Source organism: Nuphar pumila, chromosome 5, assembly GCF_984573655.1.
Source record: "Nuphar pumila chromosome 5, dmNupPumi1.hap1.1, whole genome shotgun sequence".
NCBI classification, from domain to species: Eukaryota; Viridiplantae; Streptophyta; class Magnoliopsida; order Nymphaeales; family Nymphaeaceae; genus Nuphar; species Nuphar pumila.
The window spans coordinates 34278188-34339135 of NC_143253.1; the positions used below are offsets into that span (position 1 = coordinate 34278188).

General features: G+C 37.3%; 2 protein-coding genes and 1 long non-coding RNA gene across 3 annotated transcripts in view; 2 read left to right on the top strand and 1 right to left on the bottom strand.

Annotated features, from left to right (window-relative positions):
• LOC149837340 (formin-like protein 6) overlaps positions 1-13603 on the top strand; it is an 18868-nt gene extending 5265 nt beyond the window's left edge. The window contains exons 3-4 of the mRNA XM_090008019.1: positions 11649-11890; positions 12286-13603. Coding sequence (XP_089864145.1) covers positions 11649-11890; positions 12286-13119 — 1076 coding nt within the window. The 3' untranslated portion in view covers positions 13120-13603. The remainder of the gene's footprint in view (positions 1-11648; positions 11891-12285) is intronic.
• Positions 13604-46666: 33063 nt separating this feature from the next.
• LOC149837341 (uncharacterized) lies at positions 46667-53667 on the top strand. The gene is made up of 2 exons (XR_016432102.1): positions 46667-46767; positions 53016-53667. It is a non-coding gene; the product is annotated as an uncharacterized LOC149837341 (long non-coding RNA).
• Positions 53668-58517: 4850 nt separating this feature from the next.
• On the bottom strand, positions 58518-60506 carry LOC149837342 (protein CORTICAL MICROTUBULE DISORDERING 2-like). The gene is made up of 3 exons (XM_090008020.1): positions 59577-60506; positions 58688-58936; positions 58518-58613 (listed from the first exon to the last, which is right to left on the bottom strand). The coding sequence occupies exons 1-3, from the start codon at positions 60504-60506 to the stop codon at positions 58518-58520; spliced, it is 1275 nt and encodes a 424-aa protein (XP_089864146.1).
• Between the last annotated feature and the right edge of the window lie 442 nt (positions 60507-60948).

The following is a 60948-nucleotide window of genomic DNA, read 5'->3' on the forward strand; positions in this document are numbered from 1 at the left end:
TGTCTTCCTAGGCCTACCCCGACCTCTTTTAACTAATATATTTTCCCATTTCTCCATCCTTCTAACTGGAGCATCATTAGGCCTTCGCCGAATATGTCCAAACCACCGTAAACGATTCTCTCTCATCTTATTTTCAATGGGTGCAACGCCTACCTTCTTACGTATCTCCTCGTTCCGAATCTTATCTTTTATTGTATTTTCACACATCCATCTCAGCATACGCATCTCAGCTACACTCATTTTTTGAATATGATGTCTCTTGGCAGCCCAACATTCCGTACCATATAGTAGAGCGGGCCTAATAGTCGTCCTATAAAACTTTCCCTTCAACCGCAATGGCATTCTACGATCGCACAACACTCCAGTTGCACTTTTCCATTTCATCCACCCAACCTTTATCCTATGATTTACATCTCCATCAATTTCTCCATACTTTTGAATGATAGATCCCAAATATTTGAAACAATCATCCACCGGTATTTTTTGCTCACCAAGCTTCACTACACTCCCATCACTACTTCGTTGCTTACTAAACCGACATTCCATGTATTCTGTCTTACTCTTACTCAACTTAAAACCTCTTGCTTCCAAAGTCTGTCTCCATAATTCTAACTTAGCATTAACCCCAGCTCTAGACTCATCAATCAAAACAATATCATCAGCAAACAACATACACCACGACACATTTTCTTGAATTGATCTCGTAAGCTCATCCATCACTATAGCAAATAGGAAAGGGCTTAAAGCAGATCCTTGATGTAACCCAACCGTTATAGGAAAATTGGTTGTTACCCCTCCACAAGTGCGGACATTGGTTACTACTCCTTCATACATATCTTTAATTATACTAATGTACTTAAGAGAAACACCTTTCTTCATCATTGTCCACCAGAGAACGTCCCTAGGTACTCTATCGCTTGTGAAGAAATAAATATTTATTATTTTTAGTGTGTTCTTCCATTTTTACCCTTTTATGGGTTGTGCTTGAGGTGTCTCCAATAGAGACTCTTTTGAAGGTTTCTCGTGCTTTTGTGGAAGACTACCATTTCATTACATGGTATCAAAACCTTGAGGAACTTTTGATCTTGAAGATTCCCACCTCTTTTTTCATGCTACCTTTGCAAAGAGTGTTTTATCCTCTTGTCCGTGACTCAAATGATCGTTTTAGAAAGGAAAGGACTTTGAAAGAAGCTTGGCTACGAAATTTTGTGATTGTGCTCATTCTTCTCCTCTCTTATCTTTCTCTTTCTCTTCTTTTTTTTCTCTCATCTATTCTTTTTTTTTCACACTCTTGAAAAGATGAATGACAATGATAAGATCACCATCATACCCATGAAATTAAATGACACCAACTATGTAATGTGGGCTTCAATCATGAAGCACCACATTTGGGGAAAAGGGTTGTGGGGTGTAATTGATGGTTCCGATTCAGAACCAAAACTAATTCTCACAAAAGTTGATAATGACAAAGAAGTACCTCTCACGAAAGGAGAGAAGAACAAGGTGTTGGCAACCTATGAAAAGAATGGAGAATAGGGCACGTCAAAATTATGTTATGGCTAATTAATAGCATTAACATCAAAAAATGCTCTAGCCTTGCTAAATTTAAGCATGCTGATAAAGTTTTGATAGTATCTTAAAAATATGTATTCTCTTAAAGATATTGCACATGTGTACAATTTACAAGACAAAGTCTGGACGATGACTCAAAAGGACAAAACTACTAGAGAATATTACAGTGAATTATCCAAACTTTGAGAGGAATTGGCTCTTCTTGAGCCAAAATGTCATTGTTCTGAAGATATCGAGCTTCGCCAAAAGCAACTCGATATGGAATATTTTTATCAATTTATAAACGGTTTAAGACCGGAATTTGAGTCGACCAAATCGGCTTTTCTACATCGTGGAAAAGTTTCCTCTATCGTTGAAACTATAGAGGAACTAACTATGGAGGAAAACAAACTTAGGAAGAATACTCCAAAAACTGAAGATGACTCCGTTCTAGCTGTGTCTAGACGGGGTAACTATGTGCGCACTTATAGGCCTCCTCACTTTGGTAGAAAAGGTGGTGATTTTGACAAAAGAAAAGTCATTTGTCATCATTGTCATGAACTAGGGCACTATAGGCCTCAATGTCCTAAGCTAAAGAGAAGAGATGAAAATAAGGTTGCATTGGTCGGATCAGAATCAAAAGATCAAGATGCACCAGTTTCTATGGCTCAATTGATGGAAATTCTTCAACCTCTTCTCAAGAGAGCATCCTCCTCAACTGAAGCCTCAAGTGGAGCAGTTGTTTCATCATTCTTCGATCCCGATAACTTTCCTTGGCTTTTTTATTCTGGTGCTTCTTTTCATATGACTCCAAATGTCGATAGCTTATCCAAATGTCTTAAAAGTAATTCAAGTGTGTCAAAAGTTTTCACAGTTGATGGGACCTTTCTTGAAATAGAAAGAATAGAAAATTTTGAAAAACTTCTTAAAACAAAGAAATTTTTATCTTAGAAGTTAGATATATTACTAAATTGAATTTAAACATCTTATCTGTTTCTCAAATATCTGATTATGGGTGTAATATCTCCTTCTCTTCTCATGGTTATTCGATACAGGATCGCTAATCAAGGAAGCTGATTGGGGAATACCATAAAAAATGGACTCTATTACATGGATTTTTTGGAATTGCCTAAGAATGCTTTCTGTTATAATGTTCAGAAACTTGAGTTGGACTTATAGCACAAAAGACTTAGTCATCCTCATATGTCTAAAATCCAACAATTTCTAAGTTTAGTAAAATTTTGTAATTACGAAAGTTTTATTTGTAAAGACTATATCCTTGGCAAAATGAAAAGATTACCATTTCATGATAAAACTTTTGTTTCCTCTAAACCACTTGAATTAATACATTCGGATGTTTGGGGTCTTGCATCAGTTATTTCAAAAGATGGATGTGCATATTTTGTTATTTTTGTCGATGACTATTATAGGCATACTTGGATTTGCTGAAGTACAAATTTGAGGCTTTTTAACATTTTAAAACATCTTATAAAATGGTTAAAATAAATTTCAAAATGATATTTTCATATTTCGCATTGATTCAGAGGGAGAATTTATATCCAAAGAATTCAAAGACTATCTCAACTTACATGGCATTACACACCAAAGATCTTATCCACACACACCATAACAAAATGGCCTGGCCGAACGTAAATAGCGACACATCATGTAAACTACTAGGACCTTACTAATAGCAAATCAAGTTTCAAAAGATTTTTGGGCAGAAGTTGCCCTAACTGCTACCTATTTTATTAATCGAATGTTATCTTCTTCTTTAAAAACATAACTCCAATTGAAAAACTTGTCAACTTATCTCCTGATTGTAAAACTTCGTGAGGGATATGTTCAGCCTGCACAGGAAACAGAAAGCAGAGAAAAGGGAGAGAGAGGGAGATACACAATGGCTGAATATTTTTCACACCACCGAGCCCTAATCTCTTGTCATTAAATAGCCTTTACAAAGATGGAGACTAAAATATTACACCATAACACTTATATTACATAAGTGCCATTAATGAGAAAAACGTCAACTGCATAATTAAAGGAATAGACATATGTATGGATCTGGATCCAGATCCATGTGCATGCTCTATTTTAACACCCTCCCTCAAGTTGTACATGATTTTGGAGCATGTACAACTTGCTCTTCAATAGCTACATGATTTTGGAGCATATACAACTTGCTCTTCAATAGCCAAAATTGGCATGCTATTAACTCTTTGGTAAACAAGTCTGCCACTTGATCTTCTGTTCGAACATGATGTAGTTCTATCTCTTTCATCTCGACTTTCTGCCGTATAAAATGTTGATCAATCTCAATGTGCTTCGTTCTGCTATGTTGAATAGGATTACACGCAATGTTTATTGCGCTTTGATTGTCGCATAGAAGAGATGATCGAATAATTGTCTCCCCAAGATCACTCAATAAATGTCTAATCCATGTAACTTCTACCATGCCTGCAGCCATCGACCTGTATTCAGCCTTTGTACTTGATCGTGCCACTGCCTTTTGTTTTCTACTGCTCCAAGACACTAAGTTGTGTCTAATATATACACAATATCCAAAGACAGATCGTCTCTCATCTGGATCCCCTGCCCAATTTGCGTCTGTACAAGTGATGAGTTCATGTCCTTTATGTAGGTTATCGTTCTTGCGGTAAATAAATATGTCTCCTATAGTTCCTTTTAAATAGCGTAGAATGCGCTTCACAGCTTCCATATGACCTTCCGTTGGAGCATGCATAAATTGGGATACCTGATTGACAGCATAAACGATATCAGGTCTGGTAAAGGTCAAATACTGCAGCATCCCTACAAGGCTTCTATACGTTGTAGGGTTGACACAAAGATGACCATCTTTAGAACTCAACCTTTGATGTAATACACTCAGAGTGTTGACTGGTTTGCTATTCGTCATCCCGACTCTTTCCAAGAGATCAAGAGTGTATTTCTGTTGCATGAGTGTCAATGTGTCCTTTTGCCTGTCAACCTCCACACCAAGAAAGTACCTCAACTCTCCTAAATCTTTCATCTTGAAAGTTTTCATCAAAAAACGCTTCACATCTTGCACATGATTATCTGAACTCCCAGTGATTACAATGTCATCAACATATATAAGAAGTGTAACGATGTCCGTCTTCTGGTAAATAAAGAGTGAGTGGTCCAGAGAGCATCTTCTAAAACCATATCCTTGAATTTGCATGGAGAAACTTTTAAACCAAGAACGAGACACATGTTTCAACCCATATAGAGATTTCCTTAGCTTGCACACCCAGGCAGTAGGATCCTTCTCAGCATACCCAGGAGGTTGCTCCATATATACTTCCTCCTTTAAATTTCCATGCAAGAATGCATTTTTAACATTCATCTGGCTAAGCTTCCATCCTCGATCGACTGCTAGGGATATGATGATACGAATTGTGCCCATTTTGACTACAGGACTAAATGTTTCATCATAATCTTCACCATATTGTTGTGTAAATCCCCGAGCAACAAGCCGCACTTTATATCTGTCAATACTTCCTTCGGGCTTATATTTTGTTTTATAAACCCATTTTGAGCCAACTACATCCTTTCTTTCCGGTCGAGGCACTATTTCCCAAGTTTGACATTCATGAACAGCTTCAATTTCTTTATTCATAGCCTCAATCCAATGACGAGATTGAAGAGCTTGACTAAGACAAGTGGGTTCATTTTGCTTTGTGAGCTGAGATAGAAATAGCTTAAAATCAGAAAAGGTCTCATAACTCACCCATCGCTGAATAGGATGCCTGATGCGTGAAGGCCTTTGAGTCGGAGCATTAGGGATGATTTCCACATCCTTCAGTCATGTATTCCTGTTCCTTCTAGTGTATATCTGTCCAGAGAAGTGTGCAACTGGAAGTGGTTCAACTGGTGGTCGTTCAACTGAAGATGGCTCAACATACATCTGCGAGTCATCCAACTCCCTACTCAAGTCGAAGGAAGGACAAGTTGCTTGACATGTCTCTTTTGTATTAGCAAAAAGATCTGCACTCATCGATGGATCATATACCTCTACTTCTCGAGATATCAACGCTTCAGAGTCATTAATCTGAAAATGTTGCTCATCGAAAACAACATTCCTAGAAGTCCTAATACGTTTTGTAATAGGGTCATAGCATCGATAGCCTTTGTATTCATCCGCGTACCCAACAAATTTACACTTAGCGGCATTGTCCTGAAACTTATTTCGCAGAGATGAAACAATATGCACATAACATGTACAACCAAAAACACGCAGCTCATCATAAGAGGGATGTTGCCCAAATAAAACGTAATAAGGAGATTTCCGATCCAGAAGAACCATAGGAAGACGATTTATGACATGAATAGATGTGTGAAAAACTTTTGTCCAAAGACTAATGGGCACATTGCTGCCATGTAACATACTCATCGCACTCTCGACAATATGCCTGTGTTTCCTCTCCGCAACCCCATTTTGTTGAGGGCTATGGGGGCAAGAAACTTGTCGACTTATTCCCTTATCCCGAAGAAAGGCAATAAACTCGTTCGATGAATACTCACCTCCACTATCACATTGTAAGTGCACAATATCACAAGAAAAATTTGTTTTGACCATCGAATGAAATTCCCGAAATATTTGGAAAACTTCATGCTTGTGTTTCAAGAAATATATCCAAGTATAGCGGGAATAAGAATCAATAAAAATAACATAATAACGATTTCCAGAGAGAGAAGGAATAAGTGCGGGTCCCCAAACATCGGAACAAACAATTTCAAATGGCTTTGAAGCTCTTTTATTAATAATATGAAAAGGGAGAACATGACTTTTGTAGAGTTCACAAGATGAACATTTTTTATTCTCTAAAAAGGAACATAAACTAGACTCTGGAAGAAGACCATCAGAGACAAGACTTTCAACGAAACCCCGACTACAATGTCCCAAGCGACTGTGCCAGATTCCCTGCATTAAAAACACCTGAAAAATTAGGTGTAGGTAAGATACCACGTCCTCCCTGCCCAAAACGTCTGCGGCCTCGACCTCCTTGATGCCCTCCATTTCCTCGTCCAAAACCTACAAAAGTGTCCATGGCCAAGACTGAATGAGAACGAGCTGATTCATTTCCTTCTGCCCTTTGTTTCATAACCATCTCATGCTGGAGAAGTTTCGCTTGAAGGTTGTCAAAGGTGGGCAAGTGGGGAAGGCAGGACAAAGTTGTGGTAAACATGTCAATATCAGGGCCCAATCCATTGAGAAGTTGAACTTTATCTTTATCTGAAATAGCACTTCCAATAACCGCCAATTGGTCAGTAATACTCTTCAAGCGGCCTATGTATTTCATAACTGTCATGGAGCCTTTCTTCAAACTTTGAAACTCATTTCTTAAGTACATAACTCAGGCTTCTGATATTTGAGAGTATGTCTGAGACAACTTACTCCATAGATCTGCCGCAGTGCAATCATCTGAAATAGTAGTCAACACTTCTTAGGAGAGTGTTGACGTAATATAAGCAATCAAAGACTGATCCCGTTTCCTCCAAACTGTATACTCTGGATTTTTAACAGATTTAGTAATTGTGTCACCCTGCTCATCCTTGGTTTCCTGTAAAATAAGACGTGGTGGTATAGGAACAAAACCATCCAGATGTTCATCGAGATCTTGACTCCGTATAAACGGAAGTATTTGTCTCTTCCAGGTCAAGAAATTAGAATGAGTAAGATTTTCTGTAACGAGTTAATTCAAGAAATTTGCAGAGGGACCGGATGACGAGGATGACAAGGAGTAATCCATATCAATGGGACAACGAGTAAGCAAACAAGATGAATGAAGAGAAACAAACTGATTTAAGATCACTTAATCAATCAGCAGAGCTTCAATAAAACATGTACATGTGCTATCAATACCTTAAAAGGATTTTTTTTTTGAATTAACATGCAGATTGTAAACTATTATAATTTGCCTATAGACGTTGCACATAAAGCACTAATTTGAAAGAATTGAGATTGACATGCAGATTGTAAACCCCCTTTTAAATTGAGATTGACGTGCAGAAGGAAAGAAAAAGAAAAACTGATATGCACGTCCAGTAATATGGAAACAAAAGTTTCATAATCACAGAAAGAAACTGATATGCACGTCCAGTAATATGGAAACAAAAGTTTCATAATCACACAAAGAAACTAATATGCACGTCTGACAGCAATAAGAAAGAATGAAAATAGAAACTGATATGCTTGTCCAGCAATATGGAAAAAAAATAATTTTCACAACCACAGAAAGAAAAGGAATCAGAGAGGAGGAGGTTGCAGTCGTTGATGTTAAGGAAAGCTGCAGATGGTGAAGAGTACTATGAAGAAGGAGATGCAGACGTTAATGTTGCAGTCGTTAATGATGAGGAGTACTATGAAGAAGAAGAGTGAACAAACACTAGAGTTAGAAGGAAAGAGGAAGAGATAGAACGACTGGAAAGAGAAAGAGTAAAAACCTGTTTCTTCAGATCTCGCTGGAGTCAAAAACTCCTTTTTCAGATCTCGCTAAACACGCTTCTGGTAGGGTTCCGCAACCTGGCTCTGGCTCTGATACCATGTAAAACTTCGTGAGGGATTTGTTCAGCCTGCACAGGAAACAGAAAGCAGAGAAAAGGGAGAGGGAGATACACAATGGCTGGGGCGGCTAATATTTTTCACACCACCGAGCCCTAATCTCTTATCATTAAATAGCCTTTACAAAGATGGAGACTAAAATATTACACCATAACACTTATATTACATAAGTGACATTAATGAGAAAAATGTCAGTTGCATAATTAAAGGAATAGACATATATATGGATCTGGATCCATGTGCATGCTCTATTTTAACACTGATTATTCTAGATTAAGAGTCTTTGGATGCAAGTGTTTGGTTTTCATCAACAAGAATGACAAACTCTCTTCCCGTGTGATTCTTTGTGCCTTCTTAGGATATGCCGATAATAAAAAAGGCACTAGGTGTTTTGATTTTCAAAATGGAAAATTATATATATCAAGAAATGTATCTTTCCTAGAGAAAGAAAGTTTTTTTGAATTCGAAAAACCCAAGGAATTCACTGAATATTCCTTTTTAATAGATTTGACTTCAAAATCCAATGAATGGGATCTTGAATGTGACTTTGACAATGATCAAAGTCTTGTTGTTGTTGAACATAATGATGATACTGAAAAGCAAACACATAGGGACGTTAGTCTAGAATATTCAAGACACAGAGGGTCAAATCTTCCATGTGCATTAGAAAAATATTTCGAAGTACCAACCAGAAGGTCATCCAGAATTTTTAGACCTTCTGAAAAATTTGTGTCATACGAATCTTTTTCACCCACATACAAGGTCGCTATGTCACAGGGACTCTTCAACTAGGTGCCGCACCCGCGTCGCACCCGCACCTGCACCCGATGTGGTCAACCTGACCCTGGGTGTAGTCAATGCACCTAGGGTCATTTATGTCCAACTTTTGGACTTTATATATATATATATATAATTTTTTATAGTTTTGCAGCACCCCCGCACCCAAGTTTTTTGAAAGTGCCGCACCCCCGCACCCGCACCCATGTAACATAGCAAGGTTGTTATTGCATTAATACAATCATATATAGAATTGTCATCCTATTCTCAAGCCAAAAAACATATAGAATGGGTAGAATCCATAAAAACAAAATTAGACGCATTGGAAAAGGCGAACACTTGGACCATTCAAGATATTCCTCTAGCTAAGAAACCTATAGGTTGTTGATGGCTCTACAAAGGCAAAACCAAGAGTGATGGAACTCTTGAAAGGTATAAAGCCCGCTTAGTAGTCAAAGGGTATGCCCAAGAATACGACATCGATTATGAAAAAACTTTTGTCCCTTTTGCTTGTATGACCAGTGTCAGAACTTTAATAGCTTTGGCCTCCATTAGAAAATGATTCATATTTCATATGGATGTCAAAAATGCTTTTCTCAATGAAAATTTAATTGAAAAAGTATAAATGGATACTCCACCAGGTATTAGTATCTCTAAGGGTAAAGCTCTTCATTTAGAAAAAGAACTTTATGGTCTTAAACGGGCACCAAAAGCTTGGCATGACAGATTTAGTCGTGTTGTGACTGATATTGGTTTTCAAATGTTGTTTGACTGACACTGCTTTGTTTATTAAGAATTCTGATGCAGGCATTATTGTTTTCCTTCTCTACGTGGACGAAAACGACAAACAGGGAGTTGCAAACATCAAAACTCTTCTTAAAACTCATTTTGAAATGACTGACTTAGGTTTATTAAGATATTTTTTAGGAATTGAAGTTGCTTATTCTCCTCACTGAGTATTTAATAGCTCAATCTAAATTTGCCTTTGATATTGTTTTCAGGTCTGGAATTACAGATAACAAGAAAGTAGACACTCCATCCAAAAATTGTCAACATCAAAATGAGGATTGATGATGGAGAAGCTTTTGATGATCCCATTCCTTACAGACAACTTATCGAAGCACTTTCCTATCTCTCCATTATTAGGCCAAATATTGCACATGTTGTACACACAGCTAGTCAATTTCAACGTGCTCCCACCTTTGTTCACATGGGAGCAGTCTTATATATTATTAGATATATAAAGTTCTTCCTTTCACGAAGACTCTTCTTATCTGCTTCATCATCTTTAGATTTAATTGCCTATACTGATGCAGACTAGGGAGGTGATCCCAATAATAGACACTCAACCACTTGTTTTTGTGTTTTCTTAGGTGAATCGTTAATTTCGTGAAGATGCAAAAAGCAATAGGTCTCTCTCTCCTCCACCGAAGCTGAATATAGAGTCACGGCCACCACGACAATGGAAGTAGTTTGGCTTAGATGTCTGCTAGCTGACATGAGAGCTTAAGCAATACAAGTTTCAAGAATGTGTTGCGATAACAAGAGTGCAATCTATATTGTCAGCAATAAGGCATTTCATGAACGCACCAAACATATTGAGATAGATTGTCATTACGTCAGAGAGGAATATCTACATGGAACCATTGATCTACCTTACGTTATTTCAGAATACCAATTAGCAAACTTCTTCACCAAACCTCTTGTTGCTCCCAGATTTCACTTTCTCTTAAACAAACTTTCGCTCATTATACCGTAAGTTTGAGGAAGAGTGTTAAAATGTAACATATATAATATATATAATAATAATATTATATTATATTATATTATTATATATACTTTTCTTTTCTTTTCTTTTCCCTTTTTGTATTTTTATTTTTATCTAGTTCATTTAGAACTAGATATCATATCCTAGTCAAGTCCCAACTAGGACTTGACTAAGGATATAGTCGTTGGACCTAGTCCAACCATTATATTTAGAGCCGTTGGATTAGGTCCAACGACTCTTAAGGAGAGCTCCAAAAGAGCTCTCCTTCACTACTCTCCCACTTGTATAAATAGGGGTGTTCCCCCTCCATTGTAATCAATGATTTTTAAGCATATCTTGTGAAAAAATAAATATTTATTATTTTTAGTGTGTTCTTCCATTTTTACCCTTTTATGGGTTGTGCTTGAGGTGCCTCCAATAGGCATTCTTTTGAAGGTTTCTCGTGCTTTTGTGGAAGACCACCATTTCATTACATGGGCAACCAGGATTTAATAGCAAAAACAGGCACTATCCTTGTACATCTATAACATTACCAAATAATTCAGAGCTAATATTAGATATGTTTAAGAAAACCAATTACCCTAAAATTTGAGAGCTTCATACATGTGGCCAATATATTCTTCCATAGGACAGTGTACTGCCCACTTTGATCTCTTTATGAAGTTCCAACTTTTCTTTCCACACAGAAAGAGAAAGAGTGAGAAACATTTCAGGTGCGATGTAAAAAAAATTCAATTAACAGCATTAAACTTCAAGTCTTTATCTTCTTTTCTGTTAAATAAATAGGTTTTCATTATACAATGAGAGAAGTTTCAAGTGGGATGCAAACAAGGATTACTAATGGTTTCCAACGTCAAACTTTTTCTTTGTCAATAATCAATCAAATGTGGGTGGCCATTATGCAATAATTCTGTGATGGCTACCACAGGTTCTATTTGTATGAGAAATTTCTCCTGATTGCAACAGGTAATCCTGAAGGTTTAGGTTCAGAACTTCTAGAAACTATAGTGAAAATGGCTCCAACCAAGGAGGAAGAACTTAAACTCAAGGAATACGATGGAGACATATCCAAACTTGGCTCTGCGGAGCGCTTTCTCAAGGCCATCTTAGGTATTCCATTTGCCTTCAAAAGGATCGACGCATTACTATACAGAGTCAATTTTGAAGCAGAAGTAAAGTACCTCAGGAAGTCCTTTGAAACCTTGGAGGTAATTTGCATGGATCATGCTAAGTATTTCCTATTTTCACTTTCACATACATCAACAGTTTAAAATGTTTAGTAGCTAATAATTATAGTTTATTAAATCTTGATCGAGAACACAAGAACAGTGAAAATTTTCAAAATGCTTTAGCTTATGGTTAGTCCCAAACAAAGGAAAGGCAATGACAAAAGAAGATAAAGAAGATTGGACCCACTAACATATTGGCTTTAATTCCATTTGAACATCAAAAACCAGATAGCTGCTTAGCATGCATACACCAAAAGGCTAGAGTTTCTGAAAACTGAAGAAAAATTAAACCTATTATAAACAGTAAATTTAACCATAACGTCTTAATCTTTTCAGTCAGCATTCTTAGTTATATTATCTGTATACCTGTACAGGCAGCATGTGAAGAATTGAGAAGCAGCCGGCTATTCCTCAGATTGCTTGAAGCTGTTCTTAAGACAGGAAATAGAATGAATGTTGGGACCAACCGAGGTGATGCAGAAGCTTTTAAGCTTGATACACTTCTGAAATTAGTAGATATCAAAGGAACAGATGGGAAAACAACATTGCTTCACTTTGTTGTTCAAGAGATCATCAGATCTGAAGGTCAAGGAATTTGCAGTAACAAGGAAGACCAGCATCCTGAACTTAAATGTGGAAATGCAATAAATAAAATACATGCAAATGTTGTTGAGGATAATTTCCGGAGGCAAGGTTTGCAGGTTCTTTCTGGACTAAGCAATGAACTTAGCAATGTGAAGAAGGCAGCTGGGATGGATTCGGATGTTTTAAGCAGCTATCTCTCCAAGCTTGCACTGGGAATGGAAAAAATAAACTTGGTCTTGCAATTGGATGGTGCACAAAGAAGCAAAGAAAGTGACAACAGGAAATTCTCCGAGTCAATGAAGCAATTCCTTGACAAAGCTGAAGCAGAAATCCTTCGACTGAAGGCTGAGGAAAGTGTCGCACTGTCATTGGTCAAAGAGATCACAGAGTACTTTCATGGAAATACAGCAAAGGAGGAAGCTCATCCTTTCAGAATATTTATGATTGTAAGAGATTTCGTCTCAGTTTTGGATCAAGTTTGTAAAGAAGTAGGGAGAATCCAGGAGAGAACAATAATGAGCTCAGCTCGATCCTTTCGAATTTCTGTGAGTGCTTCCTTGCCAGCTTTCCCAAGATTTGAAAGAAGGCAGGGAAGTTCCGATGATGAAAGTTTATCACCATAGTGACTAAATAGCATAGTTTCTGCTAACTTAAGTCAGATGGATCAAATTTGAAGAGATTGATTGTTAAAGATAGCATGATCATTTTGAGGGAATTTCCACCCTATACAAATTTAAAGGAAACAAGACACTGATTCAATGGCCCCTCAACTCCCTTGGTGTCACAGAAGCTTTGATGTTTTTGGTACAATTCTCTATGGAAAAATCAGAAGACACAACAGAGAACAGGTCAGAAAAATGAAAGATCTTGTTGTCAATAACCTATACATGATACCTTGAAATGTAAGGTTTTGAAGATAGATTTCTTGCTAGAACAAACACTTTCCCGTGCACAGATCTGTTGAGATGCACATGACATGAGCATTGCACCCTAGCAGATGCTGCACTCGTCTACAGGAAATTCTTGATGAATAAAAACTTCTGTAAACAGTCCTTTGGTCCTACATAAATAATACTTGTTTTTCTCCCCTGAGAAAAGAATTGCATTTTACTCAATTGGTTATGTTGGTGGTGTTTGGAATACATAAGCTTGCAATTTTAGCGTGTCTCGTTACTCTAACAACCATTGTTTGCTGTTTGGAATACATAAGCTTGTAATTTTAGCTTGTTTTATTACTCTAACAAACATTATATTACTTCTTATAGAACTATTGGGCTTGAAGCTGCCACAAGAACCAGAAACTGAATTACAAGCATCAAAAGTATTTAGATCCAACTTCAAATGAAAAGATTCATCTTTACCAGTTCCAAAAAAAAAAGTGATGTGATGCATCACATGTTCATGGTTGTACATATAGGCAGTTCGTAAAATTGCCAGAGAAAATCCTTTTTTGCTTCCATAATTTCTAAATCATCTATTTGCACAGGCAGCAGCAGTGTGAAAATAAAAACATAAAATGAGAGCATTCATATTCAGGGAATGAAAACAATAGCAAATGAAAGAACTGAAGAATATAACATGATCATGGAGAAGGAGAATATATATATATATTATTTTTTGAAAGGCAAGACCCCCACCAGTTTTCATTAATCTTTAAATCAATACAGTATGCTATATTTCATCCTGCGAAGGGAACCAGTCTGGGGGGATGATCTTTCCATGACTTATGCATCCCCCTTTAGCCAACTTGGCAAGGTACCTAGCTAGAGAATTTGAGTTACACTTTGGTTTTTGAACAAAAACTCTGTCAACTGTACAAAACTGACCTCAATTCATGAGGAATGGTCTGAGCCTGGTGCTTACCTTCTAGGAATTGAGTGAATCTATATGTTTTCACAATATATGGTATATTTTGCTACCATCAGTGTACACTATCTTCATATTTTGGAAGGAGTAAATTTTTAAGGAGGATGCTGTTGATAAATTTGTTCACAGATTAATGTCTCACGGAGCATAGATCTCAAACAGGACTATTAAGAATTGAAATGATTAAAATTAAGAAAATACACCCCTATAACAAAGAATTTTGAACAATTCACACACAGACTTCATCTCTTCTCCTATATTAAAAATTTGTTTCTTGGGATGAAACAAGTTAAGAGGAGCCATTTGGATTTTAGATCTTATGTATATCCATTAATACAAGAAAAAAAACTGCATGTCAAGAGCTCCTTATAGGAATTGAAATGGCTAAAACAAAGAAATTCAACCATACAAGGAAAAAATCCATTGAGCAATTGAGCAAATTGGTTTGATTTATTCTCCTATACTAAAAATTATTTTAGGTACTAAATGTATGATATGGGAATAGAACAAAATTCAAGTTGTAGAGTAACCGATTGACTTTTATAATACATAAATATATTTGTAAATCATGCAAGGGGGTCTTACCAACCAGGGGGCTGCCAATCTATGGTTACTAGAAGCTTTTACTTATCTTGGAAAACTCGCTTGAAAAATATTAAAAACATAAAAAAGGTGAAAAATGGCAGTTTCTATTGCATACCATTACGACCTGTCCAAATACCATGTGTATGTGTGAGCGCATGCATGTAATAATTGTGAGATCGACCAAGAAATTTAAAAAGTTTGGTTTCTTGAAAAATCCCAAGAAAATCTAGCTTTTCAATTAGTAGAAAAAATATAATTAAAATTAAAAAGCCCACGAGGGCTTTGCTCATCTGTCTAAGGGGCAGCTTTTGATGTCCCAAGTTGTAAGTGTTAGGTGTAAGAAAGAAGGGAGAGAAATTCAAAGAAGAAATGAGTTGTTTAGAGATAGAGGTCTTGATGAGGTGGAATAGTCCCATATTGCTTTTGCTTGAGTTTTCTGAGGGCTTTATAAGCAACTAGGGAACTCATACACTTGTTCCTGAGAACAAGGGAGTGGGATGACCACCACACACACGCGCGCGCGCGCCCGCCCGTCGTGTCGTGTCGTGCCGTGCCGTGCCGTGCCGGGCCATATCCAATCAAGACAAGTATCTTTTTACCCAAAGTTTCTTTGGCTTCGGTAATGGGTTATGGGAATGGATAACGCGTCATGACTCCTCGGATTCCGTGCCCATTATGGAACTTCGGATTCTGTAACGGATCTCGATCTTTCGAAGTCCGTTAACGGATCACGTCCCCTCGGATTCCGTAACGGGCTCCTTCCACGTTTCATAACCGTTCGTGGGTTATAAAAGCGTGGTCAGGAGTGGGGTTACGGATATGCTGAGACAGGCGAATTTCTGAAGGAGAGTTCTGCGATTTCCCATCTCCCCTGTTACTCTCTCTCTCTCTTTCCTGTGAGTTTTTTCGAAAGGGTGGTTCTGCAACTTTGGTTCGAAGAGGCTGTTTTCGAAGGACGATCCGCCGGAGTGCACCGTTCGGTTTGTCGTGGCTATTGTATCATGGGGGAAGGACGCCAGACCCTGATTTGCACAGTATGTGGGGGCGAATCTTCTCTAAGGGGAGTACTTTCGTACGCCTTAGCCTATTACATAAACTAAACATGTTCATGTTGTTTTCTTTATGTTCTATGCATCTGTTTAATCTTATGCTGTCGTCTGGATTTTGGTCTGATGCGGAAAATGTCATGCTTGCTCCCTGTGACTGTTTCGGTCGTCTGTTAATCATGTTATTTACACTGTTGTATTTCTTGATTTATTTCGTGTTTTATATCATGATGACGATTGTGAAACTGTGTGATCTGAAAGATGATCCAACAGTCTTAGAGAAGATTCTAAGCATGTCGTCTTCTTCTGCGTTTGTACCAAAAGTGGACATGTCCGGTATGCCAGAAAAGTTTGCCGGACAGAACTTCAAGCGTTGGCAGCAACGCATGAAGATCTGGTTCACTACGATAGGGCTGTTGAATGTTCTGGAAGTCGACTGCCCTTCGATGTCTGATACTAACCCTGACCCTACTGCAGTTACTGCGGCTGTAGAGTGGAAAGAAAAGGACAGTATATGTCGTGGTTGCATACTGTTGGCTCTGTCCAACACATTGTTCGATGTGTACTGTTCTTCGTCTATCACTGCTAAGGGTTTATGGGACCAACTTGACAAGAAGTACAATACAGAAGACCAAGGTCTTGAAAAGTACTCTGTTGCCAAGTTTCTGAAATATCAGATGGTAAAAGGCAAGTCGGTCACTGAGCAGGCACACGAGTTTCTGCTACTGCTCCATAGTTTGGCTGAGGCTGAAATGAAACTTCCTGAGAAGTTTCAGGTTATGACCATCGTAGAGAAATTTCCTAAGTCTTGGGTAGACTTCGGTATGTCTCTCAAGTACCGTAGAGGAAAATTTTCTCTAGATGATCTTATGGTAGCCATTGCCATTGAAGAAGAGCATAGGAGCCAGAAACAGATCATAATGCCAACTGAACCGCCTAAGGTGAACATGATGACCGGAGCTTTTAAGGGCAAAGGATAAAAATCGAAATCTGCAATGAAAAACCAGTTTAAACCTAAGGCCAAAATCCAGAAAAAGGCAAAGAACAAACTGTGGGCAGGTTGGGCACTGGGCTAAGGAATGTCCTTCCAAGAAAGCCAAAGCTCATGGGACCACAGAAGGAACGCCTCAAGTCAACATGGTGACTGAGGTCGTTGGGACCAGTACTGGGTATGTTTCTGTTAACCCACAAATTTATCACGTTTATGAACCAACTGAGTGGTTGGTTGACAATGGGGCTAATGTGCACGTCTGTGCTGATAAGTCTGTCTTTGTCTCATACCAGGCTGCTGCAGGCAGATCCGTGACTATGGGCAATTCAACGGCTGCAAAGGTGTTAGGAATTGGACGCGTGGATCTGAAGTTTCCTTCAGGACGAGTTCTATCTTTACACAGAGTGCACCATGTGCCTGTAGTTAGAAGGAACATTCTAAGTGGTTCATGTCTTGTTATAGAGGGTTATGAATTTAACTTTAAATGTAATAAAGTTGTTATTTTACATTCTGGAAACTTTATTGGCAAGGGGTATTTAGATGATGGTTTATTTAAAATTCGTGTTGAACATGTTTGCAGTGATAAATTAGAAAATGATGTTTCTTTTGACTCATTGTCTAATGTTGCTTATAACATAGAATCATCTGACTTATGGCATAATAGATTAGGTCATGTGAATTTCAACTCTGTGAAACACATGATGAACTTGAAAATGATTCCTGAACATTCCATTGATAAAACTAAAAAATGTGAAATTTGTGTGCAAGCAAAACAATGTAGGAAACCATTCCATACGATTGTTAGAGATTCTGAAATATTAGATCTGGTGCATACAGATATCTGTGAGTTTAATGGAGTGTTAACTAGAAATCATAAAAAGTATTTTATCACTTTTATAGATGATGGCACTAAATACTGTTATGTGTATCTGCTAAAATCAAAAGATGAAGCTTTTGATAAGTTTCTTAATTTTAAGAATGAAGCAGAAACACAAACTGGTAGAAAACTTAAGAGATTGAGGTCTGATAGAGGAGGAGAATATACCTCTAATAAACTCGATGAATATTGCAAATCTGTTGGAATAGTTCATGAGTTTACTGTTCCATATTCTCCTCAATCCAATGGGATTGCAGAAAGAAAGAATAGAACCCTAACTGACATGATAAATACTCTACTTGGGAGTTCTGGATTACCTACCTATATGTGGGGGGATGCTCTGAATACGGCTTGCCATATTCTGAATAGAGTACCTCAGAAGCATAAGGATAGTAGCCCTTTCTAACTCTGGAGAAATAGGAAAGCTAGCTTAAAATACCTTAAAGTGTGGGGGTGCCTTGCTAAGGTACTTGTCCCAGAGCACAATAGGAAGAAGCTGGGTCCTAAAACAGTAGATGCTGTCTTTTTGGGTTATGTAGAGAACAATTATGCCTACAAGTTCTTAGTAATTAAGTCTGAGATATCTGGCATAGATGTTAACTCTATTGTAGAGCTTCGAGAAGCTACATTCTTTGGGGATATATTTCCCATGAAAGTTGGTGTACCTCAGAATCTTTCTTCTTTAGATATACCTTCAACTTCTGGTTCCATTCTCGAACATGTGGAAAGGATGACAGATGGGGGGGTAGAACCATCTTGTTCCCATCCTAGACCCGATGAGTCTGAGGAAGTGGTTGAACCTAGAAGGAGTAAGAGACCAAGGATTACCAAGGATTTGGGAAGTGACTTTATCACTTACCTTATCGAAGATGATCCTCCCACTTTCCGAGATGCAATGGCTTCACCTGAAGCAAAGCATTGGAAAGATGCCATCAAGAGTGAAATGGACTCCATTATCTCTAATGGTACTTGGGAACTGGTTGACCTCCCTCGTGGTAGTTCCACAATTGGGTGCAAGTGGATCTTTAAGAAGAAGTTGAAACCAGATGGATCCATTGACAAGTACAAGGCGAGACTGGTTGCCAAGGGGTTCAAACAAAAGGAGAGAATAGATTACTTTGATACCTATTCTCCGGTTACCCGGATGACCACTATTAGGGTGCTTATTGCACTGACTTCCATTTATGATCTCTCGGTCCATCAAATGGACGTGAAGACCGCTTTCTTGCATGATGATCTTGAAGAAGAGATCTATATGGATCAACCTGAGGGTTATGTGGCTCCTGGTAATGAAGATAAAGTTTGTAGACTTGTTAAGTCATTATATGGACTGAAACAAGCCCCTAAATAATGGCATGAGAAGTTTGATAATATTATATTATCATTTGGCTTTGTTGTCAATGAATCTGATAAGTGTGTTTATTGTAAAGTTAAAAGTGATGGTTGTATTATTTTATGCCTGTATGTTGATGACATTCTATTATTTGGTTCCAATATGGGAATTGTAAATGCGACAAAGTCGTTTCTTAGTAGTAAGTTTGATATGAAGGATATGGGTGTTGCAAATGTGATCTTAGGCTTAAAGCTGACTCGTTCAGCTGAAGGGTTAACCATTTCACAATCTCACTTTATTGAGAAAGTACTTGTGAAATTTGGCTATAAACAAGGGAGATCTGTAGCAACTCCATATGACCCTTCTATCCCTCTTCATAAGAATACGACTGGTGTTCCTGTGTCTCAATTGAGGTATTCCCAGAGTATTGGAAGTTTGATGTATCTTGCAAATTGCACGAGACTAGATATTTCGTTCTCCGTGACAAAATTAAGTAGATACACAAGTTGTCCAAATCACACTCATTGGAAGGCATTGGACAGGGTACTTAGATACCTGAAAGGAACCATTTCCTTGAGTTTGCATTACAAGAGATTCCCTGCGGTTCTTGAGGGATATAGTGATGCAAGCTGGATAGCCATGAACTCTGGCAGTTATGGCGTGACAGGGTATGTATTTACCTTGGGTGGCGGCGCAGTCGCCTGGAGATCAGTAAAGCAGACCATCTTGTCTCGGTCTACTTTTGAGGCTGAACTCTGTGCTTTAGATGTTACAGGATTGGAAGCTGAATGGTTAAAGGGACTTCTTGAGGAACTTCCTTTAATGTGCAAGCCAATTCCTGCGATATCTGTGCATTGTGACAATATGGCCACAATTGCAAAGATTAAAAGCACAAAATATAACCAAAAGCAGAGGAGACACATCCAAGTCAGAATAAAATCTGTAAGGGAACTGGTGTCTCAGTTAGTGGTTGTTGTGGACTATGTTGGATCCAAAGAGAACACAGCTGATCCATTAACGAAAGGACTAGGTAAGTCTTTAGTCCTAAAATCCAGAAAGGGGATGGACTGAAACCCATCAGTAGTTCATCTACAGTAGCAACCCAACCTATCTGAGTGGAGATCCCACAAAGTAGGTTCAATGTGGTAATAACAAGCTGTAGGGTGAACTGGATAACACCTTATTAAAAAGATGATACTTTGTATCTGTGTCTGTTCCCCTGTTTACTCTAGAAAGGTGCTGTAGCTGCAAGTTAAGGAAGAGTTAAAACTCTGAATGGGTTCAAAGCCTTCTAGGCGAGATGTTAGCAGTGCATCTTTGGAGAAGCCCACCTATGTGAGTGTGACTGTATGGCCGCAGTTCAAGGAATTGGGTTATTCCTGAAGTCACTCATGAAACAGGATTCGGGCGCATGGCCTTTAATGCGCCGCCCCTAAAGATTACAACCAGAACCTTTATCGTGTTGTTGCTAATGGACACTCCTACACCAAAGGTTCAAGTTCAAGACTTCAGTTCACTTCGTTCCTGTGGGGGTAAAGTTAGTCAACTAAGGTAGTGGTTCAAACCGGAAGGTACCACTGCTGAAAGCATGATATGTCTTGTTGCAGACTGTCTCTTTTTGCACCTTGGTTTCCTCCCGTTTCATTCTTTGAATTTGTGGGGGAATGTTAGGTGTAAGAAAGAAGGGAGAGAAATTCAAAGAAGAAATGGGTTGTTTAGAGATAGAGGTCTTGATGAGGTGGAATAGTCCCATATTGCTTTTGCTTGAGTTTTCTGAGGGCTTTATAAGCAACTAGGGAACTCATACACTTGTTCTTGAGAAAAAGGGAGTGGGATGACCACCACACACACACGCGCGCGTGCGCCCGCCGTGCCGTGTCGTGTCGAGCCGAGCCGGGTCGGGTCGGGTTCGGGTTCGGGTAATTGGCCCTTTAAGGCCATATCCAATCAAGACAAGTATCTTTTTACCCAAAGTTTCTTTGGCTTCGGTAATGGGTTATGGGAATGGATAACGCGTCACGACTCCTCGGATTTCGTGCCCGTTATGGAACTTCGGATTCCGTGATGGATCTCGATCTTTCGAAGTCCGTTAACGGATCACGTCCCCTCGGATTCCGTAACGGGCTCCTTCCACGTTTCATAACCGTTCGTGGGTTATAAAAGCGTGGTCAGGGGTGGGGTTACGGATATGCTGAGACAGGCGAATTTCTGAAGGAGAGTTCTGCGATTTTCCATCTCCCCTGTTACTCTCTCTCTCTCTTTCCTGTGAGTTTTTCCGAAAGGGTGGTTCTGCAACTTTGGTTCGAAGAGGCTGTTTTCGAAGGACGATCCGCCGGAGTGCACCGTTCGGTTTGTCGTGGCTATTGTATCCTGGGGGAAGGACGCCGGACCCTGATTTGCACAGTATGTGGGGGCGAATCTTTTCTAAGGGAAGTACTTTCGTACGCCTTAGCCTATTACATAAACTAAACATGTTCTTGTTGTTTTCTTTATGTTCTATGCATTTGTTTAATCTTATGCTGTCGTCTGGATTTTGGTCTGATGCGGAAAATGCCATGCTTGCTCCCTGTTACTGTTTCGGTCGTCTGTTAATCATGTTATTTACACTGTTGTATTTCTTGATTTATTTCGTGTTTTATATCATGATGACGATTGTGAAACTGTGTGATCTGAAAGATGATCCAACAGTAAGGGCATCAAAAGTACGGAAGTGGTGTGCACCCCTTGCCCCAACACCAAAGCTGGGTGTACTCCCTGGTGGACAAGGAGGACGTGGGGTTTTACACCAACAGATGCTGCGAACAGGGCAGGGGTCAACTGATTGTATCTTTCGATGACCAGAAAATCAGCGGTTTCTCCATGGGCTATCCAAGAACAAAAAAAATTAAAAAGGTGCAAAAACTAATTTTGTATTTGAGATGGTTATGAAATAACGTTTTTTTTTAATGTGATATTCTTGTACTAAGCTGAGGAAGGAATATTAGATACATAGGGGAATATCATCTGATCAAGCGTGAAAATAACTGAGGAAGGAATATTAGATACATAGTTGTCCAACACAGCCATCTTCAGTCTCTATTTCTTCAAAGCATTAGATTTTAAATCGTGATAATTATCGAAGAAATGAACGCCACAACTAATCAGTAAATGTCATTCATGTTCATCAAACAATTAGGAAAATGCGTTCTCCAAGCATCGATTTACTACAGTGGAAGAAATCATGGAAAAGAATAGACGAAGGTTTGCCAAATAATTCGAGAACTGTACCAAAAGAAAAAGCTCAATTCCGCGAATTGACGATCTCTAGCGTCTGTCTCCGCTGTGAGCCCTGATTTCTCCAACAGAACCAAACATCCTCCACATACCTTAGGAAATACAAATAAATTCCATCAATTCCGATGAAAAAGGGATAGTCTCAACAGGAAAAACTCACCGTCTTGTACAAAATCGAGACAAACAGGGGTTCGTCGCTATTTTTGTGTCGATCCGGGGGGGCTAATTTCCGCAATACTCCTATTTTCAAAACCAAGATATTCCAAGAAAAAGCAAGAAATTCATCGATCTACGTTTCAGAATAACGTGGGAAAGATGGAGAAAAGAAAATCCAATAATTCCGGAATTAGGGCAACGGTACCTCTCTCTATTTCATCCCAAAGAGGGTGGGGGCGGGAAAGGGTCCCGCCAGGAAATGTTTAAATCTAAACGGATCCGGATCGAGTTCGGGTCTACAAAATAATTGGATCCTGCCTTTTGGAGACAGCCTGGCTTGTAGCATTTTAGGTGTCTCAAAAGCGTCTGGCCTTCACCGAACTCAAGTGGCTTCTTGACCCGGATCCGACTCTGAGGTGCTGGTACCAGGTCTGACTGGACCTACCATAGGAAAAACCCAACCCGGGTTCTATAAAGACAACGAGACCCAGTCATGCTTGGTATTAACATAATATTGTTTCATGTTTTTGCCATCAGAAAACTGTGAATCGTAATCTGGCCTTAGGTTCGATTTGGGTCCAAAATGAAGTACTGCAACATATATCTCAATCTCGATTCAGCCTTACCTTGTCGGATCTGTTTTGGACAAGGATTTTAATTTTGGTCTATCGTTTTCATTTCAGGTTCTTGGATCTTGTATAATCTGGCCCGTATCCAATCCGTCTGCACCCAACTGAGTAAGGCTGTAAAACCTTTTGGGTGTCCAAACCATTAGGTTGTACCAAAACATACCCAAATAACAAGATGGATAGGTTTTGGGTTTAGAAAATGGGAACCCAATTGGACAGTATAATTTAAACCATTGTCACAAATCTAATTTTTGGAAAAATGACGGTGAGAGAAAATCTCATGATATTTTGGCAAAATGTGTTTTTTCTCTGATAAATCTTGGGAAGTATCTCTCTCTCTCTCTCTCTCTCTCTCTCTCTATATATATATATATATATATATATATATATATATATATATATATATAGAGAGAGAGAGAGAGAGAGAGAGAGAGAGAGTACAGCGTAGCTGCTTGAGCACCTACTTAATCAAGCTGACCATCCATCCCACACTTGATTGTCGGTCAGCGGAAAAAAAACGCTAAAACAATACTTTTGGCACAAAAACGAGTGAAAAAGACTCTTTAGCACTTTTTGAATGTCACTAAAGGTAAAAGGATGTGTGTCATTACAATTTTGTAATGATGCACGCATCCCTATGGCCTTTAGCGGCGCTTTTTGTGAACCACTAAAGGTAGTTTTTGTGAAAAACTCGTTTCTGACAAATTTTGTTTTGTGCATCAAGCACAAGTAGGTGCTCAAGCACCTACCCTCTACTCCGTGTGTGTGTGTGTGTGTGTATATATATATATACTAGGTAAAAGTGCTTTGTCATGTTAATATTGGTCTAAACACGATGCTTCCAAAACATGTGATTAATAAAAATTTTGCTTTCTCTTCGTATAATATTGCCCATAAAAAAATTTCTGATTTTTTCACATAGTTGGCAATAAGTGTGACCGTAGTTTGAACTGCATTTAAATTATATATACTTAAAACCCATTCCATCAACATGCATGGCCGAAAATATTTTGAAAATTAAGGCTTGAGGACAGAGATTTCTTAGTTCTTTAATAAATAAAATATTTTAAAATATAAGCAAATTTTCAAAAAAATGCACCTAAAGTTTGGGCATTAATAAAAAAGCACCTAAGTTTTGAAATTTTTTAAAAAGGCACATAAAGTTTTGTACTGTTAATAAAAAACAAACTTCTATCGATTTAACCTAAGTTATTACTAACTCAAGATGAGTTAAGAGAGTTAATTTACTAGTTAACCCTTCAAAGACTCTTTCCCTCATTTTTAGGTGCATTTTTTAAAATATGATGTTGATGGCAAAATGATAATTCTACATCACATTTAACAGCAAACTTGATAGTGGTAAACTCTTGGGCATTTTTAATTAGCCGTGATATCTTTTAGGTGCATTATTAAAAAAATTCAAAACATATTTTTATTAATGCCCAAACTTTAGGTGGCTTTTTGAAAATAAAATTATTAAATAAGGGATCCTCTCAATATATCTTTGCCACTACCTTCTTTGTTCATCAAGGAAGAGGTTGTGGTCAAAGGTTTTCTGGGTAGTTCAAAGGAGAAAGAAGTGGTAGTAGAGGTCTGGGCAGGAACTAACTTTGAAAATTTTAGCGATCGTGGTCATGTATTCCCTACAAAAAAATAACCAAGGCAGAGGTAGTGGTGGGCAGGATAAGGGAACTCCCAATCAACAAGGAGTCATTTGTCAGTTCTATGATCGAAGAAATCATTCTCTTAGGAACTGCTGGGATATTTTCAAGGTTTTTGTTGCAGTTTTGAACATGTCAACAATTAGAAATTCCAACTAGTACCATATATAGGAGCAACTCATCATATGACCACAGAATAATGAGATATTATAGAAAAAGAAGAATACCAAGGTCAAGAAATGGTTATGGTAGGTAATAGTGCTAACTTTTCCATGACCACTTCAGGTAAAATTAATCTATCTTCTAACAATAAATAATTTTGTTTTAAAGAATATTTTTGTATATGTAGAATCTTTCTTCTAACGATATATTTTGGTAGGTATATTTTAATCAAAAATCTCCTGGCAGTAGTTTGTTTCACTCATGATACTAATTGCATATTTGAGTTTTTCCATGCATGTTTTTATGTTAAGGATATGTAGAACAGGTCTACCCTCCTAAAGGATTGAAGTGAGGGAGGTATGTATATTTAGAGCAAAGGGAATGAGGAGTCAAGAAGAGGAGTTGAGGCTCTCTTTGCTAAGGAGTCGTGGATATTTCTGCACTAGATAGTTTTTATCTTCTAATAATAATTTGCATTTATCTGACTTATGTTTTAGCTACGTGATTGGAAAGAGGCATAAATTACCATTTGGATTAGCTAAGACTATTGCTTCTTATCCTCTTGAGATTTTACATGTTGATTTGTGTGGCCTTACACCTGCGGTCTCTAGAGAAGGACATAGATTTTATTTATTATTTGTGGATGATTATTCATGTTTTTTTTTTGTTATTTCCACTAGTGAGAAAATCAGATACTTTGAATTGCTTTAAAATCTTTAAAAATATTATGGAAAAACAATTTGGTTTCTCAATCAAATTTTTTCATAGTGATGGTGGGGACGAGTGCATGAGTCATGCTTTTCAATTTTTTTAAATCGTCGTGGCGTTAAGCATTGGGTGTCATGCCCTGACACTCCCCAACAAAATGGGGTTATTGAGAGAAAGCATATGCATGTTGTGGAAATAGGGTTGAGCATGTTGTCATATGCCTATATGAATACGAGGTTGTAGGTAGATGTAATGGCCCAAAATTTCTAACTTAGAAAATTAAGAAAAAAAATAAAATTTTTTGTCACTCTAAAATAAGGTCTAGAGCATAGTGGAAATTGTTTGATTGGTCTATGTTAGCAAACCTCAAGCAGGTCATAGGTGTGGTGTGAACCACGTAGGTTTGGATCCAACTTCCCTCATAGGGCTTGGATCCAAGTCTAACAATGAGGATTCTATTTTGAATCCAAACCCCTTTCATTTTTCAAACAAATCATAGTACTTTAAATGCTCGTAAATAAAACAAGACAAATTTGAGCAAAAATAGATATCATTTCAAAATAAATGTGATGTGAGGTTTAGACAATCCAGAGCTTAGAAATTTTAACAAGGTTATCAAAACATCAAAAATAAATCCAAGAAGCCCTAGTCCATCATCCCCACCTCACATCCTGACTCGCATTGCTCAGCAAGTCATTTATCATTTGTATTCTCTTTAAAGGGTTAGACTTGTCAAAGCCTGATAGGTATATACACCAACAATGCAAGAAACTATATAACATTAAAACATACATTAAATCACATTTCAGATATTCATAGAAATTATCAGCCTGAAAGATATGGAATGAAAACCATGCAAAATGTATACTTATCTATCTGATATGTTTTCAATACAAAATTATGTGATTAGCAAGGTCTTTGTTTCTCTTTGATTGAAGGCTCTCTCGGGTACTCGAGGACACATAAACATCGTAACAAAACATATCACTTTGGGTGTTTATTGTGTTGTTGTATGTTAAATTGCCCGAAGGTCTATCTATCCGAGAGTCCTAACTGGCAGTCAGTGGTCGAGTGATACTAAAAGACAAGAATTAGGATGCATTTTGTACCAACTACAGTAGTTGGAGGCTTATCACCTAGGTCACATTAATTGCCCTGGCCTTCTAACCTTCGAGTGACTAGAGACCAATTGAGATGTTTTGCTCCCATAATATATCATGAAGATAGATAAACCTATCATGTGTCAGTCGAGGCTTGTAGCCTACCCTCCAATGAAGGTGAATCATCATTTATTTAGGTGTGCATGTTTAACATGTGTGTCTTTGCACTTATAGGAGTTCTTCATAACCCCAAACTCGTTATAGAGCTAACACTAATATATGCATACCTTACAATGCGAATGCCACACCCTATAGTTATCAGTCAGGTTCCTTGAACCACCGACTATAACATGAGTTACAATAGTGAAACCAAAATATGCAGGTACATGGATTCCACTGCTCTGCTATGACCTGAATCAGACTTATGTTGATGGTCTGCTTGCCTACTACTGATGTCATCTCCAATCCACAATCATCTAATTGGTCTGGGAACATATGTGAGAAGGTGGCGAATCAAGAATAATACCACAGGGAGAAGAAGGAATGACTCTGGATAGCCCGATGATCTGGAAGTTCATCCCTTATCTGATAGGAGACATAATCTCTAGGGAAGACATCATTGAGGGAATTGGACGTCATTGTAATAATACTGGGTCAAAGAAGAATAAAGAGAATCAGATAGAATGCAGGACTTATGGCTAGACTCTAAAAATTTTGAAAGATCGAGGGAATTTTAGAAAAAGAATTTATAGGTTTTGAAGAAAATTTGATATAAAAGAGAAAAGAATGTAGATAGAGAAAAAATATAGACCTGGATTTCTGAAAATAAGGAAAATTTTTGAATAATATACCCAGGGTTTTGAAAAGGTTGATATATATATAGGAGAATACAAGGAAACATCGCATAATCACAGCTACACAAACAAGGATGCGCACACAGCACTCCCTAAAGGCTGACTCTAAATGCAATATTTGAAATGGCTTGTAGGACCTTAATCCTAACTCTATGGTTCAGATTATCTGATTTCAATCAAGATATGTCGATATACTCAAGCCGATGCTCGAAGTACGTGGCATAGAAATAATTCTCTTGTTCTAAGGTAATGGCTTCCCAACATCCTTGAGCACCTACCGATATACTTCAGACTATGGCCCTTAAGTACGTGGTAAGGGGTGTTAACTCAAATAAGTGGTTCAGTTGTGAGGCTCTCTCCCGAACTATGGTTCAGTGAGACAGCCCAGCAACGTGAAGATCGGGACAATATAGGTAAGGATGTTTTTGAAAACATGTTCAACATGCAATAAAACCAGATGGCTCTAATGCAAAGTCCTAAAGAGATAGAATTTAAATGAAGAGAAGCATACACTTCATACATTGTTTGCATTCAATCCCTAGAATTAAGGAGAGTTGTATTTTAGACCTAAGTCTAAGTGAGCATGGAATAATCTCCTCAATATGGTCCTACCAAACCATACTTAAATCCTATATGCATTATGTCAGCTAGGACAAAATCTAGGCTCCTAAAGTTTGCATGGAAATGAAGCTGACATTTGTAGAATAAAGACTTAGATAATATCAAAGCAAAGCAAAAGGCAAAAATTTGACCGGACAAAGACAAGTCCCATCACGATCGCCACTCCTGTGATCATTGCAAAATCTTTTCTCTTTGTTTCCTCTTTGCCATTCTAGCCTCTATTTCCTTTTTAAAGGGGAATAAAAGATAAAAAAGAAGAGAGAGAAAGAAAGAAGAGAGGAACTCTTTTGCAAAGGCCTCACTTGACCTTAATTTTGAAGATGTTTGAAAATTACTCGCCTCCGTTTTAAAAATTTTGCTGAAAAATGGAGAGACAGGATCCGCTCGTCGATACGAGGTTCGATCGTTCCTGGCGCCTTTACCAGGGGTAATCGAACCAATGATCAAATTTATGCCTTTTGTTTTGCCTAAATATTATCTAAGAATTTATTCTAAGTCTAAAATTCACAAAGAATCATGATTGTGCAAATGCAAATGCATGGATGTATGCCTTTGAGAAAATAGTTTAGAAATTTTGGGATTTTCCAAGTAATTCTGAAATAAATTTGATAATGTAGTGAAGAAATGATTCGAAGGTTTGAAATTGGTTTGAAAAAGTTAGATTTTGAATCTAACTTGGAATTTTGGAATAGATCTGGAAGAAGACTTGAAGTTCCAAGTCTTTAGAATAATCAGAGACTTGGAAATGAATATGGAATTTTGAAGAAATGAAGGAAAATAGGAGATTTGGAAACGAAGATAGAAATTTTGAGGTAAAAATGAATTTTCAAAGTCAGAACGGGCTTTGAATTCGAATGGACTGATTCTGAAAAGAAATTCTTAATTTCAGAACCTGAAGCGAGAATTGAATTTGGATTCAGACTTAAGAGTAGGAATTTTAAAATGCAACTGAATTTGAATTCTGGAATTCTAGATGAAATTTGACCCGAAATCTAGAATCCTAGATGGAGTTGGATCCGAAGTCTGGAATCCAAGATGGATTTGAATTCAAAATCTGGCATCCTAAATGAAATTGGACCCGAAGTCTGGAATCCAAAATGGAGTTGAATCTGAAATCTGACATCCTAAATGAAATTGGATCCGAAGTCTGGAATCCAAGATGGAGTTGAATCTAAAATATGGCATCCTAAATGAAATTGGATCCGAAGTCTGGAATCATAAATGGAAATTAGATTCTAAATCTAGAATCCAAGGTGAAATTGGATTTTAAAAATTCAAATGGGATTTGAAGATGGATTTGGATTTTGGAAATCCAGATTTGAATCTAAAAGTGGGCTTTAGACTTAAGGAAAACCGAATTTTGAGATTTAGAATCAATCTCAACACCTTGATTTTGAATTGAGAATCAAGACTGAATCTTTAGATGGAGATTTCAAAAAATAAAGAATAAATTTGATGTTAAACTTGGATTTAAAAATCAGAAGATGAATCTGGGAATTTCAAAGTTAAATTGAACTTTGAAACTTGATCTGAGATGTTAAATTGGATTTGAAATTGAATCCTGAAAATGAATTTGGGATTTCAAAGTTGAATTGAACTTTAAAATTTGATTTGAATTTGGAAATTGAATTTTGAATATAAAAATGAATTTGAAATTTCAAAGTCAAATTGGACTTTGCAATTGAATTTTGAGATGAGATAAAATTGAGAAGATGAGTTTGAATAAGAATTGATTTGAGAAATGAAGAAAGTATTTGAAGAATTATCTCCAAATGACTTAGATTTTGAAAAAAAGGAATTTTGAAAATATGATGTAATTCTATCCTAAATGATGAATGAATTTAAGAGAATTTGAAATTGGGTTTTTGAAAAGCATATTTTATTCTTTAAATAAATTGAAATAAGATCGAAGATATAATACATTTCTGACTATGGTCATAAAATATATTATATAATAATCGTATTTAAATTCAAATAAGGAATAAAACACATTTTTGGTGCCTCTCTAGAGTTTAAAATGAAATTAACTCTCAATATATCCTGACTTCGGCCATTGATATATTTTGAGTTAATTTTAAATTAAACTCTGATAAAGGAAGAAAATATTTAGAGAAATATGATGATTTTTTAAAAGAGATCCAGTGTGGATCTAATGTTATTCCATAAAAGATGAAAACCCTAAATTTTGTTCACATTTTGACTAAGTCCATAAATGCAAATCATCAACTTAGGATTTAATCACCTTTTATTAGAATGGTGCACATGTCATTTGTGTTCTCATTTATGTATTTTAAAAAAAAATAAGATAAAATGATATGGAATAGGTAATTATGAGGTATATATGCACATACATTCTAATCTAAGACTGAAAATGTAAATATTCTCATTATAGTCTAGCTATTACAGTATTGAAATTGAAATGGAAATTCTTAATCTAAGAAGGAAAGCAACATTTTCCCACATATTTTCTATATAAAACTAGGTTAACACAAAGTAAAATATAACATATAGAAGGAAAGGGAAACATCATATCAAAACCCATATACATGTAGTCAAGGGTGATTGTCTATACTAATGAAGGATATGTATATGCAAATACATACATGCCAGGGCTAATGAAGGAAATGCATAAGGGAAATGCATATGGGAGTGTATTTATCTAAATGCCTATAAGGATGCACCTACCTAGGTATGAGCCTAAATACACATAGAAATGCAAGCCTAATATGCATATATAACATTCATAGGCAATATGCATCTACAACATGCAAATGCAATATGTGATACTTATGCTTATGTATATGTGTTGCAGATGATGGAGATGGTGACTGATAGGTAGGTGCAGGAACACGAATGTGATGAGTACCTATATTGAGATAACTGCAAACATTCTATTATGGATTTATAAAGAAGTTGTTCAAGATGTTCATACAACTTTTGCCTCAGCCATTGCCCATAAATTCGTGAGGGCAGTCTGTCGGGAGGTGTGAGTCATGTTGGTGCTGGGAGATGGACACACGATTGACAGGTAGTGAGGTAGGCAGGCTATGATGACTAGTTCAGTTTGCAGAAAATGCAAGGGTATGGCACTACGCCTACTCAAGGCCTCAACTAACTATCTCATCTGGGTCTCTAGCTTTGCTATCGATTGCGTATAGGAGTTGAGATTGGCCTTGATGTCAGAAAAGGCCTCTAACAACTTCTCCTAAAAAGATGAGCTCGATGTGGGCTCCTGGGGAGAAGGCAAGCTAAGATGAGGATAAGCATGTGAAAATATGGGACGCGGGTAACCTTGTGGGAAGTTACCTTATCTATGTTGTGTCTGGGGAGGCATGTGGGGTGACTCTTATGGATTTTTCCACACAAAGTTGGGATGATTTTGCCATCCTGGGTTCTAGGTGGGTGCATAGTGCATAAGGATCATGCACCGGTCTGGCGAAACCTTAGGCAACATTCACTTGCTCCTAAACAAATTCAGGATAGAGTGGTGTTGTTGCATGCTCAGAAACAAAGTGTGTAAGGCTAGCGCATAGCTCGCACAATTTTCCTACTAAATTTATTGAAGCTGAGTTGGCCAGTAATTGATCTACTTTCCTAGTCAATTGATCCACTTTGATTTGCAAATCATGCTCAGACCCAACTTCATAAATCCCTCCCTTCTTAGGACCACTAAGAACAAGTGTGGTCCTATCAGTACGCGAGGACAAGGCATGGCATTTTCGCTCAATGTCTCGAATAGGGCCCATGCCTCATCCTCGCTCTTGAGCATGAACTTGCCTCCACACGAAGAGTCAACCATTTGCTTGTCCTTCTCGATCAGGCCATCGTAGAAGTATTGCACTAGTTGCCATTGGGCACCTGGTGGTGGAGGCACTTTCGAAGAAGATCTTTCATCCTCTCCCAGGTCTCATGGAACTGTTCTCCCCCAATCTAAGAAAAACTGATAATGGCTTTACGAAACTGATTCGTCTTACCAATTCTGAAATACTTCTTGAGGAACTCATGTTGCATGTATTTTCAAGTGGAAATCTGAACTGTATCGAGGGCCTTCAGCCAATGCTTTGCTTTATCCTTGAGGCAGAACGAGAACAACGTCAACCTCAATGTGTCATCCCCAAAATTATTGATCCGCATAGTAGAGCAGATCTTGAGGAACTCATCAAGATGATGGTAGGGGTCTTCCTTGTTCAGGTCATAAAAAGATGGAAGCATTTGAATTATATTGACCTTTATCTCAAACTGATTGACTCCTACATCAAGTCTCATGATGCAGGAGGCGAGAGTGTAAGCATTGGGAGTGAAGTACTCCCTAAGATGATAGGTCAACTGCTGATCTTGGGCCATGGGGCCGGATCGACAGTCTCTCCTAATAAGGGACTCAGGGTCCTCAACTAACTCAATAAGTTCGAGGTCAAGCGAGTGTCGCCCTTGCATGCACCTCAGGGTAGATCGGTGCAACAACCATCCTAAGACACTGGTTTTCTACCTACCTAACGTGCAAAGTGGTCAAACCACAACAAACCACAAAGTAGGTAAAAAATAACTAGAAAGCAGTAAACAAGCATCACACACTTGCACCCAACATATATTATAAAAAAAAATAAACTATAAGCACGGTACCAATCGTGCACAATCACCTCTAAGGGTATCCTAATCGGTGGGTTGTGCAGGAAAGGTAAGCTGGTATCTGGAGTTTGCAAACAATGTGGTACTAAAGCTAAATGCAGAAAAGAACCTACCCAATCTTAGTTAATGAACAAGGAAAAAAAAACTAAACAATCTTAAGTAAAAGACATAAAGTAAACTAGCAACCTAATCAAACGTGAACAAACAATGGCAATAAAATGAATACTTGTATTACTCGCCGTTCATCGGCAACAACGCCATAAATTTGGAGTGAGTCTTTTAAAAATGCTTTTTAAAACAAGATTTTTAATGAAAATCAAGTGAAAGCCAAACACTAAAAACATAAAAAATGGCTCGCACGAGTGGTGGAGTTTGGGCCGATCTCAAGGAACGGGAAATACTTCGTATTCAACACACAATCTAACTATGCTTTATTGCCTTGAAAAATAAAAGAATTAATTAAATAAGATAACTAAGAGAGTGATGCCCTACAGAGGGCTTAAACAAATAATAAAGTGCCTTATTACAACTCCAAATGAATTGAATTGAATAAAATGAAGCATATTCTAAAAATAAAAGAAAAAGTCTTCAGTGCTCTGAGTCTTTAGTCCCTTCTTGAATTGATTTGTTTCCCGTTGTCCATCTCTCTTTAAGTAATGCTTGTTTTTTTGAACTTTTAATTTTCTGAGGGCTCCCTGAGGGTACTTCTGAGGGCTTGAGAGGACCTCAGAGGGTACTTCAAGGGCAAAAAAAGGCTCTACAGCATGTTCCAACGCTTCTTGCAAAACACAAAAATACAAAACAAAGCAGTACGAGGAAAACTAATAAGAATTTACTAATTAATTACTAAAAAAATTCAGCAAAAACCAGATTTGAATGAACTAAACTAGATTAAACATTCACTAAACTATGAACTAATTAATGTAACAACCTACACTAAAAGACAAAATAGCAAAACTACCTAACTAACTAGAATTCAAGAACTAATGTAACAAACTAAGAATCAATCTAACTAAAAGAATAACTAATTAGTTAAATGACAAAAGTGCATAACAAACTAAAGAAACAACTACCTATATGCTGTACGGAATAGCTAATGAACTCATTTAAATCACCACCATTAACCAATAGCTAACCTAAACTATTTAATTTGATAGATTAAGAATCAAATGCAAGAAATCGGCTAGACTTAATTCTACAAAACACAAAATATGATAAGCAAGTTCTAAACTACACAAATGACATAAATCTAATTAACTAACTGACGTGCATAAATTAAAAAGGCTGGCCACTAATCACGTTTCAAAAAAAAGTCTAAACTAGAACTGATTATTGAAATCAAGACAATTCAAAAAACCTACTTTAATCAAAACTAGTTTTTAATTACACTAACAAAATTAAACTAAATACTACTAATTTAAATGTTGTAGAAAAGAATCAAAACGGAATCAAGAATTGTAAAAAAAAGAATTTAAAAGACAACTCTACTATCTAATCGGCTTGGAGGATTTATATAAAAAAAATGCTATTTGATCTAAAGCAAGCATATTCTAATCTAAGCAAGAAGAAACTGATTTCTTAAAGTAAATAAGGATTTAATCTGACTAAGAAAAACAACAGATAAAGCTATCTATTCGATTGAGAAAAAAAATTAAAACGCCTAGTCTATGGATTGACCGATTGCAAATCTAGGCTAAAAACTAACTACCAAAAACACATAAACTAACTATCTAAAACATCAAAAGCATGAATTAGCATCAACTAAACTATCCTAATTTTGAAAATAGATAGCAAGGTTCAGACTTACCTGACGTCAAAAACATATTTTAGAAAAAGAAACAAAACGATGCAAGAAACTAAATCGGGTAATAAAAAAAACCTCTTTTTTTTCTTTATGATCTAAAAACCAAACCAAACATAAGAAACATGTTGTAGCTTATTCTAACCTAAATCTGACAAAAAAATAATCAGGAATCAAGAATAAGAAGAGAAACCCTATGCTAAAACTATTGATTTACCTTAATCACAGTTATCTAATGTTTAAATCAATAAATGGCTACTCTACCAAAATGAAACATATTTTTGTTTTAGATGCAAAACATAAACTAACTTAGATGAATATGCAGATGCTATGATGATCTACTAAAACTATATGCTATGCTATGCAATGCTTAATGCGATGCGAAAATCTAAAACTACAGTGAAAAAGAGGGAGAAAGAAATGACCTGTCACGGATTGCCGATGATGGAAGGGTTGAGAAGAGAAGACGGTTGATCCAGTTGCATCCACACTGCCCCGATGAAGAGTAAGAAGTTGCCGATGACGAAAGGGTTCGAAGCTTAAAGAAAAAGATGAAGAAGAAGAAGAAGAAGGGGAGAACAAGGAGAGAAAGAAAATGACAAAAGAACGAGAGAGAGCAAGGAAGATAGAGAAGAGAGGGGCAAGAAGGCGGGGGCATGTTTTTCAATCTGTAAAAACATGTTTCATCTCTTGAACATAACTATTTATAATAAAATATTAGGTTAAACACATTTTTCAAAAAGTGTTTGATAGTTTTTCAATAATTTCCAAAAAGGGCCTTTTGAAAAACGTGTTTCCTAAAACACACATTCCTAAACTAACTAAGACTCCTACTTGAACTCTTCTAAACTAATTAAAACACTAATTAAAAATTTGTAAATTAAATAAAACACTAAAAAATGCAGGGTAAGCTTTGAAAAATATGATTTTTTGATAAATTCAATTTTAATGCGGTTTCTCAAAACTAACGATAAAAATGGATTTTTAAAGCAATTTTAACACGGATCATGCATAAAATTAGATAAATAAAATGTGAATATGTATGCATGATCAAATATCCCCATGCTTATCGTTTGCTAGTCCTCGAGCAAACTGAAGCAAAAAACAAAAAATACTAAACTAAAATAAAAACTTAACTCACTTTCGTAGGAATCATGGTTGCATTTAGCACATGAAACAAGCCCTTTCAACCCCTGAGTTACCCCAACGGACGAGTAAGGTCTCATGAGGGTTTGCATTGATGCTACCCACATACATCTCTGTCATGTATGCATAAAAATTAAACTTCAAAAATCATTAGGCAATTGAGGAGTTTGTTTTCACAAATATTTCATGCCATTACATTTTCAAAACATAATTAGAGTCTTTTACAGGCAACCACAGAATAAAATATTTTCTTTCACTTTTCTAAATATTCCAATCATTTATGCTTTATTCTCAGAAAATCAAATATATATTTGTCGTTATTTACTTATCCTCACTCATATGTTTTTTGCACAGATTTTCTCAATAATTTTTTCTAAGTAGTGATTTTTTTCTTCTTTTACGCTCTTTTTTTTTCTCTTTTTCTTGATTTTTAATTTTTCACACACTTTTTCTTTTCTTTCTTTTGTTGAGCACTATTTCAAATTTCCAGTTTTGTGACCCGTGTAACGAGCTTTGGGTCAGTGACTCCTAGACCAGATGACGTTAGGGCACCAGATACAAAGTACCCCTCAGACTTAATTGCTTAAGTCACTAGACCTTCAATTTTCATAGTTTTACGTATAGTCTACTTCTCTGTCATGTGCAATGTCAACATCTATGAGGCTCTCTATAAAGTCTATGTAACGGGCTTTCGGGCCGGTGGCTCCCAAACCAGATGGCTTTAGGGCACCAGGTGTAAACACCCATCGGGCTCTACTTTCTCTAACAAAATAGGTCACGGATATCAACTTAGATAAAGAAGTGACTTCCCTTATTATCCTTTTCAGCATGAGAATCAAACACTTCAACTTGTGTCTAAGCTCAACTATTAAAAAATACGAAGATATCAAAACAACTAAACGTATGCTCTTTTTCACTTTTTGAGCTCATGAATGAAATGTTGTTCATTTGGTTAGTTTTTCAAAAACAAAACTGTGCATATTCATACTTATGATTCAAAATAAACTCTAACATGCATGTATCACCATTTCTTTGAATTCCACATAAATAACCATATTTTTCTAGATCCGTGTCAGAAAAAAATTTTGTGGGGCTTAAAAATTCTCGCATTAGATTATGTAAAGCAGTCATATAAGTTCAAACTCATTCCTTAAAAACCTAATTTTTATGAGTTGTCATCAAAAGTGCAAGTACAAAGACAAAAAAAGATTTGGGTGTGCAACTACACCCTCCCCCATGCTTGAATGACACAATCCTCAATAACACTCCCCCACGCGTGTATGAAACTGAGTGAATGCATATGAGAACAAAAATGAATAAGAGAAAAGGGGTAGAAGTCACCTGATCCATACTGTGGAACCTTACCTGATACGGCATGTGAATGGTTCTACAAAAGTTTCATCTGTCTCACAGTTTGCAACTCATAAAAAATACAAAAAAGTGCAATGCAGACATGCTCTATCGTTCACGCTCACGAAAGAAGAAAACTAACTAAAAATTGAAAACTACTAAAACTATCAATAGTACATTATAAATATGGCCTGCCTGCCATAAAGCGCTAAGTTTTATGTCCTCGGCCAGACGAATCTCTGATCACCCTTCATCGTCCATGAGATCAATGGATGTGAAGTCATTCTCAATCATGGGTTCTAAGAAAAATAGTGTCATATATGACACTGTGCGCTATGTTTCCTCCAACTTTACCGCTAAATATCCTATGATGACTCTAGAACTTGGGATGAAAGAGCTTAGTCTCTACATAGAGACTAATATCAAATGATGGTGAGTCATAAACCGAATGACTAGCATGACACACATCCAACTATGGATCAGATTGCTTTCCTGTGACATTTGTCACCTGGAAACAATCGGCATGTCATGTCACTCTCTTGGCAACATCAAAGATATGCAAGCGCATACGCTTGTTGCCAAAAGAAAGCTCCATCTCCCCAGTATGACAATCAATACGAGTATGGGCAGTGACCAAGAATGGTCTGCCCAAAATGATGGGGATCTGACTAGCGACATCAGTGTCCTCCATGTCCAAAACTAGAAAATCGATAGGGAAGTAAAAGTCCTCGACCTTGACTAACACATCTTCTAAGATTTCTCATGAACGCGTGGTAGATCTGTCAGCCAACAACAAAACAGTAGTCATGGGCTTCAAATCCCCAATCATGAAAGTGTCATATAGGAAACCTGGCAAAATGTTCACACTTGCCCCAAGATCGAGCAATGCACACTCAATAGTCATGTTTCTTATAACACATGAGATAATCGGTGCCCCAGGATCTTTGAGCTTGGGTGGGGCTTGGTGTCAAAACATGAAGCTCACCTGCTTAATCAAGAAGATCAATTTTCTCTTCTGCGTGCAAAGTTCTTTGAGGAACTTTGCAAAGATAGGCACTTGTTGGATGATATTGGGCAGGGGGATGTTTATGTGGACCTGCTTGAACATGTCAAGCATCTCATGCATGTGTGCCCCCTGCTTGCTAAAATTAATCAGTTTGGTTAGAGATTGGGGAAAAGGGGCTCTAGGGATATACGAAGAAGAGGGCACTGGCCGTGGGTCCTGCCCGCTTTCCTCATGCCTGGTGGAAGAGACCAACTGGTCAGTAGGTGTGGTAGTGGGCTCACCAGTCGACTCCTGAGCAGGGTGAAATATATTCCCATTCTGAAGGGTCATAACAGAATTGGCCTGCTCTTTGTGGGACTCTATGAAGTGCAGGTCGTAAGACATGGGTTTCTTACCCTTTAAGTTGATGACAGACTAACTCGGGAGGCTTCCCTCATTGCGCCAGCTCAAGGCCTTAGCCAACTATCCTATCTGGGTCTCTGCCTTTGCTATCGACTGTGTATGGGATCTGAGATTGACCTTGATGTCAGAGAAGGCCTCTAACAACTTCTCTTAAAAAGATGGGCTCGATGTGGGCTCCTGAGGACAAGGCAAGCTAAGTTGGGGATGGGCCTGTAGAAATGTGGGATGTGGGTAACCTTGTGGGAAGTTACCTTGTCTGTGCTATGTCTGAGGAAGCATGTGGGGTAACTCTTGTGGATTTTTCATACAAAGTTTGGATGATTTTGCCATCCCAGGTTATAGGTGGGTGCATAAGGATCGTGCACCAGTCTGGCGAAACCTTAGGCAACATTCAATTGCTTCTGAACAAATTCAGGATAGAGTGGTGTTGTCGGATGCTCAGAAACAAAGTGTGCAAGGCTAGCACATAGCTCTCACACTTTTTCTACTAAATTTATTGAAGCTGAGTTGGCTAGTAATTGATCTACTTTCCTAGTCAATTGGTCCACTTTGATTTGCAAATCATGCTCAGACCGAACTTCATAAATTTCTCCCTTCTTAGGACCACTAGAAATAAGTGTGGTCTTATCAGTATGCGAGGATAGGGCATGGTGCATGGTAATTTCGCTCAATATCTTGAATAGGGCCCATGTCTCATCCTCGCGCTTGAGCATGAACTTGCTCCCACACGAAGAGTCAATCATTTGCTTGTCCTTCTCGATCAGGCTATCATAGAAGTACTGCACTAGTTTCCAACAGGGCACCTAGTGGTGGGGGCACTTCCGAAGAAGATCTTTCATCTTCTCTTAGGTCTCATAAATCTATTCTCCCCCAATCTAAGAGAAACTGGTAATGGCTTTACCAAACTGATTCGTCTTACCAATTGAGAAATATTTTTTGAGGAACTCACGCTGCATGCATTTTCAAGTAGAAATTTGAATTGTATCGAAGGCCTTCAGCCAATGCTTGGCTTTATCCTTGAGGGAGAATGAAAACAACGTCAACCTCAATGCGTCATTCTCAAAATTATTGATCTGCACAACGGAGCAAATCTTGAGGAACTCATCGAGATGATGGTAAGGGTCTTCGTTGTTCAGACCATAAAAAGATGGAAGCATTTGAATTATGCTGGTCTTTATATAAAACTGATTGGCTCCTACACCAGGTCTTATAATGCAGAAAGTGGGAGTGTAAGCACTGGGAGTGAAGTACTCCCTAAGTGGACGGGTCAACTGTTGATCTTGGGCCATCGGGCCGGATCGACGTGCTCTCCTAATAAGGGACACAGAGTCCTCAACTAACTCAACAAGCTCGGTGTTAAAAGAGTGTCGCCCTTGCATGCACCTCAGGGTAGACTGGTGCAACAATCATCCTAAGACATTGATTTTCTACCTACCTAATATGCAAAGCGGTCACACCACAACAAACCACAAAGCAGGTAAAAAAAATAACTAGAAAGCAGTAAATAAGCACCACGCACTTTCACCCAACAAATATTATGAAAAAAATAAACTATGAGCACGGTACCAATCGTGCACAGTCACCTCTAAGGGTATCATAATCGGTGAGCTATGCAGAAAAGGTAAGCTGGTATCTAGGGTTTGCAAACAACGTGGTTCTAAACCTAAATGCAAAAAAAAAAAAACCTCACAATCCTAGTTAAAGAACAGGGAAAAAGAAGCCAAATAGTCCCAAGCAAAGAACATAAAGTAAACTAGCAACCTAAATAAATGTGAACAAATAATGGCAATAAAGTGAATACTTGTATTACTTACCATTCCCCGACAACGGCGCCAAAAATTTGGTGTGAGTTTTATGAAAACACTTTTTAAAATAATATTTTTAATAAAAATCAAGTGAAAGCCAGACAACAAAAATATAAAAACAGGCTCGCACGAGTGGTGGAGTCTGGGTCGATCTCAGGGAACGAGAAATACTTCGTATTCAACACACAATCTAACTACGCTTTATTGCCTTGAAAAATAAAAGAATTAATTAAATAAGATAACTAAGAGTGTGCTGACCTACAGAGGGCTTAAACAAATAATAAAGTGCCTTATTACAACGCCAAATGAATTGAATTGAATAAAATAAAGCCTATTCTAAAAAAAAAAAAAAGACCTTCAGTGCTCTGAGGCTTTAGTCCCTTCTTGAATTGATTTGCTTCCCTTTGTCCTTCTCTCTTTAGGTAATGCTTGTTTTCTTGAACTTTTAATTTTCTGAGGGCACTTCTGAGGGCTTGAGGGGACCTCAGAAGGTACTTCGAGGGCACAAAAAGGGCTCTACCGCACGTTCCAACACTTCCTACGAAACACAAAACAAAGCAGTACAAGGAAAACTAACAAGAATTTATTAATTAATTACTAAAAAAAATCAGGAGAAACCAGATTTGAATGAACTAAACTAGACTAAACATTAACTAAACTATGAACTAACTAATGTAACAAGCTACACTAAAATACAAAATAGCAAAACTACCTAACTAACTAGAATTCAAGAACTAATGTAACAAACTAAGAATCAATCTAACTAAAAGAATAACTAATTAGTTAAATGACAAAAGTGCATAACAAACTAAAGAAACAACTACCTATATGCTATACAGAATAGCTAATGAACTCATTTAAATCACCACCATTAACCAATAGCCAACCTAAACTATTTAATTTGATAGATTAAGAATCAAATGCAAGAAATCGGCTAGACTTAATTCTACAAAACACAAAATATGATAAGCAAGTTCTAAACTACACAAATGACATAAATCTAATTAACTAACTGACATGCATAAATTAAAAAGGCTGGCTGCTAATGAAGTAAAATCTGAGCTTGAGTTACCACTAATCACGTTTCAAAAAAAAGTCTAAACTAGAACTGATTATTGAAATCAAGACAATTTAAAAAACCTACTTTAATCAGAACTAATTTTTAATTACACTAACAAAATTAAACTAAATACTACTAATCTAAATGCTGTAGAAAAGAATCAAAACGTGAATCAAGAATTGTAAAAAAAAGAATTTAAAAGTCAACTCTACTATCTAATCGGCTTGGAGGGTTTATATAAAAAAAAATGCTATTTGATCTAAAGCAAGCATATTCTAATCTAAGCATGAAGAAACTGATTTCTGGAAGTAAATAAGGATTTAATCTGACTAAGAAAAACAACAGATAAAGCTATCTATTCGATTGAGAAAAAAATTAAAACGCCTAGTCTATGGATTGACCGATTGCTAATCTAGGCTAAAAACTAACTACCAAAAACACATAAACTAACTATCTAAAACATCAAAAACATGAATTAGCATCAACTAAACTATCCTAATTTTGAAAATAGACAACAAGGTTCAGACCTAAATGACGTCAAAAACATATTTTAGAAAAAGAAACAAAATGATGCAAGAAACTAAATCGGGTAATAAAAAAAATTCTTTTTTTTCTTTTTTTTTTCCTTTTTCTTTATGATCTAAAAAACAAACCAAACATAAGAAACATGTTGTAGCTTATTCTAACCTAAATCTGACCAAAAATTAATCAGGAATCAAGAATAAGAAGAGAAACCCTATGCTAAAACTATCGATTTACCTTAATCACATTTATCTATTGTTTAAATCAAGAAACGGCTACTCTACCAAAATGAAACATATTTTTGTTCTTTTTATTTTTCAGATGCAAAACATAAACTACCTAGATGAATATGCAGATGCTATGATGATCTACTAAAACTATATGCTATGCTATGCAATGCTTAATGTGATGCAAAAATCTAAATCTACAGTGAAAAAGAGGGAGAAAGAAATGACTTGTCATGGATCATCGATGATGGAAGGGTTGAGAAGAGAAGATGGTTGATCCAGTTGCATCCATGTTTCCCCGACGAAGAGTAAGAAGTTGCCGATGACGAAAGGGTTCGAAGCTTAAAGAAAAAGGGGAAGAAGAAGAAGAAGAAGAAGGGGAGAACAAGGAGAGAAAGGAATCAACAAAAGAATGAGAGAGAGCAAGGGAGATAGAGAAGAGAGGGGCAAGAAGGCAGGGACGTGTTTTCCAATCTGGAAAAACATGTTTCATCCCTTGAACATAACTATTTATATTAAAATATTAGGTTAAACACATTTTTCAAAAAGTGTCTGATAGTTTTTCAATAATTTCCAAAAAGGGTCTTTTGAAAAACGTGTTTCCTAAAACACACATTCCTAAACTAACTAAGACTCCTACTTGAACTCTTCTAAACTAATTAAAAATTTGTAAACTAAACAAAACACTAAAAAATGTAGGGTAAGCTTTGAAAAATATGATTTTTTTGATAAATTCAAATTTAATGTGGTTTCTCAAAAGTAACGATAAAAATGGATTTTTAAAGCAATTTTAACACAGATCATGCATAAAATCAGATAAATAAAATGTGAATATGTATGCATGATCATATACTTATCTATCTGATATGTTCAAATCATACCCATATCTAGTTAGTTTGAAAAATATGATAAGAATGAGATTCATTATAATTAATCATACCCATATCTAGTTAAACAACTTTTACTCAGCTCAAATCATCATAAACCCTCAACTAGGGTCACAAGAGTGGTCATTGCAACTTGGGAAAATCGATTTACTCATCTCAAGAGTTGACCCACACAATCCTAGTGTTGACTCTTATTCAAAAGAGTTGATTTACAAAGTACAAGAGTCAATTCTCTCCTCAGAAGAGTTGACTCGTACCATGTCATGGGTGGGCTCTTGATCAGAAGAGTAGACTCACACAGAGCCAAGGGTTGTCTCTTTGTTCAGAAGAGTCGACAATGTCTTAGGGGTTGACTCTTTTAGAATACAGGGTCAACCTTGTTTAGAAAAGTTGACTCTCATTTTAGGGTTTTTTTCCAACATGAAGATTCATATAACATTGTTCATCGAGAAAAAATAGCCAAACTTCTAAGAATCCAATATTTAATACACAAGAGTTGACACCCCTAAAACCAAGAGTCGACAACCTAGAACCAGGAGTCGACTCACAAAAGTTTTTGGAACGACTCTTATTCAGCAAGAGTCGACCCAGACACTCAAGGATCAACTATAGACTCAACAAGAGTAGACTATTAGGAAACAAGGGTTGACCCTCGTGTAAAGCCCAAGATTTTTCTTCGGCAATTAAAATGAATAAATGATAAACTTTATCTGCATCTTTGACATTAGTGTAATTTCTTGGTTTTCTTAAAATTCTTGAATTTCTTGATTTTGAAATATTCTGAAATTAAGTCTCAAGTTATGAAGAACATTGCAAGAATAATTATAAAATTTAAAATATGGACTAAAAAAGAAAGTAAATGATTTGTATATTTTTAGATTATGGATCTTGGATAGATCATATTCAGATCCAAACTTTAGTATTTTGATCTAATTCAGATTTGAATTAAATATGGATTTGGACCTTAAATTAGGTAGTGGATTTAACTAATGATATTTGGATTCAACCCAATTAAATTGGATTTAATCCATGACATTTAGATCTAATTAGGGATTGATTTGTTTGGATATAACTCAGGATATTTGGATCTAATCACATTGAATTAGACCCATAGGGTCAGACACTCTAAACAACGTTATTATTGTTTTGATAGAAATTTGGTAGATCGGTGGCTCACCTATTAGATCAGAGTCAACCTTGACATTTTTATTTTTAGGGCATCGAAATCGACTATCTACATGCCAAAATTGGTGTTGATTTGATCATTTTATCATCGATCAAAGTTTATGCCTAATTATAGGTCAAAATAAAAAAATTTCAGTGTCAACTAAATTTTCTTATCAATCTGTGTGTATATAATTAAATCTAAGACCACCACATGATCTACATTTTAAGGGTTATCAAATCAACTATTTAAACGTCAAATTCTGTTGAATCTTTGGGTTTGTAGGCCTCTCAAAAGGTTACCATGTCACTAGATCCCAAGTTAGGGTAAGAAGTTCTCACTTTTCTACTCTAGCTTAATTAATTTCGAAATTTAATGAATTAGGACCTATAATTTATTTTTTATTTTATTAATAAATAAAATTAATAGATATTAACTTCTTATATTGAAAATTGGACTCTTGACTAATCCCATCTATAAATAGAAGCCCTCATGAGGAAGATTAACAAAATTAGTTCTCCCTTCATCTCCCATTCCCATTAGAATTCTTCTTCTTCTTCTTTCTTAGAACTTTTCTAGGAGCCATTGAAGCTGCTCCAAGGTGCTAGGATGGGAGACAAAGGTGTTGATACATCTGAGAACTTGTTTTAGATAGGATTCATCCTATGTGTAGTATAGATTGAATGCAAATGCATAAACCGTCTTGCCAAATCCACAGGCTGATCCGTGGTGGATCAGATCTGGAATAGGTTTGAAAAAGGTTTTAAAAGTGTTTTTAATTCAATACCATGCTTTAAAATGGATTTACAAAACCTTTTTTGGTAAATCTATGCCTGAACGGCTAAATTGGGAAATCAGGTAACCCGAAACACATAGTTTTGTGTCCCTACATAATTTTAGATGGTTAAATCTTTATTTTCAGCATGATTGGATGTATACTTGTTTTTTTGCATGTTTTTATAGTATGAATCATGTTCTTGCAAATTTATTTTTATGTGTTTTATGATATTTTCACATGCCAACATCTTAAACTAGTTATTTTATGCAAAAATCATGATTTATTTTGATAGTTTAGATTCCAAAGCTCAAAATAATTTCCATACATGTCTGGGTCATGTTAGTGTGTGTCAGAGGATGTCCGACTTGTGTCACTAGGGTCACACCACCAATATGGCATGTACTTGTGACGACTTATCTTGTACCAATATGATTTATCTGGAAATGAAGCAATAACAGAAATGCACATTTTTCCTTGCTACTTTGAAATGGTTAAAGCTCAACCTCCATTGCCAAATGTTGTGACAAATACTCTATTCTGCATCTGAATTAGCGGGTTAGTGGGCTAGTCATGTTATTAAGATTTTTTGGCCTTCATTCTTATTGGAATTTCATGGATGGAGACCATTGGTAGGTTAAATGATGTTTACCTTTAAAATATCACATGCTCTCTTATACAATTCTTAGTATTTTACCACTGGAAGATCGTGATTTATGGAGGTTGGTCCATCTTGATATCCAAATATAGCATATATAAATATTTATAGGCTATGCCAACTTGAATAAAGAAAAGGGCCTTAACTGTCAGATGTCGACTTCGTAGGCATTATCAAGCACACGAGTGGAAGAGGGCACCCAATGCTTGGGGACCGATGTGTATACATAGTCTCGATGTGAATGGGCATTGTCATGTGCAATGGGTGTAGTGAGCCAGCATCTTTGGCATAACCGGTCGTGCTGGTGACAAAGGGCATTCGACGTTCAAGTTGGCAAGAGATATGTATGCATTGTCTTCTGAGAGTCGGAACATGACAAGGGTAATGTGAAGCACTGATCATGCATACATTTTTAGGGTTTAATTCACATTAAACTATGCATGATTTCATGAGAAAACATTTTAAAAATCCAAATTTATGCTAGTTTCGAGAAAATGTGCGAAAAGAATAAAATACAGAAAATACTTGAAAAATGAGTTTGTTTTGCGATTTATTTCAAAGTTTATCGTTTACAATCAACTTAGTAGGTTAGGTTAGAAAAATAAAGTGGAAAAACTTTTTAGAAAATAGCTATATCTTAGTTTGGTAAAATGATGTAGGAATTAGTGTTTTAGGAAATATTATTTTTTAGAGGCTTCTTTGGAGAATTTTTAGAAATTAAGGGGCTTATGGAAAAATTGAATAACAACCTAACAACCCCTTTTTAAACTTCACGAAGAGGGAAGAAAGGGGTGTCTTCTCCCTTGCTCTGCCTTCTCTCCTGCCCCTTCTCTTCCATCCGGTGCATTCCCTCCTTCCTTTTCCCTCTTCTTTTCTCCTCTTTCTTTCTTCCCTTTCTCTCTTCTCCAGTGGAATCTTGCAAACCGAAGGCGGTGCATGGTCTAGAGATCGTCCTCTTCTCTCAACCCAAACTGATACGGTGAGTGTTCTTCTTCTTTCTCTTATTTCCTCTATCTCTTCTCCTTTCCTCTTCTCTTTCTTTCCTATTCCATAATTTCTATAATTTTTGTAGCTCATGCATATGCATCCACTGCCTCATCACCGTGAAATCATCTGATTTCACGGTGAAAATTTCTGCTATGAGTTCCTCGGATTGAATTGCTTCAATCATGAAATCAGAGCAATACATTTGATCTGATATCACATTAGATTTGCTGGATTGAGTCTTTGATTGACCGAAGTTACATCTGGTCTGCCTTAATCAATTCTCATGGTGAATCTCTGATCCATTGTGAGATCAATTTCAAAGGCAAAACATATCTGGCGGTTGTCCCCTTCTTTTCTCATTCGTTCCTCTTTTCTTCTTCATTCTGTAGTGTAGGATAGTTGCAATGTTTTAAAAATCAAACTGAAAATAAAAAAAAGGGATTTATTAGATCGAATAGTTTTACTCGGTGATTTTGTTTACTGCGTTGTTTCTTTATTCGATATTCATTTTAGCATGCTGCAATTGTTCATGCTCTGCGTGTTAGCTTGTTTTTTATTTCATCTTGTGCATTACATCTCATTTTCATCCTACTGTCTCATTGACGTTGTTATGCATACATGTGAATTATTTGTTTTAGCTGCATCCTAATCATCTTACATTAGATCTGATCTATCATCGTCATCTCATTTGCATTGAAGTCATTTAGTTTATGTAACTCTGCATATCAGCATTCATAGCATCTCAGCTGATCATAAGCATCAGCATCCTCTGCATTTTATACAGCTTGTTGTTGTTGCAGAGAACCAGCACCGCATCCCTTTGTGCACAGCAGATCCTGTTAATCACAATTACATGTGAAATTTTTTTATTTTTGCACATAGCACTCTATTGCTGAAGCATCTGAAATACAGTTAAATAGAACTCTGTCCATCGTGTCTGAGTTAGCATTGCAGTATATCAGGAATAAGCATTGCAATTTTGGATTCAGCATAATTTTGTTCACTGTATTTTGTTCATTTTGATTGCATTTTGCTTCATTGCATTTGATTGTTCACTGCATTGTATCCATTCAATCAGCATCAGATTCTTTTTGTTCAATCTTTCATCAGATTTTCATGTTGTGCATAACAACAATTTAAACATTCAGCAGTGCTGATTTGATACAGTAGTGTATATCGAATTCAGTAGTGATTCATTTGAACATTTCGTGAATCCTTTGAACATGCTAAATGAAATGCATATGTAGGAAATCTGATTCATTTGAATATTCTGTGCATCACTTTGCTTCTTATAGCATCAACATTAGCATTCTTATAATATTGCAGAACATTGTATCATTTTATACGAACATTGCATCATTTTGCAGAACATTGCATCTGCAGGTCACATTGCATTCTATGTGAGTTCACATCTCATAGCCTTCTTATAGCATTGTGGGCTCTTATAATATGCTTTGTTTAGCATTAGCATTTAGCATTAGCTTTAGCATGTGTTTACTTAGTGCTTAGGTTTACTATTAGTTGCTTTGATATTACACTTAGCGCTTAGGTTTACTTAGTGATTTGTCATTAGGTTTAAAATAGTTAGTAGTATTACTTAGTAGTGTTGATGTTAATTAGTAGTGATCCAAAATAGTTAATAGTATGTACTTAGGTGTTTAGTAGTATTACTTTAAAATCATTTACATTAGTAGTTAGTAGTTAGTAGTTACCTTGCATATATTAGCATTATATGTTTGGCATATTATCTTTCCTTGTTTCAATTTAGAATTTAGCATTTATTTGGTATATTTTGATTAGTATAGTTTTTGTTCTTCTCTTGTGCTGCTTGTGTGCTTTTGAATTGTGCAAGACAGCATGGAGCAGGAGCAAGCAAGTGATATCTTTGGCACACATTCGACACGTGACAAGGAGGCACAAGCATAGAAGACTATTTTTATATATTTTTTAAATTAAAATTTAATTTCCATTTAATTCTTGGGTTGTAATAAAACCATTTTAAACCCTCTGCGTAGGGTATTCATTTGATGTAATAGATAAGTAGTTTTATTTTCTCATACTTTTTCATTTTGGCAATAAAGCATAGTTTAGTTTCTTGTTTGAATACAAAATATTTCCCTGTTTCCTGAGTTCGACCCGGTCTCTACCACTAGTGAGAACCGGTTTATATTTGGTGTCTGGTTTTCACATTGCTTTCATATAATTTTTTTTTTGAAAAATATTTCATAAAATAAAAATAGACATCAAGCACCATTAAGTGGAGAATGCACATGGCGTAGTAGCGGGCGGTATGTGTTGAGCTATCGATGACATGCGGTGGTAGCATGCCATGCAATGGGCAATGGTATCGGCCTTGTTGCGACATGTGGCAACGCAGACGTGGCTTCTACATTTTGTTGGGTCAACGAAGTGGAGGATGCCTTTGGAGATTTGGTTAAGTACCTCTCAACTCAGGATAAGATATTCCATGCGTAGCGTTTGGTACGCATGGGGATGTGTGTGGGTTAGGGTTAATTCCCTCGAGAGTCACCTTAGGTGGTCCCAATTGTGCATTGTGGCATGGGGTCGGGCAAGTGATTGCTTAGGCGTCAGTGAGTGATTTGCGTAGTGTTGCTCACTAAGATATAACTATCAACTAGCCGCAATGCTAAGAGTCGACAACGGCCTTTCTCCAGTTGTGAAGTACATGCAGGTCTTCTGGGTGATACTTTTAGGAAATTGTGTTGCGTTGCCTTGGTGGCATGATGTTGCTAATGAATTTGGTTGTTGGTTTGGAGGGGCGTGAGTGTCTCCCCTTCTTCGAAAAATGGGTGATAACTGCTTTCGCACATTTGTGAAGAGTATTGTGGCGTCATGGATAGGATGGTGCACAGAGTCGTGGCTTGAGCTAGGTCATTGCGCATGAGATGGTGCATAGGGCCAAACGTCTGTCTAAGCAGTTGCACATGGGGTAATGCAGTGCCAATGATCGTTTATAGTTGCATATGAGGTGATGTGTAGGGCTTAGGGCAGTTAGGCTAGCCAGGTTGGGTTCGCCTAGCACTGCACAGACTCGTAAAAAATTAGCTTGTGACAACTGGTATCAGAGCAAAACAATTCATTGTGGTGATGTTGATGGCTGAGTAGCATGTTGTGCATTCTCGTGTGATGAGGCATGTTGAAGTAGGTGGTGCTTACGAAGTTTGCAATGGTGAAGTGAAGGTTGCTTTTGGTTCAGGTCTGGTTTTGAAATTGCTAACTTGATGGGTTGTTGTCGATGATTGAGTAAGTACATTAGATGCCGGTGTGGTATGCATGAAGAGGTGTTGGCGAAGTCTGCAACATAGGAATTTGATGAGTAGTTTTAGACCAGAAGTGAAAATACTTGTATCTTCGATCGTGCTTACAGAGGAGCATTAGATTGACACCTTTCTTGAGGTACTTGACATCACGCATTGGGCCATGGGCATGTCGTTCAAATACAAATATTGTGGTGCCAGCATAGGGAGTTGCAAAGCGGTCGACTCTTGTCTTAGAGACTTGTACTTGATGGGATGTAGTGGAATGCTTGAGGTTGAGGGGAGCCTTTGTTGGAGTTTGGCTGTGGGTGGAGCAAACTGTGACACTCTTTTCATTGCACTCAGGTGATAGTTGGGGGATCTCAGGTGGAACTGGTCGGTCATGCTTCCTTTAAAGCATTGGTTGAGGTAGTCCTGGAGTGTCCAAGGCAGCGGAGGGCAAAGTGATGGACCTCGAGAGCAGGACAAAATCCTTGGTTGATTTCTTTCCCTCAGTATGGCACGAGTAACTGCAAGAATTTGGAGAGACAACTTAAGTCGTGGGCGAACGGGGCACCCAAGTAAAATAGTATTCCCCTATGCGGTGGAGCATGAGTTAGGCCCAGTATGAGGGGGCCTGAGATGGGATGAAGGCTTGAGCGATTGAGCTGGATTGAGAGTTTAAAGACATTAAGTATGAGGAAAACCAAAGTTGAGTATATTGAAAATTGGCAAAAGATGTGAGAGCCCTCCTCCACGTGGTTAAGACTTCGATGGGACATCGAAGAGTTTGGTATGGGAGTGTTGTAGACCGTCTTTATAGCACAATTGAGTGTGTGCGCGGCATGGGATGTAGTGGCATTGGGGCACACACAGGCATGGTATGGGACATGTTTGTGGCGTAAACATGTTGTAAAATTGGAAAAGCTATTGTGGGGTAATAGTTAGCACCATAGAAGCAGGAAAGTCACTCGACGTTCAGGTAGACGAACGTTTTGTAGGAGATGTGTGTGTATTGTCTGGTGTTGCGAGAGTCAAAATGTGACAAGGGTAATGCGAAACACCATTAAGTGGAGAATGCACATGTTGTAGTAGCGGGTGGTATGCATTGAGCTATCAGTAACATGCGGTGGTAGCATGTCATGCGATGAGTAACGGTATCGACATTGTTGCGACAATGTGTGATGACACAGACGTGGTGTGATCTGCATTTTGTTGGGTCAGCGCACTGGAAGATTCTTTTAGAGATTTAGGTAAGTACCTCTCAACTCAAGATAAGATATCCCACGCGTAGCGTTTGGTACGCATGAGGGTGCATGTGGGTTAGGGCTAATTCTTTCAAGGGTCACCTTAGGTGATCCCAATTGTGCATGGTGGCACAGGGCCAAGCAAGTGATGCCTAAGCGTTGGTGAGTGATTTGGGTAGCATTGCTCAGTAAGACATAGCTATCAACTGGGTACAAGACTGGGGGTTGGCAATGACCTTTCCCCAATCGTGAAGTACCCGCAGGTCTCTTGGGTGATGCTTTCAGGAGATCGTGTTGTTGAATTTGGTTGTTGGTTCAGAGGAGTGTAAGTGTCGCCCCATCTTCGAAACTCAGACTATAACTTCTTTCGCACATTCATGAAAAGTATTGTGGCGTTGTGCATAGGATGGTCCATGTAGCCGTGGTTTGGGCTAGGTCGCTGCACCATGATATGGTTCGTAGGGCAGACCATTCGTCTAGGCAGCTGCTTATGGGGTGATGTGCAATGTCAATGATCATTTGGTAGTCGCACATGGGGTGATGTGCGGGGCCTAAGGCCGTTAGGCTGACCATGTTAGGTTCGCCTGGCATCACACGAGCTCATGAAAAATTAACCCGTAACACTAAAAGGACCAAATATTTGCACCTTTCCTCCTCTCTAAGGTTGTGTTAGGATCTCATGTCAGATCTAGTAATCCGTCATATTTTTTTAGACTTCTTAATGTTACCGAGTGTGTGGTGTCCCATATAATTAATTTTTTTTTTGTGTTAATCACACTCATTTCCACTTCAATAGTAATCATGTTTGTTTTATATTTTAGTGTCAATCACTTTTTTTCAATGTTTATTGACTTCTCATGTTATTCAAAATTAGTTCATAAATGTGTGTGCATTTGTATGTGTGTACCCTAAAGATTCATGGATCCGTTACTATTCCTGAATTGTGAGAAAAAAGGAGATCCAAATCGCTGGGGATATATATGTGGGATCAATTAATTAATTAATTTAGTATTCAAAATCTATGATCTAATTAGGTAGGAAAGTATAGAAGGAAACGGTGAAGTGAAGAAATTCCTTAAAGTTCCATTCTGTCAGAGGATGATATGAATTTTCTACCATGTTCCATTAGCGAAATAAAGGGTATATACACGATATCTAGTGTCAAAGAAGGTCAATGTTTCTATCGTCAAATAGGGTGTTTCCAAGTGCATGCAAACAAACATATTTCTAGGTTTGTAATCACTCATCTGTTTATTAGTTGAGTTCCCTAAGGTTGTCCTTTGAGGTGGTTTGATGGCAATATAGATTACGTTCACTCTCTAACATGCTTATTTTCCTGTACCTGCTAGCTTAATTTTCGGATCTTTTGACAGTTCCTTTTTTTCCTCCCAGAGAAAAAAACCTGCATTCTGTGGTATGTTATCTCATGTTTTCAGCATAAATAACTTCTGCTATTCAATGGCAGCCATGTTTTGGATAGTGGAACATCAGTTATGCTACCTGCCTTATGTCTTTGTTGGAGAAAATAGGAGCCCTATGTCCTACCATTTTATGTTTTTGTGGGGTACTGCATGCTACTTATGTATATCATGTTTTACATTTTAAGCATGGCAAGTTGCTGAGCTGTTTCCCTTCATTTTTCTCCTTATGCCCAAGGCCTGAGTTGCATCAAGTTGCCAAAAAGATCACCAGTTGAGTACTGACGTAACTTTGATATGTGTGCATTAACCTTTCAGGATAATCATGTCCAAAATACTACCAACAATAGAGAAGGGTTATCTCCAGAAGCATCTGTCTTGGATACAAGCAATGGGACGTAGCATTATATACACATCATTTATCTTTCATCACCTAGAGCTGGGTTACAATCATCTCTTTGTCTGAAAGTGGAAGTTATTGGTTTTAAAGCAACAATTATCAGCTTAGAACCTTCCTACAGTGATCGGTATTTGTTTCAGCTGGTTTTTTCCTCTGAAAGTAGCTTCCTGTTCTCTGCTTCTCTCTCTGCTTGTATTTGAATTCTGCACGGGTTGACAGCTAAAGCTGTTTGTTTATCCAAGGAAGAAGCTTTAATAATGTTAGTTTATCTTAAAGAAATGCACCAAAGCTGTTCAAAAGCTCTGTTACAGTGACCCTGCATGGGCACAATATATTTAAGTTTCAGTCTATTGTAATTAAATCACTATTGCTTCTGAAACAGTGCCTTCTGAACTAGATGTATTAACTGATTGCGTCGCTGTCTACAGCTGTGGGCTCTTGCTCTGGCCTCAAGTCATTTTGTTGCACAGCTGTGCCTGACCAACACGATTGGGTAATGATCTCTTGGCCCAGCTATTGATTAGAACACATTGCTGTTATGTGCAATCTTGCACAAGTTTTTCTCTGGAATGCATGTTTTTTTATCAGTCAGGAGATTGCTTCTCCAACAAGATTATTGCATGCATGGTATGATGATTTGGAGCTCTATACATGGATGTCAATGACCTGCCTCTGTGCTAATTTTAAGCTCGTCTCGTTTGTCTTTCTATGGAAGGGTTTGTCTGGTTTCAAAGCTTTGGCAAATGTTCAGGATGTTATTAGTCTCATATATAGAGCACACTGACAAAGTTATTGTCTTAGCCACTGGTAGGACAAATAACAACCTGATGCCGTTCGACCACTGTTTGGGAGCTGAGGAATTAGGGTTTACTTTAGTCAAACTATTACATTGGTGGTTGTTTGGGAAAATGATGTGGAGAAGGTTGTTCATGATAATGAGAAAGGAGATATCAGATGGGATGGTCCCAACTTTGTATTTTCATTCAAAACAGAATTTGGTAATTGCCACCTCCTATAGGTGGTAGCTGCCAATTCCAATAATTGATAGCTTCCACTTTTCCAGATACATAAACTCCATACTGCTATCAGCTCCCAAATTGGAACCCTGAACCCCACACCATCAACTAATTCCAGGCTTTGTCTCAGATGCCAAGACCACTTTTCACAAAAATTATGGTAAGAATTATTGCATGGGTTCTATATCAATGCATTGACAAACATGAACTTTTTAATCATTTTGTTTCAATGTTTGAATGATGTGGATCAAATTTGTTAGTTATGGGTATTTCGAAATACCTGAGTAAGAATAAGAAACTTGTTTCTTAAACTGTCTTTTACTGGAAACAAAGGATTTGGATCCAGGCAGGGCTCATGTAAGCTAGAATTGGAACCTGACTCAGATCAACATTGATCTCTTTCACGCCCTATGTCATAGTAAAATAGATCACAACGTTCATAATTTTGAGTGTGCTTGGATACCGAGGTGAGAATTCTCATTTTAATGAATCTTTATTTTTTTTTGCCCCATAAATTTTTTTTATGGAGTCATTCTACTAAAATCCTATTTTTTTTACATAAATCTCTCAAGTTAAAGACAAAAATAAGACTTCAGAATATTAGTTAGTTTTATCTTTCATACAGGCAATAAGTGCAATTCCTGAAATTTTGAAACTCATGGTTTTCTTAAAATGTGTTTGGACACCATATGCAAGAGTTCTGGTGGGACCCACATTTCAATTATTTTCATAGGTAGAAAAGTGTGAAATTGTATGAAGAGTTCATTGATTTCAAAAGCTGGAGAAATTAGTTGCCACCCATAAAGATGGCAAATAGATTTCTTGGAAATTGTAGGGCCCCTTACTTTTCCAATGGGTTCAGGTGAACCTTTCTTTCTCGTGTGAATTCAAGTTTACTTGGTCAAGCCCTAATTTCAAATGCTGGAAGTGTTGGAGGAGTGTGGAGTTTCCTACCTGGATATAAAACCATAATTTTTTGGAGGGTAGTTATGTAATTTTACTCTAGCCTCCTTGTTGTATCCAGCAACACTATCGGACTCCATGTAAAATTCGTAGACTCCTCATATGTAAGGAGACATCCTCCTCTGTATTGTGTATCCCAATCAATAAAGAAGAAGGCTTAGTGCGGTCGTGGACGTATGCATTCTTGTTGAACCAGTTTTCGTGTGTTGCTGTTTTTTCTCTTGTTTTTTCGTGCTTGTTTCTTCAATCCATCGGTAGGTCGAAGCTTCGTTCCCTAAAAGGAAGTGGCCATATCTTATTTTTTACTGGTCCAGACTATTCCTGAATTCTCATCCAATTAAGCACCATCCAAGCCTGCCCTATCTAGTGAAAATCCCATTATTTCCTGAGATTACAATCAGGTGGTGGGTCCTGGGAACCCTGCTGTATGACCCTACCCGACATGGTTAAAACCTCTTGGCCATCCCACTTACCCACTAGGTAGCCTGCTGCTTTGGCCTTAAAGCAAGAGACACTGACTGAACCAGAGTATCGAAATTTTGATGTACTTCAACTTGAACACCTTAAACCGGGCCACTTAACCAAGTTTGCAGAGCCCATGTGGGTGCCTGAAGCTACGTATAAAACATGTTGGATTTACATCAGATCCGTATAGAAATTAAAGATACCCTTTACAATGGTTAATCTTATCGCGACTTGGATCTTTGGCTGACTGGGTAACTGATTGGGCATGGTAAGCCTTGTTTAGTTCATGGTCCAAGCTTCTTGGGTACAACCACAGTGATAAGTCCAGCCAAATCTGCACTCTTAGTTTGCTAATTTGGAATTAAAAAATGTATCCTGTCTCTTTTTTAATCTTTGGAACTCAGAAGCAACATATATATATATATATATATATATATATATATATATATATATATATATTGGCAATCCTCTATATGTTGTAATGTAAATAAATCACAATTAATAGCGTAGGTCTTATTGCTTAATGCAGCTGCAGAATTTTGATTATCTAGGCAATACTTTTCCATGCTTACAGAGCTAAACCCAGCTAAAATTTTCAATTACTTCTCAAGTACTTGTTCATATAAATGGACACTTCAAATCAATTGCTAGGCCATCAGATCTAGATATTGATTCCAAAATACAATTAATTCCATCCATTATACCCAGGGGGCGATATCCAATGAAGCACTTGGACATAATTCGGCAAGGTGGGCCTGCCTGGAGAGATCCTTACCTATGTTGTTGTGGTGGGATCTGCTACTGAATGTCTAGGTGCTAAGACCAATCATAATAGCTGCACAATCTGCACATCATTGACTGCACTTAGCTGTCATTTATGGTTCATGTGAAGCCCCATGCTGATTGGTCCTTGAACTTGTTCATTCCTACAGTCCAGCAATGGATCTGTGCAAGATGCTCTTGAACAAGTGCTGGCATTCTAGCCTCTCTATGTTGGACATCTTGACATGCAAATTTTGTTTTTCATCAATCAAGCTTATAATTGGTCTGCTGATTTTGTATATATTTTTTTTGTGTCAGTATTCTTATGCATTACTTGTTTAGGCATCATGTCCTAATTAGGTCTTAGAAAACCCAAACCCCAAAACTCAGAAAGATTAATTCTCAAACAACCAACTAATGTCTACTATCCACAGTCACATGTTTCCTTTCTCCTGAGTAGCAGTCAAACTCAGATTTTCTAAAGCAATGGCTGCACATTCCACATGCTCCAAAAGAACTCCATAAATTTTCTTCCTCACCCTCTCACAGGCGCCAGTATCTTCATCTGCAAGCAATGGACCATCTTCAGATTCATTCTTGTCTAACCAGTCATTCACTCTCTTAAGCTGACTCAGAATTCCTGCAATCTGAGAATCAGATGCAGGCGAATTCGTGATCTCATCTAAACATTTTTCAATGAAGTTCAAGAACCAAGTCCTGCATTCATAATGCAATGAGCTTGCCAAGTCAGCAGCCTCCATCAGAACAGTTCCCTTCACCCACTCTGGTCTCTCCCTCATTATAGCCTCTCCATTCTTCGTTTCAACATTCTTTATGCATTTGGTAAACACAGATGCACCTTTGGTTTTGCTGCAGCATGATAGAGAATTCATTTTTCTTTCTGCAACATTGGTTGTACTTTTGCTTGCTTGCAATGGAGAAAGATCTGATGCCACAGCTGCTTTTATCCATGAAGCGGCACGCTTCTTTGTTTCCAATGAAATCGTAAATGCTTCCTTCATTTCATCCGAGCTGACATCCTTTTTGTCAATCATTCTCTGTGAGCTGCTTTTTGCTATTGATTGTATTATCTGTATGACCTGTGCCAATTCTTCATGGAGCTTCAGAAACTGTTCAACTGTTGATTGCGGATCACTTTCTTTGCTTGATGATTGCATCTCTGTAAATGTGCTATCAAAGCAAAATGATGTCAAGCTCAGTTAATTAAATTAATTTGTTGCAGTTGGATAGAAACCAAAATGTAAAGCTTGAAAACAATATAATTTACTTTTTGTTGTCTATTTCTTTCTAATAGATTAATTAATGAGAGTGCAACAAGAAATATTGCATTGTTGCCATCATGAATTTCTGAAGGATTTAGCCAGGTATGAAGTTACAGTTGGTCCACTAATGCACTTAGGAACCGAACAGAGGATTTATGATATGAGGCCTTAGTACTAGGTGGGTCAACCTAATTGCACCAGTCCTCGCACAATTAAATCTTTTCATTCCTAAATGTGTGTTGGAAAAGTGGATTGACAGGAAAATTGCATTTAAAATACCGCATGAATTGCAGTGTTTGGATCATTTTATTTTAGTTGCAGTTTTTGAACTAACTGTTAAAACCGTATCTGTGATCAATAAGTTTTTCTTTATTGAACTGTCATGCTCTGTTTTTTTTTTAATGTTAATGAATTTCTCTTTCTCCCAAAAAAAAAGTTTTTCTTTATTGTTTAACAGAGGACCATATGTACTGAAGGTAGTGGACTAGATTTGTAATTTTAAGAAATTTCCTATGATATTTGCAGCAATATCAGCCTAAGCTATGGTTGCCTACTGCTGTTTTATAATGTCAGCTTTGCAGCCTGCATGAATTTGAGACAGTACACAGAATAACTGCAACAAAAAAAAATCCAGAGATGCTTGAAGAAAAACAGGATAATGCACTCTCATCAAGCATTTTTCTACAAAAAAAAACTTTTGAAGATTTCTGAAATCAAAAACATCATTTTAGAAAACTTTTGAGAGCAACCACATTAAAATTACATGTCAAAAACCCAAACATTCATGCAATGCAACAAGGACCACGTAAGGTATGTAGTTATTTTATTTCCTTATAAAGGTTGATCATGGGAGACTTAAAATTCAATTTTTACATGCTAACCTATATTTTAAAGAATATGCAAACAAGAAAAGTTTAGCCATGTACATTTATTACCTCAGACACCGAATCAATCTCTCAGCGGCAGAAGCTTCTTGCAAGGCCTCCACAGCAGCAAGCATTGCTGCATCTCTGTGCTTTGAAACTTCCTGACATCAATTTATTAGAAACTTTGTGATATGTATAGAATAACAATATTTAATGGAAGTAAAAGCCATTGTACCTTCCCTATCTTAGCAAGATTTGGTGGTAATAAGGCCCAGGGAACAGCAGTTATTCTCTTGCTGGATTTTGGAGGCACGGTAAGGTCAGAGCATTCTTCAAATGTTGTATTTGCAACAGGAACCTTCTTGATCAAACTAGCCAATTTTAAAGTTCTTTCTGCATCTCTCCTTCGAACTGCTGTGCCATTTAATTTTTCATCTTTGTGTGACCTATTATCGCTACTGCCATGCCAATGAATAGGAGAGACCTGTAAGTGTTAACAAGTAATTAGAAACAGATACATGCAAATAAACATGGTTCATTGGAAAAAAAATATATTTCATAAAGATGGCAGAAAGAAATATGATAATTTCATAAGAATGGAAACCACAAGAACTCAACATTGTGAAACTTCAAATATGATGTCATTTGTTTTCACTTATTTATCACCAATGCATTCTAGGCATGTTCATGCGTACGAGTGAATGTATTATAAATGCTCAACAACGTATGTCTCAAAGTTGCAGCAACTAAACTAGGAGTTATATCGAGCAAGGATATGAAATTAGTAAATCCAATGTCATTCTTATTGAAGCAAATTCCTTTCCATCCCTGTATTTGATTTTTGATTCTGAAATGCTTGGGAGGGCTATCTCAAGGATTGCTTTAGCTTTGTTTGCTCCCTTTCATTGTCAGATTGTGCTCTCCATGATAGATTGCCATAATCTAGTCCAATAGAATAAGAATTCTCCATGCATAGTAAACTTATAGTAACCAATGCAAGATATAAGACAAATAACTAGCTTATATCAGTAGTTAGGTGTGCAATTGATACCACAAATCTACGAGCGAAAACGGTTAGCAATAACAAAACTCACACTTGTGCGTTGGGATTTTGGTCTCTTTACAGATCTAGATAACCGTTCTCTAGTTCTCGCATCAATTGTTCCATCCCAACTTCTCCTCATAGCTTTATGTCCAAAATTCATTGCCTGAAGCATATCCAGTGTAGAAGGAGCAGATGCTTTCTGCTTCTCAGTCCTGCTGGTGTTCAAAACAGGATGAGCTAATTCCTCTTCTGCACAAGTATTTGATGATGCCTTATGTCTATGAACTGAATTCTTTTCTGACACTCTCGAGGAAAAATGATCATGGACTGGTGAGGTAGGAATTGATCGAAAATACCGTAAATTCTTCTTCACATTAGTCTCAGAATCACTGCTTCTAGAACTCAGTGACCTTGATTTCTCCAATTTCTTCTTCGAATGCTGTATGATTTTATTCCTTTCTGGTCTGTTGCATTCCAACTCCTTACTGCCACTCTTCTCTGCACTTGATTCTGAGATTTCATGATTATTCTTCTCTTCACTTGATCCAACGGTTTGATCTTCATCCACCACCTTATGATCAGCAGAAATGTCATTGTCAACTGAAGGAAGAGAAGATATGGAAGAACCGTGAAACCCCAAGGAATGGGTGGCAATGATATCTTCTGGAGTTCCAACACAAGGATGGCGGCCAGGGACTGGTCTAACCCATTTGAGAATTGGAACAGGAGATGCGGGCTCCAATTCTCGTATGTAAATGTATTGTCCTAGCTGCAATTTATCATTGAGAATCATTTCTTCGTATTCCGTAGGCAAAGAACAATAGGTGGCATGCGAAGAGTCAGAGACCTTTAAGTAGAACCCTTGACTTGGCTCAAGATCATTCCCCCCCATTGCTGGAACAATGCTGATGATCTGCAAGAGAATTGATCTTTGGTCAGCTGTTATTTTCTCCTGTGAATTCATATTCTGTAAAAGCTTGACAAGAACTCCCGGGCACAGCAATGCCATTCTGAAGAATCAAACCAGTGGATTCAAGCTTTCGCAATCTTATAAATGGTGCAAAACCTTTTGAATCATATATAGGTACCGAAACAACTCTGTTGAAATTCTTCACAAGAAAACCAGATTTCACAGTTGATAACAATTTTCAGTAACCAAATCACCAAAACCATCAAAGAATTGCACCACTTTCTCAAATTCAATTAGAATTTAACCAAACTATTCAGGCTTTCCTAAGTGCATATAATCTGAAGCAGTTTCTGAATCAGATACAATATGCAAATTTTCCTGTTCTAATTCTTCACCAAAAACCCGATTTTCTGCCATTGCCACAAATTCTGGCAATCTGCATCACCCTGTTGCATCCCAGTTGAAAATTCCGATTTACATTTTGTTCCAAGGACTTCCAATTTTTCAATTTCCAAAAGTCCAGTCTCTAGGTGCGCTCTTG

Excerpts from the sequence above, each read along its gene's own strand:
- LOC149837342 (XM_090008020.1), bottom strand. The coding sequence starts at position 60,506 with ATGGCATTGCTGTGCCCGGGAGTTCTTGTCAAGCTTTTACAGAATATG. Across the intron at positions 58,937-59,576 it reads GAGAACGGTTATCTAGATCT|GTCTCTCCTATTCATTGGCA; the intron begins GTAAAGAGACCA and ends TAACACTTACAG. Across the intron at positions 58,614-58,687 it reads ATCTTGCTAAGATAGGGAAG|GAAGTTTCAAAGCACAGAGA; the intron begins GTACAATGGCTT and ends AATTGATGTCAG.